General features: G+C 44.6%; 2 protein-coding genes across 2 annotated transcripts; both read left to right on the top strand.

Moving 5' to 3' along the window:
* Positions 1 to 9,306: 9,306 nt before the first annotated feature.
* Positions 9,307 to 57,606, top strand: BRWD3 (bromodomain and WD repeat domain containing 3). Its single transcript, XM_017817438.1, has 40 exons — positions 9,307 to 9,382; positions 9,492 to 9,550; positions 9,676 to 9,705; positions 9,969 to 10,028; positions 17,928 to 18,078; positions 20,108 to 20,206; positions 26,141 to 26,301; positions 27,376 to 27,597; positions 28,978 to 29,078; positions 29,706 to 29,776; positions 30,668 to 30,768; positions 31,925 to 31,965; positions 33,374 to 33,478; positions 34,418 to 34,571; positions 35,023 to 35,157; positions 35,553 to 35,681; positions 36,088 to 36,313; positions 36,988 to 37,158; positions 39,079 to 39,262; positions 39,723 to 39,816; positions 40,447 to 40,596; positions 41,487 to 41,563; positions 42,191 to 42,368; positions 43,094 to 43,210; positions 43,656 to 43,763; positions 44,820 to 44,944; positions 45,124 to 45,206; positions 45,741 to 45,852; positions 46,171 to 46,232; positions 46,320 to 46,475; positions 47,189 to 47,309; positions 47,842 to 47,967; positions 48,053 to 48,134; positions 49,705 to 49,761; positions 50,060 to 50,200; positions 50,422 to 50,574; positions 52,037 to 52,200; positions 52,728 to 52,825; positions 53,262 to 53,420; positions 54,600 to 57,606. Exons 1-40 carry the CDS (start codon positions 9,346 to 9,348, stop codon positions 55,382 to 55,384), a joined length of 5,385 nt encoding a protein of 1,794 aa, XP_017672927.1. The 5' UTR covers positions 9,307 to 9,345; the 3' UTR covers positions 55,385 to 57,606.
* Positions 57,607 to 63,478: 5,872 nt separating this feature from the next.
* On the top strand, positions 63,479 to 64,351 carry LOC108496990 (syntaxin-1A homolog). Its single transcript, XM_017814231.1, has one exon. It carries the CDS (start codon positions 63,479 to 63,481, stop codon positions 64,349 to 64,351), a length of 873 nt encoding a protein of 290 aa, XP_017669720.1.
* The last annotated feature ends 6,531 nt before the right edge of the window (positions 64,352 to 70,882 follow it).

Genomic DNA, 70,882 nt, shown 5'->3' on the forward strand with positions numbered 1-70,882 from the left:
CTATTTGTTGCTGCACAGGTGTCCCAGGAATTTATTTTATTCCCAAGAGAACTGCACCAAAGTAAAGATTTTAATCACGAAGGTTTGATGTGGTGTTAATAAAGATGCAAAGAAAAGGGATTCCCTTGTAAGGAAATATTCCTGGGGTCACTTGGGAGAAATGGGCTCTGTAAGTGTAGTGGAAATTAATATTTAATTTTACATATTTATATATCAAATATTTCAATAATTGTATGATCATGATGCTAATTTTTTTTTAATGGGAAATGCCTTTCTGGGGCTATAATTCCTTTAATTAAAGCAAGCAGAGTGTGCCTCATTAGCCTAAAACCTATTTCATGGGTTCCAGCCCCTATATGTGACCGAGAGCCCTGCGAGGCCAAAAAGAGCTCAGAAAAAAAAAAGCAGTTTTAAAGGTTTTTATTGTTTTTAATTTTAAATCGACCATTCCCAGATTATCAAATCACGGCTCTGTGCCTGTAGCAGTCCTGAGCTCCATGTAAGCCTTCCCAGGATTGCTGCATCTGGCTAAATCCAGCCCAGATTAGAGCAAAGCTTTCATTGCACAAACTCTCCCTGAAAGCAGCAGGATGCTCCTGCTGCTGGGAAAGGGACGGAGATGGGAATAAGGAATGCCAGAGACAGGCACCACGATCCAGAGGCACGGAGAAACGCCCTGTGCCGTGTGCATTTCTCCTTCCAGAGGGAATTCGGGAAGAAGAGCCATTCTCAGAGCATTCCAGGGTGTCTCTGGGATTATCCCCTCCAGCTCCCTGCTGGAATCCCTCCGGAACACAGCCCGATCCAACAGCAGTCCAGAGCACAGCAACAGCCTCCACCACGAGGTTCTTGGCCCTCAGAGGTTTGAGCCAAGCCCACTGTGCTGTTTTCACACCCTTTTTTGTATTTATTTCCGAACGTCTCTGTCTGGGGGAAGGGTGGAAGGGGCTCCCAATTTAATTCCATAATCCCCCTAAGCCTTGCTTAATGCACTGGCTCTGCATGGCCTCTGGGAATTTCCCAGTGGCATTTTGGGTGGCTGCAGCTCTGCACTGGAAAACGGCCCATCCTTTATTTTGCAGTTATTTGAGGGAAACGGTTCCCAGGGCGGGCACTCGAATCCGTATTGCCAAAGGAAACAAAACTCTGTCACCCAGATGGGGCTGGAGCTCGGCGCTGCCACGCGGATTCCTGGATGAGGGAGCTCAGTGTCTGGCTGTAAACGGCCAAAATAATGCTAAACAGGAGCAGGAGAGTTTTGCTGTTGGGGAAAAATGTCATTTTTTGGCTGAGGGGGTGGGTGGGGCTGAGGGAACAAAGTGGAGTCCCCAGCTCGGGGACACCCGGATCCCCCCGGGGTGGATCCCCCCAAACGTGGGCACGGCTCACCCCGACCGCCCCCGGGGTGGGAGGGATGGAAGTGCTGCAGGAGGGAAGTTCCAGCAAGAGTTTTTGTCCCTGCTTCCTTCTCCTGACAGCAAGGGAGTGCTGCAGCCTGGCTTGCTTTCCACATGCTCCAGAAAGACAAAACGAGTGTTTAATGAGTATCAAAGCACCTCACGAGCCTCCGCTCTCCTTAAATTCCTCGCCTGGTGCTCAGCTCCCAGGATTTCTCCAGTGTCGGCTGGAACCTGATGCATTCAGCCAGCACTGAATAAAAACCTGTGCCAAGAGGTCAGCATTGCTCCCGATGGGATTTTTCCAGGCCCCATTTCAGGGTGCACTGTCTCCCATGGAAATGTTCCTCAGTCATTCCAGAAGCATCTCAGGAATCAGCAAGGACAAAAAATCCAAATACAAGGGAATGGGGGGCTGGAATAGTCCACAGGCTGCAGCAAAGTCAGGATGGGAAGGAGGGTTTAGAGGAAAGTTCAAGGTCTGAAAGGTGTTACCTGTAACAAATTCAGTCACCAAAGAGGAGGAAGGAGCAAAGAAAGGGAAATATTTGGAGAGACTCAGATCTACTGATGGCCACAGGAACAGGGGAGGGAAAAGTGTCCAGAGAGACAGCAGGAAACACATGGAGAGAAGAGAATCCTCAACAGGAAAAGGTAGGACCTTTAAGACTCCAAGGATAATGTGGAGAATACCAAGAGATGCCTTTTTCCACCCCTACAGTCTGTGCAATTGCATTCCACACTTATTATAAGCCAGGGATAACAACTAAACACCTCAGGGAAATAAGGACCAAGGACACAATTCTGATTTTATGGCACCCATGAGCTTCATCTCCCACCTATGGCCTCAGAGGTCCTATCAGAAACTAAACCCACAGAACTTGGGGACTCCCCAAACTCTAAATGAAAGCTCTTTTATTGGTGTAAAAGAAATGAAAGGGAAAAAGCCAACAAGGCAAGAACTTGCAGGTGTTGGAAACCACTTCACCAGAGGTTCAATTAAATTAGTCCTTCTATCAAAAAAAGCTTTAAAGGGGCCTTCCAAGAGTTCAAATCCTCTCCAAATGGAGAGGACAGAAAACATATTCTAGCAGGTTATGCCTCAAACCCCAGCAATTTATGGCCAAAAATAAAAAAGAGATTCTGAAATCTGAACTCAGGATATTGGGGGAAAGACTTTTCCCAGCGATACAAAGCTGGAAGGCCACAGGGGAATGTATATGTCCAGTAAATGATGGAAGTGCAAGAACTAAATGAAAAACCGGAGTCTCTTTTCCACAGAGGAATTTATGGAGGCTTCCATGTTAAAGCCTTTCTTAATGAAGGCTAAGAGGGAGAAATCACCTTAAACTCGAATCACCAGAAGTGGCTTTCAACGGAATAAATGAAAATAATGGGAAGAAAATTCCTGTATGGGACAGCACTTTGAGAAATGTTCCAAAATCCCATCCTGGGATTCCATGATTCGTGCCTTAGAAGGATCATCATAAACTCACATTCCTTTTGGGAAAACTTAGCACAGCTTTCTAATCTATCACCTCATGCAGTAATTGATATTTAGTTTTATGAGACTGCATTTAAAGAGTATTAATGAGCTTATTTACAATGTCTGCATGTTAGGGATATTAATAAATACAATAAATACATCAAACTGGTTTAAAACTTTTTATTTCAATAAAAGCAGCATTTTTAACTAACCCTGGTGTGCCCCTTCCCAATATTTCTCATGTTTTTGTAAAATGAAAAATATAATTAAAACATAAAAATCCTCAAAACTTAAGGAAGAAAGGGTATGGGATACACAGGGATGTAATTTTACTAAAATTATATACTTGGCTGGGGGAGTTCCAGTAAAATTTGCACGTTCAGAGAGAGTGCTCACACTTCCAGAAGAAGTCAAAGATGCAGGGTTTGGCTCTAAAACTGACAAAAATCACAAACCAAACATGAAAGGCTTATTTTAAAATATTTACCATGAGTTGAAGTTGCTGAGTCAGCCCAGCAGGAGATACCAGCTGGTATTTTTGGGACCAGACCCCTGTGGAGGAGCCCCCCGACCTGGCAGCTGCCACGGGCACCTCAGGAGAAGCTGGAAAAGGCTGGGAGCAGGGAGCTTGATCCCAGCCAGGGGATCCTGGGGATATGGGTTAGAATCCCTTAGACAGGGATGTGCTGACTGCAATAGTAATACCAACAAGAACAAAACATACTTTATCACTTACAACCAGCAAAGTAATTTTCCTGCTGTAAAACCTGGGGGGTTCCAGGCACTTTGGAGGGACAAAATTGGAATTCTGAGATGCCGAGGATGGACCCGACACTGACTTTATTCCCCTGGTCTCCCCTGGCAGAGCCCTGAGCACACAGGGACACAGAGCCACCCCTTTCCCTGGGCGTTCTATCCGTAACTGAAATTGTGCATTTCTGTGTAAAGCAGAGACAAGGAGAACGTGTAAATAACAGTCAGAAGTTGAATTTCTTTGCAAAGCAGGCAGGTTAACCCCCCCGGCTGCAGCAGGGCTGTGCAGAGCATCCAGCTGCTCCCAGCTCGCACTAATGGCTGCCATAAGGAACAGGAGATACGGATCCGTCCCCGGAGCACGGGAGGACACCGCTGCAGGCGCGTGGAATTTAACCTCTGGTGAGTGGATTTTAGGATTCTCAAAAGGAAGAAACATCATATTTACAGCGTGCAGAACAAGTAATTTATCAAGGAGATGAACTATTACGTGACAGAATTCCGAAACAAAGGCGAGCGGCGTCCTGGCTGTTCCTCCATCGCCTTTCCTACAGGATAATGTTACACCCAACTCTTGGATATCGGGCACCATCTAGAGGAATGATTGGAATGATGCGGCAGGGAAATGAAATACTAAATTATTAAAACCAGCAGAAAACCTAGAGCACATCTCGTATAATATCTAACAGCTATTTAGTTATTATTTACAGCTCTCACTGAGGGAGAAAACCCCCAGGAAGAAGCAGGAGTTGGGATCTTTGTCCTGCAAAACAGGATGTGGGTTTGCACACAGGAGCCCTGCACTCCAGCAACTGTAATTAGTGCTAATTATTTTGCACCTCATATATTTATTAGAATAAATAACTATGATACCAAAATCTGAGTTTGCTGTATTTAGAGATCTTAAAGCAATGACTTCTCAATGTCCCTATTTGCTCACAATTGTGCAGCACAAGGCACCAACTCCTAAATTCCTTCTAAACACCTCTTGGGTTTTTTTTATCAGCTAAACAAAACTTTGGATTTAATTTAATTAAATTAAATTTAGCTCCATATGAAAAGCCCAAGATGAGCAGGATAGAAATCCTTGTGGGTCCCTTCCAACTCAGGATATTCTATAAAATGTCCATGGAAAATATTAAAAAAAAGAAAAAAGCTGAAAATGCTTAATTCGTTCCAGTGTTTAAATGCAGCTGGATTCAGATATGTGCATCCCCAGCTACATTTATTGGAAAGGTACAATCCAGGTACAACCCACCACACCTGCACAATTCCACTCTAAACTTTGGGGTTTTTTTATTTGTAAATGTACATTTCTGGCTGTGACAAACCACAATCATGTTTCCACTGTTAAAGCAGAGGTCAGGATTTGACTCATCAGGACACTAAACCATAAATAAAATATGAGAGAGACACCTTTACCTGGTGTTCCAAGCTGACCTTGGGGAAGTTCATTTAATTTCATAATCAAATTTAACAGAGGATTGTGTTTCCTCTCAGCTACAACTCGGAGTAAACCTTTCTACAACACCAGACGGGGTGAAGTGATGGGTATTTGAGTGTTACTTCCTACTCCTAAAATCCCTTAAAAACTTCAATTTCTATTTATTTAAAGAACAGTATGGAAGGAAACTGTTCCAATCCTTAAAGCATTTCTGCTCCTGAATCCTTCTCTGGCTCATTAGTCCCTTCTCCCTCCTCTCTGCCACGGCTGCTGTTGGCATTTACATAACAGAGCTCTGCTCCCAGGAAAGATGAATCAGCACATCCATAAAATCCTGCCTTCACTCCGAGATTTACTATCACCCCCAGCATGCTGCTGCTTGGATGCAGAGGATCCGGAAAGAGATGAGTCACGGAGATGCAAGATCCGCGTGTGCCGGGGAAATGGAGCTCCTGGGGAATGACAGGACGGGCATTACTCAGCAGACAGGACTCCTGCAGGGGAAAACCCGGGACAGGTGGGAAGAGGTATCGACCACAGAGCTTGTAGCACGCTTAGGGAGTAATAAAGCAACTGGGAGAATGGCAAGGGGAGGAAGCTGAGCTGCCAGAGAGCCGGGAACGTTGGGAAGAGGCTCGGGAGTGACTGCAGAGCAGCACAGCACAGGCACGGCCGTGCCAGCAGGGCCGAGGGAAGTTCCACAAGGGCTGTTTGGGAACGAGGGCTGCTGGTTGTGCCTGCCCCCCGTGCAGGTACTTGCACCCCTGTGCTCTGCAGCACATACAGGACACACCTGGGACATTCCTAATGCTCTCCTTTCCTCCCGATCCATGAATCCATCTGAGCCGCGATGAGGAGCAACGCGGAGCACGGCTGTGGATTTACAGGCATTAAGCAAAGAGCACGTGGCCAGGCTTCCAGCTGGAATGCTGCGGGAAGGACATAAGCAAAGCACGGATGAGCTTATGCTGGGAGCATTTTCTATCCCGGGCTTTTGAGAGCCCATTTTAGTTACTGCTTAAAATCCCCATCAGCCCCTGCTGGGCCCCAATGGAACAATCCTGCCTGGCGGTGCTGCAGCTTCACCTGTGCCACCCCCACGCTCACATAAAAGCAAATCATGAGTGGAGAGACTCAGTAAGGCACCAAAAGGTGCCAAGGAAACATGCCACATTCCTAAAGAAATGCCACATTCCTAAGTAAATACAGAATCATAAAATCATAGAATGGTTTGGGTTGGAAGGACCTTAAAGCTCATCCAGTCCCACCCCTGCCATGGGCAGGGACACCTTCCACTAGCCCAGGTTGCTCCAAGCCCTGTCCAACCTGGCCTTGGACACTTCCAGGGATTCAGGGGCAGCCACAGCTTCTCTGGGCAACCTGTGCCAGGGCCTCCCCACCCTCACAGGGGAGAATTCCTTCCCAATATCCCATCTAACCCTGCCCTCTGGCGGTGGGAATCCATTCCCCCTTCTCTGTCACTCCAGGATGTTGTAAATATTCCCTCTCCACCTTTCCTGTAGGCTCCCTTCAGGTACTGGAAGGCCACAATTATGTCTCTCCGGAGCCTTCCCTTCCCCAGGCTGAACAATCCCAAATCTCCCAGCCTTTCCTCAGAGCAGAGGTGCTCCAGCCCTCCGATCATCTTGGTGTCTCCTCTGGACACCTTGTCCTTCCTGCACTGGAAAACAAGGACCCCAGAGCTGGAGGCAGCACTGCAGGTGGGGTCTCACCTGAGCAGGGATATATTAGGGAATGTCAGCACCAGAATGCACCAGGACACGGTGCTGTGCAGTATTTGTGGGGCTTTTTTTTCCCCTGACGTGGAATTTTATTCAGCTCAGGAAAATGGATTCATACCTCTAGGACACATTATAAAACATCATCCCTGTTTTTTCCTGTGCCTTCCTATCATGCATAAAAAGATGAGCTTGCAGTTCTGGGCTCTGAAGGCAGGTGGGAGAAGCATTACCTCCCCAGAGTGGCATCAGTGTGTGCTTTTCTTGGCTGGCATTTATTCTGGGAGCTGCAGTTTCACACTGTCTCTCTCCCAGGAAGCTCCGTGCTGCAGCCCCAGAGGCTCCAGGGTCCTGCTCGGAAGGTGGGAAAGCTGTTACTACTGGGAAGCCACTGGAACTTGCAGTTGGTGAGGGGGCACCTCGTGTCTGCTACTGATGAGCTGAGCGATGAACGTGCCCTGAGAAACTCCAAGAGTAATTTTTTGGAGCCTGTAAGAAAGGTGGAAAGAGAGTTTTTACAAGGCTCTGGAGCAGCAGGATGAGGGGGAATGGCTTTAAGCTGAAGGAGGGTAAATTTAGATGGGATATTGTGAAGGAATTCTTCCCTGTGAGGGTGGGGAGGCCCCGGCACAGGTTGCCCAGAGAAGCTGTGGCTGCCCCTGAATCCCTGGAAGTGTCCAAGGCCAGGTTGGACAGGCCTTGGAGTAACCTGGGCTAGTGGAAAGTGTCCCTGCCCATGGCAGGGGGGGGCTGTTTAATCTTTAAGGTCCCTTCCAACCCAAACCATTCTATGATTTTATGAACTGTCACTGGCAGCTCAAGAACTCTGGAGGATGAAGAAGAAATGGGATCTACACACCACCCAGTTATTCCAAGCTCCTGGCACAAAACAATTTCCCCAGTGGATGAAGAGCAGGTGAGTGCAGGTGAATGATGTGGAGCAGCTCAATGTCAAATTCCCAAATCCTTCTCCAGAGACTGGATGGGTGCCTGGAAGCATCCGAGGAGCTGCCAACAGGAAGGACTGCACAGCAGGGAACTCTGAGCCAGCGCTTCACAGCAGGCCCAGTCCTGAGCAGCTGCTCTAAATATAAGCTCAAACTGGATTTATTCCTAATGTTTCCACAGCATCGATCTGCAGTGATTCAGCTCCTGGTATTCCAGGCATGAGGATGGTTGTCATTTGTTATCCCCTATGATGACAGTGGTTTTTAGACTGCCAAGGCTCTGGAGTCCCAACACCAAATGTCAGGTACTTGTGGTGACAAAACACAACTTTACACTGAGGAATGCTGTCAATGCACTTCATCTTTTAGCAACTTATTGCTGAAGTGACACAGAATTCTTGAGCTCTGACAGGACACTTCCCATAGAAAAATATTTATTTCCATTAAAACTCTCTACAGTGACACCAAACCCTTTGTTCCTTGGGGAGCAGGGGTGCCATATCCATCTTATTTTCATTTCCTGGTCACTGGGAGCAAACACTTTTAATCTGGCTACTAAGGCCACCCAAACCTGAGACCTTTCCTCACATCCAGGCCTTGTTTACCAGGAGCCAGTGAGGGCTGTCACCTCCCTCCCGTGCAGTGTCCCCCCTCCAGAACACATCGACGGGCTCTGTGCCCCTACCCATGACAGGATGTATCAGATTCCTGGATCCCTGCGTTCTCGTTTAAATAAAACTGCTCGTTTTCGGGACCACGGTGGGGCTCCATTTCTCAGGCGATGGTGGGCAGGAGGAGGTCACACTGAGGCCCTGGAAATCTGAGGTGGGAAGCAGCAGGGCCGGGAAGGCCGGGAGGGCTGGAAGCACAGGGGCTGTGAGATCTGAGGCCGGGAGGGCTGGAGCCAGGAGGGCCGAGACAGGGAGGGCTAGAAGGGCCCTGAGGGCCGGTGCCGAGAGCCCTGAGGCGGTAAGGCCCTGAAGGCCGGAGCCGTGAGGGCTTGAGCCATGAGGGCTGGAAGGGCTGGAGCCGTGACGGCCGGGACCGGGAGCCCCGAGGCCGGGAGGACCAGGGCCGGGAGCGCTGAGGCCCTGAAGGCCGCGAGGGCCGAGTCCGCGAGCGTTCCCCTCATAACGGCGGCTGTGCCCCCCTCGGGCACACCCCAGCTCAGCGCTCCCGCCGTGCCGGCGCTCAGAGCCCCCGCGCCCACCCTGGGCGCAGGACCGGGCACTTCCACTCCGTCTTCTTCTTCTTCTTCGTCTTTTTCTTCCTCCTCCTCCTCCTCCGGGGCCGGAAGCGACGCCCGCCCCGTGCCGGCGCCGCCCTTCCTGCCCGCCCGTCCCGCCCGGCGGAGCCGCGCGCGCCCCCCGTCGGCGGGCGGGGGCGGTGCGGGCGGTGCCGGCGGCGCTCGGTGCGCGGAGGGAGCCGCGATGAGCCCGGGCGGGACCCGCGCCCGCACCCGCACCGGGACCCGCGCCCCGCGCCCGCCCCGCCGCGCCGGCATGCGGCCGCGCCCGCTCTAGGAGCGCCGTGCCCCGGGCCGCCATCCGCCACCTCCCCTCCCCCCCTCCCGAGGAGGATGGCGGCGGCGGCCGCCCCGACCCAGCTGGAAGCCGGTGGGTATCGCTGGCGGCGGGGGCTGCGCTCCGCGTCCGTCCCCCCCCGCAACCTCCGCCACCCCCCGCTCTAACCGTGTCTAACGCCCTCTCCCCCGCCCCTCCGCAGAGCTCTACTACCTGATCGCGCGGTTCCTGCAGTCCGGACCCTGCAAGAAATCCGCCCAGGTGAGCGGAGCCGGCCGGGCCGGGCGGGTGGCCACGGGACGGGACGGGGCGGCGGAGCCGCTGCGCTGCGGGCGCCCGGCTCACGTCCTTTGTGTGTGTGTGTCTGTGTGTCCGTCTGTCCCCAGGTGCTGGTGGAGGAGCTGGAGGAGCACCAGGTGAGGCGCCGGCCCCGGCGGGACGGGGGAAGCCCTCGGGACGGGGGGGTCGGGGTTGCCCTGCCCCGTCTAACCCAGCCCATCTCCGCCCGGGACACCCGGCGGGGAGCGCGGGGGCCCCGCGGCGGGGCCGGGGCAGGGCCAGGGGGCTCCTGCCCGGGGGGGGTCCTCCCGGGGGGGAGCGGACGGGCCCCGGCGGGGGCTCCCCCGGGAGGGGTCGCTGGGGTCTGACGGCCGCCCCCGGCCCCGTGTCCCTCCCGCAGCTGATCCCGCGGCGCCTGGACTGGCAGGGCAAGGAGCACCGCCGGAGCTTCGAGGACCTGGTGAGACAACTTTCACTCCCGACTTTCCCGGCAACTTCCCCCCCCCCCCCCCCCCCCCCCCCCCCCCCCCCCCCCCCCCCCCCCCCCCCCCCCCCCCCCCCCCCCCCTCCCCCCCTCCCCGCGTATGTGTGTGCGTGTGTGTGTGTGTGCGTGTCCCCCACGGCGCTGCGGACTGCGCCCCGCCGAGGCCGCGGCGGGCCGGGAGTGCGGAGCGGAGCGCAGGGGAGGCCGTGTGGGCTCCGCGGGGCCGGGGGTACCCGGTGAGACCTCCCCGTTCCGCCCGCAGCGCCCCCGGCCCGGCTCCATTGTGGGGCCGGGGGTTATCCGAGGGCACGCTCCGGGGCCCGCCGCAGCCAATGGCGCCGCGCCTTACAGCGCGCGGAGCGCTGCCCCGCGATGTGAGGCGGCGGCTGATTGGCTGCGGCGGCGCCGCGGCGGGGCGGGGGGCGCGGGGCGCGGGTCCCCCCGGAGCCCCCGCACCCGCGGCCGGGGCCGCGCCGGGCCCGCGGGGCTGCCCCGCACCGCGCTGGGCTCCGCCCGGGCCCCGCAGCCCCGCGGGGGGACGTGCCGGACGTGCCGCCGGGCTGGGTCAGGGATTCCCGGCCTGCGGCGGCCTGCGCGAAAGCCGCCGCTCAGCGCGGCGGTCGGGCCTGCTGTGAGGCGGGGAAGGGGGGGGGTCGGGGACGGGGGTGTTGTGCCTGGTTAATGCCGGTGAAATAAACGGAGCGGCGGGTTTTGCTGAGATATAAACGTATGGATGTGTGTCATTGAGGAAGGTCAGGCCCCTCGGCAGGGCCGGGGGCGGCCCGTGTCCCTGCGCCCCTCCCGGGGTGTGTCACTGTGGAAGTGACAAACCCGAATCCTTCCAGTGCGTTTCCAAAGGGTCCGAACGGCCTTGGTGTCGTTTCTGGGAGCTTTGGGTGATGCCGTGCGGCGCTTTGCAGTTGGAATGCTGTGAACTTCCCGGTAGCTCTTACAGCACTGGTACCTGTGATCAGCACCGTCACCTCACCGGGAAGGAATGGGAAACACGGCCCGGCCTCTCCCACGGAGCAGTGGGGGTGTGGGATTTGCTCGTGGCTGTTGCTCAAACCCCTCTGTACCTTGCTCAAGACGTGGTTTCCCACTTTAGCAACGTTGTAGGAGCTCAGGTGCAGACAGGAGAGCTCCTCGTGTCCACATTTGGACCCACTGCCTTTCCCTTTCCAAGGCATGTTCAGAATTCCAGGGAAGTTGTGCTTCATCGCACCTCTGGTGGATAATTCTGGGACTGTAAATTGAGTGAGCAGACGTAAGTGCTGCATTCAATAAATTCTGATTCTCTCTTCCCAGAGAATCTGAAATCTAGCTATGGGCTGTCTCAGGTTTAGCTTGTGACTGCACCCAGGATCCAAGAGGAATATTGGCAGTGCCAGTGTAAAGTCTGGTGTCAGACATACTGGTCTTTTAACATATACATTTTTTTCCTTTCATTCATAGATAGAAAAGCTTTAAAACCTTAACACTTTTTTTTTTGTGTGTATATTACATCTTGAAACCATGTACTTTTCTTTAAAACTTCAGAAATGGGAGACAAACCATTTTGGAGTGAGTTTTGGAGTTCATGGAAAATTGCTTTTTTCTGTTTAAAATTATCAATATTAAGTCCTAAGATTTTTTTCCTCTGTCTTAAACTAATCAACACTAACCAATCCTTTTGGTTTGCCTTTTTCTCTGATATTATTTAACTGTTTCTCATGATTTACAGGAAGGAATGGGATTATAAATGAATCATTACAGTGAGACAGGCTGATGCCAGGTGGGATGAGCTGAGCTTCTCTCTGTTAATCCTCAGAGAGCTGAGGATATTGAAGGAAGGCTTTTCCCCCTCTCTGTGCTTAGGGTCTGATGTGTTTGGAATTTGGACCTTTGGCTGCATATGATTGTTTTATTAACCCAAACTCCTCGACTTCAGGGCTGACTGGATGTCTGAATGTTCAGGACAGAGCCAGGGTTGTGAAGGACACAGATCTCTCCGACCTTCATTTTAATTATCTCAGGCGCGTAATGAACCAAAATTAAATTTTAGTTACCCGCAATTGGTGCCAAAGGTTTTTTTTTCTACCTATTTCTCCTTTTTGAACCTTAAAGACAGAAAACCAAAATTATTTACAATCTCAGCTGGGTGTTGCAACTCCTCTGGTCAGGCAGGCCTGAGGTAATTGAAGTGATGAGAGTTGACAACCCGGACAAGTCTGATTTGTTTGTTTGTTTGCTCAGTATTATTACAGAGTATTTCTGGTTCTGCTGTTTCAGCTTTGTTTTGCATTCTCAGTGTGGCTGTTCAGGTCAGCAGTGGTGTTTTTCAGAAAATATGCCAATCGTGGCCACTGAGTGTGTTGTTATTGCTTCTGGGTTTTTGGAAATGATAAGGATGTAACAACCCAGTGCCTACTGGGTGGTTTTTATCTAAGGAACGTTTACTCCCACTTCACTCGAGTTTTTAGTCAGGATCTGAAAACTCTTTCTGAGATTTCTTTGTTTCTTTTTTCTTTAAAGTTAATATTTTACTGCAAATGACAGGTGCCACAAGACAGAAGAGTAATTTAAGACACACTAATAAGAATTGTACTTAGTGAGCGAAACCACACAGAGGATACAAGTTCACATGCATTTGTGTTCACTTTGTCTTTCCTGCTTATTTGCACATTGGAGCACTTTCTGTGTGCCACATGTGGCTACCTGTCTAGGTAATCACAGAATATCCTGAGCTGGAAGGGACTCCCAAGGATCATCCAGCCCAACTCCTGGCCCTGCACAGACACCTCAACAATCTCCCCCTGTCCTTGAGAGCGTTGTCCAAACCCTCCTGGAGCTCTGGCAGCCTTGGGGCGGAGACCACTGCCCTGGGGAGCCTGTTCAGTGCCCAACCACCCTCTGGGGGAAGGACCTTTTCCTGAGATCCACCCTAAACCTCCCCTGACTCAGCTCCAGCCACTCCCTCGAGTCCTGTCACTGTCACACAGAGCAGAGATCGGAGCTGTCCTTCGGGAGGAGCTGCAGAGCCCCATGAGTCTCCCCTCAGTCTCCTCCAGCTGAATCGTCCAGGGGTGCTCCAGAGTGGTTTTACTCTGTTTTTGGCTGCTGGTGGTCTTGAGACATGAGATGTGTTTGTAAAGGGCAGGGTCACAGAATCGTAGAACCCCAGACTGGTTTGGGTTGGAAGGCACCTTAAGGCCCATCTCGGTTCACCCTTGGCATGGGCAGAGGCACCTTCCACCAGACCAGGTTGCTCCAGCCCCATCCAGCCTGGCCTGAAGCGTGTCCAACTTGCAGGTAATTAGTGCTGTGATTTTAAATGAGCAGCAGCCCTCGATGAGGACTCAGCTGCTGTACAGATGAGTCAGGCTGAACGACTCCGATTATCAGTGCAGTCTCCAGTGACCTGCTGTTCCACATTATCTTTGTTTATTCCTGATAAAGGTGACTGGCTCTGCTCTGCTTTTAAGAACTTTCTGATGGGCTGTGTCTTCTGGCTCAGCCTGTTTTGGTCTTTGTGCTGAAATATGTGTAATTTCAGGCAAAACAGAAAATCAGCTGTTGTTGGACAGTGGGGAATTTGCATCCATGAACGGCTGTGCTGGTATGGAACAGCTTATGGGATTTGGCTCTGAGTTGCTGCCTTGCCCATCTGCATTGATTTAAAACTAGCCCTGAGTCTGAGGTGCTTGTATTTATAGATCCTGCCAATCCCAGCATTAGCAGAGAAGAGATGTTACAGTTTTGTCACCTCAGGAATATGTCGTGTGGTAACGTGGTCGTTCCAACCTGTTCTCTCTGGGGAACCAAGTGGGTAAAGGCTTTTTAAATCCACGTCAATTTGCATATTGTTGGCATCATGTGCAGGTCCAGTGTCTGAGATTCCTTCTGCTGAGATTCCCTCTTTGAGGTCGTAATTTCCTGCTTGCTCAGCTGCCCTGGGTCTCTCGGCCTCCTCCTCTGCTTTTTGATACAGTTGTCAATTGATTCTTAATTGATGGTTATTTTCCAAATGAGAAAAGTGTTGTAGGACTACCTGGAGGATAGAAATGTGTTGCTGAGGCCCAGCTGGGCCTGCCCACGAGGGATGGGGCGGAGGAGCCTCTGAAGGGCCACGTTGCTGCCCCCCTTCAGTCTGCACCTCCTGCCTCAGATCTGTCCTGGGAAGAGATGTTTCACTGGGCTTCCCAAAAGAGATGATTCCGAGCTCCCTGGTTCCCACTTCTGGGAAGACAGACATCCTAAGTAGTCATCACAAAGAGTCTTTTTTGTTTCCTGTTTGTTGAAACCTTCCTTGGAGGAGATATTGTCAGCAGTCATAGAATTGTAGTCATGGAATATCCTGAGTTGGAATGGACCCACGAGGATGATCAAGTCCAACTCCTGACCCTGCACAGGACACCCCAAAATCCCACCCTGTGCCTGAGAGGGGTGTCCAGACAGGAATCACAGGACACCTTGCTCATGGTCTCTGAGGTGACACTTTGATGCTTCCAACCACAGAAGCACGAACAGGTTTGGGGGTTGAATTTCTCCCAGCCCTGACATGACTTCACTTACAGTTCTTTTCCTCTGCTTGTCACTGTAGCAACTTCTCTGCAGCCTGACTCAAGCAGTCAGGACTGGGAGACTTTTTTTAAAAAGAGGAGTTCTTTTATAAAGAATGGATTTGCTTTACTCAATTCTTCATTCTTAGATCCATTATAACTGTGTGGTTACTGTGTCAGTGAACTCTTCCATGGTACTGTGGCATTCTTGTGCTCTCACGTTTTAACTTTATTTATAGAGTTTTTCACATCTTCAGGCAACAAAACATTTTGTCTTTATAATTTATCCCAAGGTGCAGTATTTGTTCTCACTTAGCACATTTTCAGCTCTTCTGCATTATTTAAACATGCATGGTTTGGGCCTGTATTACTAATTTTTAATTTTTTCCACTTTTCTAATTATCTTCCAAAATATTTTCATACATTCTAAAAATATTTTCTAATATATTTGAGGAGCCGATAATATCCTTGCTGTTGTCTAATTTTGCCATGTTGGGTTTGGACAAGCACACACTAAGAGATGTGGTTATACCTTTGCTTTTTTCTATCCTTCTTTTAAGGGAAATCTGACCTGGGAGACTGGTTTTCTCAACTGGATGTTTGCAGCTTCGTGTTTTAGAAAAGTACTTAAAATCCATTTACAGCTTCTCACGCAGAGGTGAAAGGAAGGATTTTTGTTTCAAGTCCTTTTGGAAACCTGAAAACCACAGCTTGTTTAGCTCTGGGCTGTGATTTAAGCATTTTATCTGGAAGTTCTTATGGAAAAAAGTCTCCAGGAGAATTTGCTGGTTTTGCTGCCTGCCTTTGGAGCTGTTTGGTAGTAACAACAGTAATAATGCTCAGCTTAAGCACCACTTATTTGGGCTGTTCTGGCTTGTAGAAACATGGAATTGTGCAGGGAAAGGAGTGTGACAGAGCCTTCTCTGTGGTGTGGCATGGTTTGGATTGCAAATGCAGAGAAGAGGGAATGGTCACTGTGGCACGTGCCTGGTGTGGGCAATGTGCTCCACATTAAATATTCCTTAGGAAAGTTTACAGTCCAATAAAACTACACTAAAATGTAGAAGCTTCAGCAGCTCACGTGTGCCCCTTTAACTGTGGTTCCATGGTGGATTTGCCAGCCTTTCTGGTCTGGGCAATGATCAAACAGAGGTCTGGTATCCTGAGCTGCTCAACCTCTGGATATCCCAGGGAAATTCCCACAGGGCATGTGCAGACAACTGCCCTGTGCTCCATGAGGCTGCTCCAGCCACCCCTCCTCTGGGAACATTGTCCCAGCCCCAGTGCCCACGTTCCCTCTTTGCTGTTCCCTGTAAAACTGTGGCTTCATCCTTAAACACAAAGTCCTTTTCCATGTTGGAGTTAGTCAGGACTGCTCTTGGAGTAACTTGTGCTCTGTCTCTGCAGTGGGATATTTGCTTGTCTTAACATGGAATGTTGATGATACTCCCAGACCAGCTTTGGGGTGAAAAGAGGTGTTTGCCATGTTGCACTGGGAGAATGGGTTGGAATGTTATGTGAAACGTTGTATTTCCAGAGAGAGTGGTATGATCTGGTTTATTTTTATCCTGGAAGTAAAATTTCACACTTCTGGGCTGGTTACTCCTTTTAATCTTTTAATCTTAAGCTTGATATATTGCTGTATGTTGGCAGCTGGTGACTGGGAAGGTTGTTACTGGTTATCAGAGATGTAAATGAGGATTTCATACTCAGATGTTACTAAACTGCAGATTTTCTCTTTGAGACTTCCCTTGTTCCAGACCCTTTCAGATCCCCTACACTTTGAAGGGAGGCTGGTGGAGGGTAATAAAATATTTTGTAGCATTAACACATTTAGAAAATTTCAGGAATGAGTAAGAAAAAGAGGCAAATACGAAAGTTTGGGATAATCCTTTCATCTCATTTTGACTTCTGTTATATCCTGTCATTTACAATGAAAGGCAATTCATGCTCATACACTGAACTTCATTGGCTGCATTATATTGAGAAGGTGAATTTTGGAACTCCTCTTTGAGGAAAAAGAAGTTACAATGGCTGGAGGAACCTGTCAGAGCAGGAGAGCATTCATGGGGTCATTCCTTGACACTCACAGGATGAAAAGTTATGGAATGGGAACATGTGAATGCAGCCATCAGGTTTCTCTTCCCTGCACAGGGACAATCCTCCTGTTTCCACTGAGAGGCCAGGGATGATCCTTTAACCTGCAGTGACTGAAGGGTGTGTGGAGAGAGAAGCCTGATTTTCTCCAGGAGTTTCAGTCACATTGGAAGAGTTTTTAGTTGGCCTTAGTTAAATGATAATTTGTACATATTGTTAGAAAAACCTTCCCTTTTTTCTTTTTTGTTAAAATCTGATTTATGGGATGGTGGTGACCCTGCTCATAGTGCAGGTGGTGACATTATCCACCCCCTGCCTGGCCGTGTTGTGTCCTGTAGCTCCACTGCTGTTGCCCAATTGGAATGAAAAAATTCCCACTGCCATGTGCTAATAATCTGTTTGATGACACAGTTGAGTGAACAATGTTTTGGCAGCAGGGCTGAGTGAACTACACACCTTTTCCTCCTTCCCGATTCCTGCCGCTCCCTCTGGTGTGTGGGGTGGGAACTGGGCATGTCCTTGGGATCTGGGAAGGCAGGATGCTGTTGATCCATAAAAGAAGGTGGATTTACTTGTGTGTCCTGCAGTGAAGGAGCTAAATGAGCCCTGATGGGGAGTTTTTCCTGCCAGTTAGTAAATATGAAAGTCAGGCAAGTGCAGGACATTCTGGATAACAGACTCTTGGAAAAAACATTGTCTCTCAGTAGAAAAGAAAGGAGAAAACAAGAACGTTTTCTCAATGTGACAAATTTGGAGCCTACACATGTGGGTCTTAAACATACCTATTCCCAGGAGCTGGAGACTGGGTATTGCTTTTAGGGTGATGTTTAGGGTCTTTAGGGTAAGATTTAAAGTTTTTAGGTTTTAGCACATGTGCTTCATACAGTAATGTCAGCATAAGTGTGTTTCAGCTAAGCAAGAAATGGGAAAAAATGAACTGGAGGGTAAAAGGGGTTTAAAAAAAAGTTGTTTGAGCAGAGCACTGCACTGGGAACTCAGAGTTTCAAGGACTCTGTTTGTTATTAAGGGATATCCTAAATTACAATTAAATCACTCGAACCTGGAATTTCTGGTCTGACTTTCAACGCTCCACATCACTTTAACATTTGTATAATTAATTTTGGAGGGGTTTTTAGACTTGATTTCAGTAACTTTACGCTTGAATATGAGACAAAGAAATACCAGGAGAAGGAAGAATGAACCAGTTTTCCAACGTCTGCGTTGTTCCTGTGTTTAGGTGGCTGTCAATGCACACATCCCTCCGGATTATCTTCTTAGGATCTGTGAGAGGCTTGGACCCCTCTTAGACAAGGAAATCCCCCAGAGTGTTTTAGGGGTGCAGACTTTGCTGGGTGTCGGGCGCCAGTCTCTCCTGAGAGCAGCAAAAGGTAAGAATCTCCACTGATTTGTGCTTGAATCCCGTTTTGATGATCAAAAAACCCTTTTGTTTCGATTCATGTTGTGCTGTCTGTGTGTTTGATGAGCTCTGCTTTGTCCCCTATGCTTGCCAGCTTTCTTGTTGCTAAAATGCAGTTGTTGCTGGCCCTGTTGGATATATTTTCTGGGGTTGAAAGCGCCATTTTAAGGAGTTCTTGTCTGATCTTGTTACTTGCTTTCCCTGCCCCCTTTCCCCAGTGTGTTGGACTGGTGGTTGTGTAAATGATGTGAACTGGATGAGGGGTTTGATCCATCTGAAAAATGCCATTTTTTCATATACATTTGCACACACCAGTGTCTAAAATCACCCAGCAGTCGATGTGTTTTGCTGGGCAATTTTTGAGCCTTATTTCTTCCATGATTTGATTCCCTGGCTGTGCAGACACAGGGCAAGGTGGGATTTGGGGGCAGCATTTAGGGCGTGGGAGAAGGTGAGGCTGATTCTTCAGTGACAATTCCTGCTTGCCCTTGCTTAGAGTTAATTTGAAAGCTCCCAATCCTTTCATGAACAGTCCTATTCCCTTTGAAAAATTGCTCTGCTCGAGAGAATGATCCTCAGAGCGGTTTTGTGTTAAAACTAAACAGATCTGAGAGCCATCTGCTATTGGAGAGTGATTCCTCCCTTCCCTCCTCACTCCATGCCCCTGACACTTCCTCCCTGGAGGAGCCAGAACTTCCTGGATCCTGTGATGTGCTGATTCAGAGAGCTGAAATGTTGCAAAATTTGTTGCAGTGAATTAAATGAGTTGGTGGAAAAGGATCAGAGGGCTGGAGGTGACACAGGAGCATCATCCTGGCAGAGGAGGAGGGATGGGACAGCAGGACCTTCCTGTTTTGGTGGCATTGAGCACTTAATTCCCTGCATCCTGTGAAGTCACACTGATGCTAACAAGGGCTGTGGAATTCTGCTGATCCATTGGATGTCTCCTGGAGGGCTGTGCTGTTTGCAAACACCCAGAGTTTTGGGACTGAGTCTTGTTTTGCCTGTGCTTTGATGTAATTGGGTGGAGAATTTCAGGTTTGCAGAGAAACATTCCTTCATTTCACACTCAGTTTGCAGAAAACAGCAGCAAAACATGGAGAGAAAATAAACATTTTTATTTATGCAGGGAGACAGAACTTCTGAGGTGGATTGATCTATTTTGGGAAGTCTTGAGTTCTCTGTTTTTAATGAGTATCATTTAATACTCTGGGCTGCAGTTTGGGGTTTAATCAGCAGGTGCTCTCAGGGGTCTCTGAGTCCCCTGAGCTCGTGCACTTGATGTCCAGAGATGTACATGGTGCTACACAGACCCACCAACCTGTGGCACTGTCCTTCTGTTTCACTACTTGCTCCCCGTGGAAGCTCATTTCTCTCCTTCCAGATGGCCAGAAATGGAAGAAATCCAGGTCTGATTTTTGAGGCACTCAGAAAAATCACTATTGTTCTAGAGAGGAGGCTCTCCAAGGCCAGTTGGCAGCAGAGAGCTGGAGAGTCTTTAAAGAAAGCAGTCTTCACTTTAAAACAATGATTTTTTGGGGGGGTTGGGGTGCAGAGGACAATCTGAAAGGAGGGCATGTTGCCACCAATTGCAGGAAAACAGATTTATTGGAAAAAACCTCACTTTTCCACTTTCAGGGAGCAAATGTGTGTGTGTGTATTCTCAAATGTACAGTTCCTAAGCAGAGGTGCTTTCAGTGTTGGGATTGCAGGACTCAAAACATGGCAAAGCTCAGGCCTGCCTCAATACAAAATGCACTCACTTTTTAAATTCTTTTCCTTTCCATCAATTTAGACTCACTGCCCACCCAAATTAACCAAAAAGAAGTTGAAATCATTTGCAGCGATATTGCTTAGGAGCTAGAAATCAGAGTAGCTTTAAGTGTTAGGTCTCTGGCAAAATGTTTAACAGGGCAGATCTTATTCTGGGGTGCTGGGAGCGGTGCTTGATCTCCTGATTATTTCATTTACTGATGATTTCTGTCCTCTTTGTGGTGCAGACTTCAGACACACGCTATGGAAAGGCTCTGCCTTTGCAGCTCTGCACAGGGGCCGACCCCCAGAACTCCCCGTGAACTACGGGAAGCCACCAAACGTGGGTGAGTTTGGAACTGCATAAGGTGGTGGGTTTTTCTCCCCTCTGTATATTTATTCCTGTCCTGCTGAAAGTTGCACTCACTGGCTGAAACACTACTATGGGTTTGCATTAATGTGGTTTTTAACATTTCGCTGTGAATTAATCTAAAATAGATTTCTCCCTGAAAGTAGAATGATTTTTGTGTTATTCAGGCTTGGATCTTCCACAGTGTGTGTAGGCATGTTTTGCAAAGCTTTGCACATCAACTTGTTTGGAGGGCAACAGGTTTGAGTATCTTTTTATGATACCCCTACATAATATATACATATGTTTATAAGATTGGCTAGGCATGGCCACAGGAGCATGGAATCATGGAATCATCAGAGGAATCTTAGCCAGAACAAAGTGTCTGGCTCCCAGGGAGCTTTTTTTGACTCAAGAATTCCATTTAGTTTGATTATGACAGAAAACAGACTGCTTGCAACATCCCTCTCCTAAAAGGAAATAATCACCAAAGCAACATTTGTGTTACTTCAGACTCAGTTGTCCACACAGATAAAGAACTTGTGTAAAAATATGTGGGCTCTCAGCTGACATCTCATCACAGAGCTGCTCTGTTTTATTTAAACTGAAGTGTTTTCCTTGTATGGTCTGAACTTTGGTTAACTATTTTTATAGCAAACAAGTTTGGTTCTTGCGGGCATAAATGTAAATCTTGGTTTGGTTCTTCTTGGAGTATTTTATCTCTGTTTGTGCAAATGTTTTGCTGGTTTGTCAGGGAATCCCTTCTTTTGGAGGCATAGGGATGGTGATGGCAATTTTCTGGTTTTTTTACCATATCTTTGTATTTGTTATTTTAGGCTGGTTCTGCAGTTACTTTACTGCTGATGGATTACTAATAACCTAGATTGGAGATTTATAGCACACAACTTCTACAGCTGTATTTCTGTATGGATTCTTGGATCAGTTCTTTCATCAGATTGTGTGTTTTTGGAATATGTGGTATTATTAATGAACCAACCTGGCAGATTGGGCTTCAGCATTTGTCATGTTTTCACGGCAAACGTTTGTGCTGCTTGCTTGGTGATTATTTAGTGACTTAAAGAACAGAATAATTTCTTGTGTTTGGTGTTTTCCTAATTGCTTTTTTAATAAATGCAAAGCTATTATATGGAAAAGGGTCTTTTTTAGCCAGGAATTAATTTTTATAAGCATTGATTCCTGGAAGAATACAGGAATACAGCCCTGCTTGGTGTAGCTACATAAACTACAATGTGAAAAAAGGTATATGAAGATTAAAATAAGGAGTTGGCTATATTTAAGGCAGGAGTTTGGTTTTGGGATTCCTCATTGTTAATCCTGAAGTTGAAGTCACAAAATTCTGTATATATTTGTGCAAAATGGGTGGTTTTTTTCCTGCTGAGTGGTGCCAACCAGTGTGTCTTGTTTTAAATACAAGATGAAGAAGAGTGTCTGACCTCCTTGGGATTTTGGCATAACCATGAATTCCCACACTGTGCTCACTCAGTCAGAGGGAGTTTTCTGGAATTACTTGCTGAAGGAAAAGACACCCATGGTCATGTGTGTTCAGGAGTGAGATGAGATGATTGTGCATTTACCTGTGTGAACTGGTAAATAAGATATAGAACAAGCAGCTAAAAGTATATCATTTCCCTTCCAGTGATAAGGATTTAAGTTTTCCACCATGGGTGTGTTGTTCTGCTGGGAGAACAGGATCACTGATGGTCCAGCTGGGATCAACTGGGAGGGTCCAGTTGGAAGAGCTGGTAGCTGCAGTGGTTTGCCTTTCCATGTGGTTGGGGTTGGTTGGGATGGGACTTTGGGGTCAGTACTGCAAAATAAAAGGTCTGGTGGAACTGGAGCAGGAAATTGGTGTTGCCTTTTCCCAGCGTGTTTGTGCAGAGCTGGGAATCTTCTGGCTGGGGGAGTCTCCAAGAAACTGCTGATCTGTGGAAGTTGTTCCCAGGGATGTGGTGTCTGTGTGTTGAGTCTGTGGGGATCTGCTGGGGGAGGAGAGGGAGGGAAAACACTGGCAGAGCTTCCTGCTGCCAGGACAACCCAGGGAACACTGGAGATGGTCTGGTCGAGCCTTTCCGGACAGGTTTTGCAGTCGTGGGATTTTTAGAGCTCCGTTTGTGCTCTCCCAGTCAGAAAGTGGAAAGACTGGTCATGCAGTACCTCAGCACTTATTCCCCTTTGATAAACCTGCTTTTAATGCTCCTTCAGTTTGTCAGAGCTTTGTTTTTTGGAGGCAACTCAAAGCAGATCAGAAAGAAGGTTGTTTTGACTCTACGAGCTGATCTAACCTGAGGATGAAAATCTTTCTGTAGGTAACTTGTTAGTGAAAATAACACAGAATTTGGAAGCAGAAAGCACAGTCTCAGTGAACAAGCATTTGAGCTGGATGGAAAGTCACAGTCAAGGTGATCCAGCTACCTTGACCGTGCCAAAGAGCAGTGCTGGGATGAGGTCAGGAATCGATGGTGTCTCTCAGGCTGTAAATGAGTTCCATGAGGTCAGCGGCTCCCAGAGCTGGAACACGTAGTGCTTTCAGTGCTTTTCCTGGGTCCAGCTCTCTTTGTGGCCACTCTGAGAAGATATTTTCCATATGTGAGCCAACTGTATTTAATTCCTAGCATTCTTATGAAGTCCTGACTTGTGTTTCTCCCACTCTCTGTGAGTGGTACCCGATCCTCGCTCATTCCAGCCCTGCTATGAGGGCAAAATTTAAGTCCTCATTCCAAAGTTACAGTGCTTATTGCAGAGGGTAAAACAGTCTGATGTGAACTCATCACCCTCGAGAAACTGGTTTTAAACCAAACATTTGCACCCGTTTCCTGTTTTCTGGTTTTCCTTGCAAAAAGTGGAGCAACACAAGGGTGTGTAGGGAGAGGAGGAATTCAGGCAGGTGCTGCTCGGTGACTTTGCCATCTGAAACGCTTGAATTCCTTCTGAAGTTGTGACTTAACTTTGAAATTTGTGCTGTCTGGAGATTGGTTTTTAAACTTTCTTTACACTGGTGGGTTGTTGTTGCAGGCTTTGGGGTTTATCCTTCCTAGGTGAGCTTTCTTACAGGGGTTTTTACATTTGTGCTGTTACCTCTGGTAGAATGTGAGGTAAATTGTGATTAGTGAATTGCTGATGTACAGCATATCTGACTTGCATTAAGAACTCTTAATTTTCCTGAAAGTGTGGTTTTCCAGGACCATAAAAAGAAAAATGCCTGTATTTTACAGGTTCTAGTTGGAGGAGCTGAAATGGCCCTTCAGTTTGGGGACAAAACTAACTTTTCTTATCAAGAAGACAATATCCGTTCCCTTTTTATGTGAAATAACTGTCTGGAAAGTTTTTCCTGGCAGGGAATATTGAGAGGGGGTGGACTTGACATTTTTTACACCCAGTATGGCATGAAATACATCAGTTAATTAGATAGGTTGCTAAAATCTTTTAGGGTTACTGAGTTGCTGTTTCTCTTGGTGGGAACTGTTGGTTTTTAATGCTTTGGGGCCTTAGGGATACAAGGGCTTCATTGTGCTGAAGAAAGGAAACTTCACAGGGATTTTTGTCATGTGGGGGTAATTCCCTATTTAGATATTGTGTATTAATCTTCCTAAGAACTGGAATTGGGGATGTTTTTTTGTTCCTTTTGAAGCAGTGGTAGTTTTTTTTGCCCAGAGATGCTGTTGCTTTGATAAAGTCGTTGCTCCTCACAGCACAACAATAGTTCTGGATGTCTCTTGGTTGAAGCATTTCATAAACAGGGCTTTTTATTTTGTAATTATCCATGGGAGATTGAGGAGTTTTGTCCTCATTGTGCAAATAGGGAAATAAACACAGGAAAAAAAAAAGTGAAATCACTTTCATATCCGCTGGAGCTGAACTGATTGCAAGGCTGGGAATCCACCGGAAAAGTGAGATGCCAAGGCTGGGATTTAGGTGCCTGAATATTCTTTATACCTTTTAGTGTTTCCTTCATGTGATGTACACCAAAAATCAGTGGTAAATGTTCAGAAGGATTGCAGGGAGACACAGAAAATATTGTGATTATTTGGAATATTTTGAAATACCTCTTTGATTCACACAGTTCTTTGTGTGGTTAAAACATTATTCAGAGCTGTTTGAAATTGCTTAAAGGCAGATACACTGTTATTATGTATTTAAATATATAAATATATATGTATTTAAAGGCTTTAAGCATTGAAAAGCACAGCAGAATCACCAGGTTGCTGAATGACTCCATCCCTCTGTTGGCACACAGGGTCCACAGGGTGGAGGGAAAGGGAGGTTTAATATTTTTAAATATTTAGCTTTTTAGCTGTCACACTTACATAGTAAATAAAAAAATGTATAGTAAAACCTGAGGCACCTTTGTAGAGCATTTAGCACTGTGGGATCTCTGTGTTAGAGGTGTAAAAAAGGTTAAAAATTTCAGTTTTACTTTGTTTGAGGAGACAGTTTTGTTTAACAGGCCTGTGTAATGTCAGGCATCAATTCAATAGTAGGTAGACAGTAAATTAATTTGCTTTAGTGTGTTTTGCTTTTTAGTGCTGCTGAATATGTGTTTTTACATGCAAAGCAAATATTGACTGAAGGTGAGGTTATGCTGGAGCCTGATGGCTTTTGCAGGTGTCTTTTATGCAGCTTTTTTCCCCTCATGTGTTGTGTTTCAAGTACATTGAGTGATGAAAAATAATGTAAATTTCCAAATTTGAGACAAAAATACTTTCTGTAAAGCTGAAGTAAATTTATTTGTTAACAGATGCTTCAGTGGTACAAATTTGGACGAGTGAGTTACGGGTTTGTAACCCTTTGAAATGGCACTTCTTGACTTGGTAGATTTTTCTTTTTTTTTTTAATCATATTCCATAATCTTTTTTGTGGAGACTGGGAATGATGTGATGAGACAATTAAGGAATGGGTTGAGTTTTTCACTGTACTTTTAAACTAAGGGGTTGAAAGGCACTGAGGAGCTTCGTGGTGCTCCTGTGAAGCCCAACCTACTTCAAGGTGCAGGAGGCAAGATAAGGAGTTTCTCCAGGGGATCTGCTATCACAGACTCCACAAACCCACCAGCCCAGCAGTGTTAGAGCCTCAAGTGCCATTGCAAAAACCTCTGCAAACTTTGGGTTTTAAAGTTCAAGTGCTACAAATGAGGATGGGTTGGGGAAAATAGTAATGAGAGAGGGTTGGTGGAATTAAATACCCCAAAACGAGCTCAAATTGTGCATCAGATCAAAGATGGGCTTTTTTACGTGGTGGTTTTGTGGATTTAGATTTCAGGCTGTGCTTGGAAGGATTTCTGTCTGTAGCAGTGGGAAATAATTTGTTATTGCAGTTTTTTCTTGTACCTGCCATTCTTTTGATGGGGAGTTTCCCATCAGTGCCACATATTTCTTATTCTTCAATTCCACAGCCATAGGAATGCAGTGATGTTGATGTTGAACACGTGGAAGACCTTTGACCATCCCACATGATCTAGAAGCCATTCCAAAGGAAGATTTTTATCACCAAAAAAGCGCTGAAAATAAACAATTATTATATTATAAAACTAAATTTCTTGTAATTGTTATTAGGAACATCTAATATCCATAAAGCAGATTTCCCTAATCCATGTAGAGTAACTGTATCTGTACCTGTTCATGAGTTGAAGATTGGAATAACTCCCACTTGTGGTGGGAACTTTTAATTTTGCTGTAATTTTTGGTGAGGAAGCAGGTGCAGCGTGTGGTGCTGCATTGAAAGGCTTTATTAGGAGTGGGATTTCTTTTTAGGACATTACACAGAACATTCTGATGAGGTGGAAGAGGCTCAGATTTATAAATTATAATTATAAAGTTGTTAAGGACCATTATATTTGATTTAATACTCATTTACATTGAGTTCCAGACAAAAATTCATGTCTCAGTTTTCTTTTTGCTTTGTTTTTCTCTCCCAGTTCACATCCTGTCTGCCAGGCAATTAACTGGATGTGGCCGTTTCAGCCACTTGTTCCCAACATCCACCTACCAACACATGAAGATGCATAAGAGGATTTTGGGGCACCTCTCCTCTGTTTATTGTATCGCCTTTGACCGCAGCGGGAGGAGAATTTTTACAGTAAGTTTAAAAATTGGGTTTTTTTGTTTGTTTGTTTGTGGTTTTTTGTTTGTTTGTTTGGTTTTTTTTTTGTTTTTGTTTTTGTTTTTTGAAGATTGCTTTGCTTGGTTTGATTTCCTCGTTTCATGAGCCTCTTGGTCACTGATTGAGATGCAGACACAACTTACTTCAGCTGCCAGTTAGTTTTATACTAAATTTACCTTCCAGAATTTGTGGTCTGTCAGTGAATATGTGACTCTTAATTTAAGATTTTCTCCAGAATACAGTAGCATCCATTTCTGTGGTACTGCCCTTGCTTTTTGTTGGGCATATTTAAAAATGAGTAGATTTTTCAAATTAATGCTGCATTTTTAGCTGTTAATGTTAATCCCTGTGCACGGAGTAACAGGACAAGGTGGAATGGCCTTCGGGTGAAGGGGGCAGGGTTAGATGGGATATTGGGAAGGAATTCTTGGCTGTGAGGGTGGAAAGGCTCCAGGCACAGGTTGCTCAGAGAAGCTGTAGCTGCCTCTGGATCCCTGGAAGTGTCCAAGGCCAGGTTGGATGGGGCTTGGAGCAGCCTGGGCTAGTGGGAGGTGTTCCTGCCCATGGCAGGGGGTGGAATGACATGAGGTTTTAAGGTGCCTTCTGACCCAAACCATCCTGTGATTCCATGATTTTATGAAATGGAAATCCTTGACTCCACAAGGTGATCCCCAGACTCATATGAACATAGTTCGTAGTCATAGAATCCCAGACTGGTTTGGGTTGGAAGGCACCTTAAAGCCCACCCAGTGCCACCCCTGCCATGGGCAGGGACACCTTCCACTAGCCCAGGTTGCTCCAAGCCCTGTCCAACCTGGCCTTGGACACTTCCAGGGATGTGGCACCCACAGCTTCTCTGGGCAACTTGTACCTAGGGCCTTTCCACCCTCACAGCCAAGAATTCCTTCCCAATATCCACCCTCACAGTAAAGAATTTACTCCTAATATAACAGCGGAATCCCACTGAAGCGCTTCCGGCACGTTCGCGGTGGCAGAGATCCCTGCCCGCCCGCAGCTTTAGGTGATCTTTGGGAATGTCTGTGTTCCCAGGGCTCAGATGACTGTCTGGTGAAGATCTGGGCGACGGATGACGGGCGCCTGCTGTCCACCCTGCGGGGGCACTCGGCCGAGATCTCGGACATGGCCGTGAACTACGAGAACACGCTGCTGGCCGCGGGCAGCTGCGACAAGGTGGTGCGGGTGTGGTGCCTCCGCACCTGCGCCCCCCTCGCCGTCCTGCAGGGCCACTCGGCCTCCATCACTTCCATACAGGTGAGCAACCACCAGGTTTGAGTTAAAATGGTACTCAGGGATTGGCAATTGGAGATAAAATTTATCATTTCTTCTCTGGCGGCGGAGGTTCGTCCCAACTCGACGGTGTTTTTCTCGGCAAATTCGCTGCTGCTTCATCCTGCTCCTTCCACGTGCCTTTAGCTGTGGGATCCCACTGCTGCTTCCTTAGGTCTGGAAAATGATAGATCTGGTGCTCTCAGTGAGCCAAGGAGTCGTGTTTGGCATCTTTGGTGCTGGGCCTGGCACAGCACCTGAGCTGACAGTCCTGTGTTCGTAGAGAACATTTATTTTTCGGAAGAATCAGCTAAAATTCCTTATTCCACATTTCTTGTTTCTTTGCTATCTTAACTTGTACCGTAAGGAGCTGTTCTGGGTTTCGTAGCAAGCTCAGATTTTCTTTAAAAAACAACACAACTGCCAGAAACCTCCAAAAATCAAAATTCCAGGATAAAAAAAAAAAACATTCCCTGCAATTTGGCAGGTGATGCATGTTAGAGGGTAGAGTGAGGGGGGGCTGTTTGGCTCAGAATCCCTCTCTTCGGGAGCTGTGCTTCCTTGGATTCAGCACAGGCTTCTCCATCATGCCAGTGGTCCCCAGGAGCTTTGTTTCTCCCCCTCTTCCCTACACTTCCAATTTTGTCTGATTTCAACCATATTGAGGTGATTGTTTTGGAAACGTATTTTACAACCTGGTTTTATAATTGTTATATTACTTATTTGCATATGTGTGTGTATATATATATACACACACATATATATATGTTCCTCACAAGCTTTTTGTAAAACTCTGATCATTTAGACTATAATCAGTGGTGGCTTTTTGAGGAAACAGTGCAAACAATGCAAATAGAGGAAACAATTCCTCTATCAAATTACCAAATAACCAGAGGATTAAAGGCATTGCTGCAGTTATGAAATTAAGAATAAAAAGCTTTCCCACTCCTTAGAGAGGCAGTGGAGACATTCAGGAAGAGGGAGGGAGTGGGGATCCTGCTGTGCTGCTGTTCTTCATTGGGATGCAGGAATCATTTTATTTGCCATGTTTGATCCAGTTCTATCCTAGAAAGAACTATATCCTCATTTTAATACTCCATTAAAAGAGTCTGGGCTTGTTTCATTTCTCCAATTTGCTCTCCTATGTGTGGCAGAAATAAAGAATTCCTGCTCAAAATGTGGGTGTTTTCCATTTCCATCACCTTGATTTTTTTTATGGAAGTTCAGATTCTGTGCCTATCCCTGCTCCCTGTTCTCCTGGGCAGAAAGCTCATATGCGAGTGAAAAAAAATTCCCTACAGGTTTCCAGCATGAAAGAAGAGAAAGAAATCAGCTGGTTTAATTGTTCCAACTTTTTATTTTTAGTTCTCTCCAGCAAGGAAAGGAACAACACGATACCTCACCTCCACTGGTGCCGACGGAACAATCTGTTTCTGGCAGTGGCATGCGAACACCATGAAATTTAAGTAAGACTCTTTAGATAATTATAATTATTTTGACTCGAGAAGGGGTTTATTTTGAGTTTTGGCCTGGAGAGGAATGCTGAGATAATTAAATAAGGGCGTTCTCTTGCTCAATAAACCGGTGGGGAGGGGGGGCAGGGGTTCTGTGGCGTTGGAACCCAGAGGGGAGGCAGAGATTGGGGTTGTTATTTCTGGGTTTTGTGCCTTGCAAGGCAAAGTTGTGGAAGAGCTTCCAGCTTTTGTGTTTAGGAATAAATCTTTGTCCAAAATGGCAGAAGAAATAATTTGCTTTTAATCAGAAGAACATGCATATGCAAATGTCACCAAACCCAAATTTAATAGGGAGTAAATGCCATCAGATGAATGGTTTGGCAGGTTCTGTTTTAAATAGTTTTTATTCGGTGAGTGTCATGATAAATCAGTTAAATAGTCTTTTCAGTTAAGAAAATTATGGTTTTCTTATTCAACTAAGGACAAAAATGCCTCAAATGAAAAATTCTAGGAAACTTAGGAGAGAATTGTGATATAAAGAGATTTAAGGTGAGCATATTGACCCCAACCTGAGCTGCAGGGAGATGTTTTTTTTGAATAAAGCAATGAAAAGTAAAAATGTTGTGTTGTTGCACGTAGGGATCGTCCTGTAAAATTTGCAGAGAGGTCCAGGCCTGGTGTTCAGATCTCCTGTTCATCCTTCAGTTCTGGTACGTGTCCAGTCAGGTATTCCATGGACTTGGGTCCTTTGGTGGCAGTTCTGCTACTTCTCTTTAAATACAAATACTGTTAAACCCTTTTCCAGTTAATTTTAGCTCTGTCACATTGGGATTGCTTGAAATTTTCCATGCCAAGTCTCTGCCTCAAGTTGCTTTTTCTCTTTTTTCCTATAATTTAAACTAAGATATCTTGACCAACTCCAAGGCTTGAAAGTCTCTTGTTTTGCACATCAGAGATATCTTTTATTTTTATACTTTTTTATATTTTTACAAAGAAAATTCCTCATGAAATTTGCCTTTTTGAAATGGAGAACTCTTCTAGAGCCACGTTCCTTTCTTCAATCTAGAACTCCTGAAATAACTAAACCCATTTCAAATGCAGTACATTACACAACAGTGCCCTTTTTGGGCAATATTGTAAAGAAATTGCAATAAAAGTAAGACTAAGAATGTAAGTTTGTCACAAGCATTTTTAAACACTTTTTTATCACAGTGGAAAAATTCAGATTAGGGAAACTGAAAAGAGCAAACAGTCACTTAATAAAATTGAGTTGGTTTGGCTTTGAAGTGTAATTTTGTATATAAATGGAATGTACTTTCAAAGGTGTTGGCTATCCTGTGAAAATGTGTTACTTAAGGAGCTTTTCCCCAGTTTCTCAGCAATCCCTGACTCCTGATTCAGCAATAATTTCTCTGATTTGTGTCAAATAGAATTGAAGACGCACTCAAATATTTTATTTTATATTTACCAGTTTACATTGAAATTTTCTGTTTAAAACTAGTTTCCTGCATTGACAAGAAAGCAGCAAATTCAGATAAACAAAGTTAAAAGAAGGTATTCCTTGGATGACTTTGCTTCTCATGGAAAACTCTCTGTCTTAGGTGGCATGTTCATTGCAACAGGTAGCACTGACCACGTGATAAGAATTTATTATTTGGGCTCAGAATCTCCAGAGAAAATGGCTGAGCTGGAATCTCACACGGTAAGAGGAAAAGCAGGACACAAATCTTTTTTCCCCCCCCCTTTACCTGATTTCAGGAACTTGGGTTTTTACATCCTGTTTGATTTATTAACTCTCTAGAAGTTATTTGGCTCTCAACACTGTGGTGTTTAAATGCCTGGGAATTTGGGGGATGGTTGTTTTTAAGTCCCTCTGAGGCAAGAAGTTCGTGCAAAATATGCTTTATATATTTTATTCCCCCAGAAAACTGAGGGATCAGGTGATTTTCCCATACTTCTGAAAAAAGTCTGGGTTGGAATGAGGAATTAAAGCACTTTTAAAACACCATGTTATTTTTTTCCTATTGAATTTGCTGCTGAGTATTTCACTTTAGTTGTGACCACAATTTCACATAACAAGAAAAACAAAGTAATTCAGGTTTTAGTCAAAGTTTGGATCATGATGGAAATTTCCTTTAGAAAATCAAGCTTAGGAGCATCTTTTTCCAGGTAATGCAGAAGGGTTCCCGTAAAAATTCAAACTTCCCACCCTAACAGCATTTTATGGATTAGGCCTGAGATCTAAACTGATTCCCTGAACTTAAGTGGGAGTCTTGGGTGTCCCATTTAAATCTCCAAACCAACACATCTAACAAGTATTTTGCTCACAAAACAGTGTTTTCTGTATTGAGCAGGTTTGGAAGGAGCTGTAATTCCTTTAAGTTTTTTAAATCCACTCTTAATCCTGCAGACAACAAATCCCAGATGGGTTATCAGGAGCTGGAGGCACCAGTGGGAGTAAGGATACAAGTGCCTGGAGCCAACACAAGTGTTTAGCAAATTAAAAAAAAAGGCAAACTCATGTCTGAAACATAACATTTGTTTCTCAGCAGTTTGTGAGTGGAAATAAAGCCAAGGTTTGCATTTTTTGGATTAAATTTTTTTGATGCACTTTAATATTAGGTCTAAAAATTGCAGGAAACCATCACCTCTCTGAAGTTTTCTGTTTGAGTGTTTAACACAGTAAGCCTGGGGAAGTTTTAGCTTTAAAAACAACTTCTCTATACGTGAATTTTTAAGACTGTTGTAGGAAAGATACAATTTGCTAAATAAAAACTAATCAAGAATCAGCTGATTGAGAACTTTTAGGGTGAAAGTTTCAGCCTACAAAGCACTTACTGCTATGTTTTCCTCTTCAGGACAAGGTGGTTGCAGTCCAGTTCTGTAACAACGGGGACAGGTGAGTGGCTCCTGGGGTTTGCACCTGAGAGTGTTGCTATTTAATTGCCCAAAGAACATTTCATGGAAAATTTGGCACAACAGGAAAACTGCCTGTGGGCTCTGATTAATCCTGGACAAACTATTTAAGTGTGTTGCAAGATGTGTGTCATGTTCACAAGCTCCAGCTTGTTGTCCTCTGCTGTAACAACAAAAACCTTCTGTAATTATGCTTTTAATTTGTTTTTTTCTTTAAAACAGCAAATTGGAACCCAAATTTTGTGTCCTTTTCTGTAAGAGTGTCTTAGTTCCCAGGTAACTCCCACAGAGGGATTTACTTGTGGAGTAAGAGCACTGTAATAAATGTAGTTTAAAGCAAAAGTTAGAACTTAATGTAGGTGGTTTTTTCCCAGCTTTTGTTCCTGTTTCCTCATTTTGCTGGGCAGGAGGTATAAGGGATGTGTGGAAGCAGGAGCCTTTCAAACTGTAGCTTTGCACCTGCACTTGGAGATCTTTGTCACATGAAATTATGTGGGAATGTGGTGCTGTAATTGTCCTACCAGTTCTTTCCAAGCCATATCAGAGGGTTTAGGTCATGTCATCACTGAAAATTATATGCTGCAGTGATGCTTTGAATGATAAAGTAGTTTCCTTTTTATTTTAATACAAAGAAGTAAAAATAAGAGGAAAATAAAATTGTCAAAAGCATTTTAAAACTCTTTTCCATCACAACGAAAAGATTCAGATCAGGGAAACTGAAAAGGGGCAAACAATCACTTAATAAAATTGAATAGACTTGACTTTGAAGTGTAATTTTGTGTATAATATATGCTTTTAAAGGTGTTGGCCATCCTGTGAAAATGTATTACTTGAGGAACTCTTTTCCAATTTCTCAACAGAAATTATTTCTGTACCATTGATGGCCAAACACTGTGATGGGGTTAAATACATTTGCTGGATGCTTAAAATTTTTGACCCAGGAGGAGTTTAAAAATTAAAATATTCACGTTCAGCTTCCCAGTCAGAGCTACCTACTTGTAAATTTGGCTCTTTCCTTTCCCTGTCATCACCCCCTCCCTGAGTTAATGTATTGTAATTTATGCCACACTCCTGGCACGCAGTTGCTCTTTCTTTGCTGCCACTCTGAGCTGCTCCAGGGATTTGCTGATGTCATGAAACGGGGAATGTGCAGCTCGGATGAATTACGACACTGAAGTCATTCCAAGGCCATCTGCCTGCTGGAGCCAAATGTAATTAATGTTGTAAACTGTTCTGTACAATATCTGATATGAAAATGGGAACCTCACAAGGAGGAGAAGCAGTGACACACAAGTACACACTTCCAGTATATCTCTGTATATTTATGTACATGCGGGTTTCAGAACGTCCTTATTCAGAATTTCATGGCTTTTTCTCTCTTTGCCCCACAGCTTAAGGTTTGTCAGTGGAAGCAGAGATGGAACAGCAAGAATCTGGCACTACCATCAGCATGATTGGAAGAGTGTGGTCCTGGATATGGCTACTAAAATGACAGGGTAAAGCAAACCAAGCAGAACACACCTCGTGGCCACATTTACATGCAAACTAAATCCTCCATCATTTTGAAAACTGTTCATTTACTGCCATTTTGAGTTAATTTCCATGCATGTTCTTTGTGTATTGAAAATGCCGTGGCTCTGTCTGTTAATTTACACAGCTAATTAGCCCACCAAAGAAAATATTCATACATTGGTGGTTCCCTACCTAATAGTTGGGGAATATTTAGCATTTTACACATGAAGTAAGAATGTCAAACAGTTTTATGTCACAAAACCAGGTTTTAGTAGAACCCCATTGATCACGTGCTAATATATATATCCAGAATGTTTCTTAACATTGTATTTCTTCCTTAATTTTCCAAGTAAGAGGTGAAATGTGGTGTTCTGGTTCTCAGGTTCAAGTAGGGTTTCGAGTTTATCTTTTTGAGATCCTCAAGTGACTTCTGTAAGTGCCTTGTAATTGGATATGCACAACAACAAAGAGCAGAAATCTGTTAGGCATTTGCTTGGCAGAATTCTCTATGTTTCATATGGTTACATTTGCAGTGTTTGCTGTCAGAGATGTGATTTGGGCTTATTTAACAGGTTCCTGCTCTTTGTGGAGTTTACTGATATTGATGACTGATAAAAATGCCTTGTAGGAAAAAGCTTAATAGATCTGAAGAGCTTGGAAGGAAAACCTGGGGTAGGCGAGGGTGGTGGCGTAAGAACAGAGGAGAAAATGTCCTTTTTAAGGACATAGAGATCTATAAATCTTAGTGGCACTGAATATTTCCTGTATCCTGTTTTTACCACCACAGAACCATCCTTCTTTCTCCTGCCCCAGCCAGAGTCACAGTCACAACCATCTTCCCTGAATTCCATACTGGATTAGCACTGAAATGTTTCCATATGCAGTTACTGATTTATTCCTTTTTAACTCACTGATTTCCTTAGAAACAATGTGGCATCTGGGGAGGACAAGGTGACTAAGCTGAAGGTCACCATGGTGGCCTGGGATCGATACGATGCCACTGTCATCACTGCAGTCAACAACTTCCTTCTCAAAGTGTGGAACTCGTCCACAGGGCAGCTTCTCCATAGCTTATCCGTGAGTAACGTTCCAAGGGGGAATCCCAAATGGATATAGTTCAGCTCTGAGATTGATTTGAGGCTAGACTGCATCATCATTCCCCCTGATGGGGAGTGTTTGGTCTTGGAAGTATCCAACTGTGCCCTGCCTGTTGGGAGGAGGGTGTTATCCTGGGGAAAGGAGCTGATGGCCAGGATCCTGGTGATTTCTGGCTGACAAGGAGCCCTTTGAAGGCTCCATTTGTGCCCTGATTTCTCCTTCCTCCCCATGTCAGCAGTGCTGAGCTGCAGTCAGGGCAGTGACAATGCCAAACCTCTGGCAGGAGTGTTGTCCAAGTACAGCTCCAGTCCCAGATCCAGTGGATTGAGCTGCTCCCTGATCTGAGATGTCCTCACACGAATTACCAACACGTCTGGAGGTATCACATGGAGAAATAAAAGTTCCTTTTTTCCCCCTGCTGTCGTTGTAGGGTCATGATGATGAAGTGTTCGTTCTGGAGGCTCATCCCTTTGACCAAAGGATTGTGCTTTCGGCGGGTCACGATGGGAATATTTTTGTTTGGGATATAGACAAAGGAACAAAAATTCGCAATTACTTCAACATGGTAAGAAGGAATCAGGGAGTTTTATTTTCATATTTGTTTAACACTGGTCTTGAGATAAAAGCAGATTTCATTATACACCTACAGAGCCAGCACAGGTCTGAGATCTTTGGCATGGGCTTGCCCTGTGTCTGCCCTTAAGATAAACTACAGACTTCCAGGGGGTTGTTTCAGAACATACATTAAAAGTTGTGCTGAAATTTCAGAACAAAGACAAAATGTGAAGTTTTACAGTGTTGTTCAGTTTAACTTTAATACGTAAAAGTGCAAATCAGTCTTGAGTAAAGTGAGAAATTACAGAATGAGTGTGAAATACGTGTTGGAGCACAGGTGAAATATTTGTAAAAAAGCTCTTGCAGTGAATATATGGTGAAGAGAATGTTCTGTGCTTGATCCAGATTGAGGGCCAAGGCCACGGAGCTGTTTTTGATTGCAAGTTCTCACCAGATGGGCAGCATTTTGCCTGCACAGACTCTCATGGACATCTGCTACTATTTGGTTTTGGATGCAATAAATATTATGAAAAGGTGGGTTGAATGAATTTTAAACTCTTCCCTGTCTTGACTTGATTTTGTCTTAAAAGTATTTGTGTTACAATTTATTCCCTCACCCTGCCTCACAGTAAATAATAATTAGATCATGAAGCAGTTGCTTTTTACCTAAATCAAAAAGATTTAGACAAGAGAATCTTAGGCAGGGGAGCAAAGCATTAACTCCTCTCTGTTCACCTCTTTTGGCCTATTTTAGTCTTGAATTTCTGCACCAGGCCTTGGTAATAAACCACATTTGTGGTAGGAATCTGTTCTCTGTCACAACATTCCTGCTGCTGCTCCTGAGTGCAGGAGTTGTGGTTTATGGGTATGGAGCCATTCCAGAGCAGCCAGACAGCTGCAAATGGCCATTGATTCATTCCCTAAATTGCTTTTCTTTCAGATTCCAGATCAGATGTTCTTCCATACGGATTACAGGCCTCTGATCCGTGATGCCAATAACTACGTGTTGGATGAACAGACCCAACAGGCTCCACATCTGATGCCTCCTCCATTCCTGGTGGATGTTGATGGAAATCCTCATCCCACGAGATTCCAGCGCCTGGTCCCAGGGAGGGAGAATTGCAAGGATGAGCAGCTCATTCCTCAGCTGGGATATGTAGCTAATGGTATTCTGTCTAAACCTCATGAATAATATATGTGTGGCACAGGATTGAGCAGCAGCTCCATGAGGTGGTGCTGTAAGAATTTATAAATTAGTGGTTTAAATTCAGCAGAGAGGCAGAAGAGTAGATAGGGTGAGTTTATGGCACTAAGGAAGTGTCTGGAACTAACTTGACTGGAAACAAGAATATTCCAAAATCTGTGGACTTCTCCCATATATGGCAGATGCTTAAAGCATTGTCCCATTAACCTCAGTGTAACTGTGGATGTGAGGAAGGAACCAGGAGGGTGAGAAAGACATGATAAAAACAGCTTTTGTTTTTCAAAACAGGGTTTTTTTTCCCTATAGACATAAATTTTTTCAAAATGCTGGTCTCCAGAAAAGATCTTCCATTATTACCCACTGAAGCATAATTTCTTTCTGCTGCTTCTAAGGGTTTGTGTTTATGTTTCACATGTGCTCTGGAGTTTCAGGTTTTTATTGTAGCTTCTCTTCTAAACTTTGCCTCCATTTATTCCATGAGAGCAGAAAACCAGCTGCTGATCAGATGTTCTGCAGGGCAGAGTTTTAAATAGGATTGTTTCTGTGGTGTTTAGTAAAACAGTAATCACTTTATAAGAGAGATTAATTTATAACAGAAATTAATCTTTTCATATTTGGGGCTTTGTTCTTGCCAAGGTGATGGTGAAGTAGTTGAACAAGTCATTGGGCAGCAAACAAATGACCAGGATGAGAGTATCCTCGATGGAATGATCAGGGAGCTCCAGAGGGAACAAGATCTGAGACTAATTAATGAAGGAGAAACTCCTCCAAACCCTCCACTCAACAGATCCCTCTCTGTCAATGGAGGTCAGTGTCCTGCCTTGACTCCAGCAGTTCTTTCCTTAGTCACAGAAGGTACTGATCAAAATGTTTTCATGTGTCTTGGAGGATGCTTTTCTCTCCTGTTTGTACACCTTGTTAACCTGTGGGGAGCATTTGGATGTTCTTTGGATTCCAGCAGAGAAATTAAAAGTTTAAGGTGCAGCTGAGGGCACACAGTGTCTGACTGGGCTGTATCTGATTACTTCAAGCTATTAGACTGGAACTATTCCTGTTATAAACCATTTTCCCGAAAAATAAACATAAAATTCACTGTATTGTCTTGATATCAGTGCAGAGATGATACTTCCTAACTGCATAATGTCAAAATAACAGCATATAATTAGAGGTTGTCAGTGAATAGTGTTGTGACAGACTAATGGTTTCCTGCTGCAGCGGAAGGCTGAGCATCAGTGGTAATAAAATAAACATGTTGCTCTCTCTTAGTATTTCCTTAGAAAGCTTGAGATTATTCTCCTGGTAAATGTTCTGCTACTGTGATTTTATCTTTAATACACAAAGTGATTAAAAATTTAAACCTAACTCAGTCAGATGTGAAGAGCTGAGTGGGCGCAGCTGATGGAAGGGGAGCAGATGCCGAGGACCTGAGCTGCAAGTCATCCTGAGCTTTGGGACATTTACAGCTGCTCATAAATTAGTTCTAGGTTAAGTGACTGATTACACATGTTCGAAGTAGATTTCCTGGAAAAGCTCATTAGGATTTGAAGTTGCTCGTGTTGAAATTCAAGAAGGAATAGGAAAAATATCGGTGAAAAATGCTGAAAATACACTTTTGCTTTGCTCTAAATTGGTATGTCAGGAAGGGTGTCTAGAAGGCACCTTCAGCTCACACAAAGTCTTTTCTGCATCTTAGGATAGGGTGATGTGTTGTGCAGTCCCAATTCCCAATTATCTGTGTGTCCCTGTAGTTGTACAAAGGAATTTCCAGGTATGAATGGTATGGAAATTCAAGCAGTTCCCTTCTAGAACTTGCACTGAGGAGTGACTTTGCTATGTGATCACCCAATTGATGTAAGCTAATTAGAGTATGTATAAACAGCCAAATATTTTTATGCAGGTTTGCATAACCGTAAATTGCAGTATATTCATGTGGTTGACCATATTTAAGCACGTGGGAGTTGTGTTGATGAGCTAAACAAGAACAATGATGGCAGTCATTCCATTATTAGCAGGCTTTTTGTGTCTTTTTGCTGCCTGAAGTGTGTGTTTTCACTGTGTTGTGCCACCTGATGAGAAGCCCAGAGCAGAGCAGTGCCTGTGGCACAGCAAATAAGAATTAAAACCACAAAACAAATGGAGACACAACAGAAAACGTAAACCTTGCAGCAGTCTGTTATTTTAGATGTCAACCTCATCTCTTCTTGTTCCATAGAATTTTAAGATTGATGATTTTAGAGCCTTTAAGCAGTTGAAAAACTTTAATTTGAAGTTCACTTAAGTGCCCTTAAAACTTTCCTCACAGATTACATTCTCTGTGTGCCTCAGATATCTCAGAAATACCTCAAGCCAGCAGCAAACACATCCCTAAGGCCAGCACACAAAAATGTTTACCTGGAGCAAAAGAAAAGCCACTTCATGAAGAATAAGTGTTGATTATTGCCAAAAAAGAATTTGTGTGGTCTTTAGGCTTTAAATTGTAGATTAGATATTGGGAAGGAATTCCTCCCTGTGAGGGTGATGAGGCCCTGGCACAGAGAAGCTGTGGCTGCCCCATCTCTGGAAGTGTCCAAGGCCAGGTTGGAGCAACCTGGGCTAGTGGAAGGTGTCCCTGCCCATGGCAGGGAAGTGGAACAGGATGAGCTTTAAAGTGCCTTCCAACCCAGCCATGATTGCATGATTCCAGTGGTGGTTTATGGAAGTTGAAGAGGTTGTTTTTCCCTCCCTCAGCCCTTCGCAGCCCGGCTCTGGACGTGGCCTCCCCCCCGAACGTGGGGCTCCGCCGGAGCGGGCAGATCGAGGGCGTGCGGCAGATGCACCACAACGCGCCCCGCAGCCAGATGGCCACCGAGAGGGACCTCATGGCCTGGAGCAGGAGGGTGGTGGTCAACGAGCTCCCTCCAGGCGTCAGCAAGTAAGATGCTAAGTGAGCCAGGGGAGGAAAAAATATCTCATTGTGTGATATTTAATAATTAATCCGTACTCCTGAAGTGATTTTGCAGAAACGCGTTGGCTTTGGGGGTTGGTTGGTCGTGTTGTTTGGAACGTTAGGATTGGAGTGGGGAGTTGAGAATAGTAATTCCTTCTTTTCACAATTCAGTCTTTCTTCAGTAGTTCAAACACCACATTTCCCTGAAGTTTTATTTAAAACAAACCCCATGCAAATAATTTTAATTCATTCCAGTCTACTTGGAAGTAATTATGGATGCTCAGCTAAGGAGTTTGCTTCCTTAACTTATGATTCTAGGAGTGATGGTGCTTGTGCACAGATTCCTTATAGCAACAGAACAAGTATTTCTATGTGTGTCTTAATGAGACTGGTGAGTTATTTGATGATTTACTGAATAAAAGGGATGTTTCTTCTGCATAATTAGGGTCCAGGAAGAATGTCGAGCTGCCAAAGGTGAAATAGAAATTAGTTTATACACTGTTGAAAAGAAGAGAAAGCCATCCCACACCTTACAACGGGTGAGTTATAGCACTAAATTAAACAAAAAAACCCAACCCAATTTTATTAAATTATTTAGAAGATCAATACTCCTAATTGTTCCTCTGGCTCTGTCTTCCTTCTATAGCTGTGATTTGTCTGTCTGTAATGTGCAAATAGTGGTAAATCTCTATCCTTGAGGCTTCAGTGGTGGGAAGATTCTGGGAAAGAAAAAGAGCAGAGCCACAGTGGGGTTTCACTTGGACTTGTGGAAAATGGGGATGGTCCTGTGCAGGGCTGAGGGTTGGACCTGATGACTCGTGTGGGTCCCTTCCAACTCAGCATATCCCGTGATTCTGTGCAAAGAGACAAACTTTAGAGGTGCCACAGTTTTATAAGTGGCTGGAATTATCTTATGCAGAGATTTCAGGAATTTTATAGAAAAAAATTATGTTTTCCCTAACTTCCTTTCTACTTTATAAAGTAGAATTGATATTGAACCAAAAACCACGCTTGGAAGTGCCCTTAAACGAGCCACGGCGCGTCCAAGATTCTGCAGCGATTTCCTGTTTGCAATTGGAATATAACATTCAGTCACGTTAACGAGGCATCTTTTAAGTGTGTAACTCATCCTCGACTCCTTGGTTTTGTGCTGTTTGTCCCTGTGGCAGAGCGAATTCCAGGCGGGCAGCGGCAGGTCCCTGCGCAGGAACCAGCGGCGGCGGCAGCACGCCTACCAGACCCGCTCCACCATCGAGCACAGCCCACAGGGAGCCGCCCACCACCCCTGTGCCCGCCAGCAATCCGACAGCTCCTCCGAGGTCTGACCCCCCAGACACCCCCCAACAGCCTCCCTGCTCCCAAATCTCACAGCACAGCAACACTCCCGAGTTTCTCTGTGCGGGGAGAAACACTCGGCTCGTTGATTCCCGGGGATCTGGGGCGTGTTGGTCTGGGAGGGTGCAGGATCTTCTCCCTCAGTGCCAGTACAGTGTTCAAAAGTAGCATGAAACAGCTCATGTATTTTTGGAAACCTGAAATGTTTTCAAGTAAATTTAACTGGGTTGTGTTAAAGCACTTGCTATTTTGGGATCTCACGCAGCACGTGGATTCAGGGCAGGGCTTTGATTTCGTTTTGCAGTGCTTTGATTTCAGCTACATCTGTGGACTGCTGTGGAAAGAGATGGAGTATTGGTATTAATCATTGATATTGGCAAGGGAAGAACTTAAAATATCCCAGATTAAATATAACTTGTTGTCCTTAAGGAAGAGGCCGAACGTTGTTGCTTTGTAGATGCACTGAATGTACAGAATAGCTAAAAAAGTTGGGCACTTGGCACTAAAATTCATTAATCAAACATTTAAATATGAACTCATGTTATGGTTCTAATAGAATTAAAATTCACATCTGTTTCTATAGGAGTTATAGCATATAATATTATTTATACTATACTATATAACTATAAGGGACAAAAAGGACAAAGTATAATATTGATTAATACATAGAAAGAAATTGTCTACTTATTTATATAGGAATTATAAAATCATATAGTGTCGTACTAAGATACAGAAAGAAACTGTGGACCTACTTACTCGAATCTAAACCAGCCCTTAAATACAAAGTTTCCCTCAGATGACACATCTTGCTTGCAAACACAAATTACATATTTTAGCCTTGACCCCAAAGTGAAACCTTCCCTTTTTAACACAGGAAGATGAGACTGTTGGCACAAGTGATGCCTCCATGGATGATCCCGTGGCAGCCTGGCAAAGTGAAAGCAGTTCCAGGTACCTTTACTGGTCTCTGAATTGGTAATACTGGTTTATTATGGAATTTAATTAAGACAGTTGGTGTTGTGATACTCAGACTTCATTTTGAAGACTGATTTTTTTTCCCTCAGTTCTTTGTGAAACGTTTTATGTTGTGGGTTTTTTGGTGTTGGTTTGTTTTTGTTTTTTTTCAGTCAGAAGCAGTTTTGAAAGACCATTTGTAAGAAAATGGTGTCTTTAATTAAGAACTACTTGAAAAAATCAAAGCCAGTTTGCCATGCAAATCCTGTATGTGTGTTATTTGATATTCAAGAAGTCAGAACTGGATTTTTAGGGAAGTGCTCTGGTTTTCTACATTTTTCAAGCATTTTTTACTGCTGGTTCTTCTGAAATCAGTCCGTGAATTAGTGAGATGATGAGTATGAAAATTGGTATCAGCCATAGCTGCAGTTTTACTGGGAGTTTCAAATGGATACAATAATTTGCTGAAATCACAAATTCTGTAAATTCACATGACAACAAAGTTCTGTGCTAATCCTGACATCTGCTCCCCAGGAGAGCAGGTTGAATGTTTGGGCCTTTCAGTCCATCGTGTGAAAACTGAAGTTTTCTGTTCTCTTTCTTACAACTTTTTCTTATCTGCAGTGATTCATCAAGTGAATATTCGGACTGGACAGCAGATGCTGGAATTAATCTCCAGCCTCCAAAGAGACAAACCAGGCAGGCAGCTCGGAAAATCTGTAGTAGTTCTGAAGATGAAAATATGAAGGGAACAAAAGGACTGGAGCCAAAGCGAAGGAAACTTAAACAGCCTAGAAAAAAGGTCAGCATTTGTAAATTTTTAGTGTCTGTTTTACTTTAGGAATATAAATTTGGTTTTTTGGTGTTTTTTTTTTTCAAAGTAAATTTGTTCACAGACAAGCATATAGGAAGAAAGAAACTATAGAGAGCACAGGAATTGAAGTGCCAGTGGTACCAAAGTGATTTTATTGTTTGTTTTCCTGTGTGACATAGATGTTTTCTCCCAGGTTTACGCTCTTCCCTGCAGTTAGATTTACTCCAGGATGGTTTTGTTGTAAAATTACAATGGATCTGTATTGTATCTACATTGCCAGGTTTCTTTTTCCTGGTATTTTTTTTTAAAAAAGAGCTGTTTAGAATATTTATAAAAGTACAGTTTCTTTATTTTATTTTATTTTCTATTTATTATCTAGAACCACAGCCCAGTTTGGGCTGGAAGGGACCTTAAAGTCCACCCTTGTTCCATGGGCATTTTAATGAATTTATGAATGTTTTAATTTTCTATTGTATTTATAATAGACATGTCTTATTCCCTACTATTTAGTGGAGGTTTGGGAAGACTGACATTCCAGTATTTCCTTTGCTTTATATCTCTTATGTGCAGTAACTGCTGTATGGTCAGTTTTTCATGTGTTCTACCATAGTAATTAATTGTATTCTGACTATTTTAGTAATTGCATTCTAAATATTATATTAATGGTGTTCTAAATACTGTATTAATTGTATTCTAAATGTAATGTGTTTCAGAAGCCTAGTGGCCTGCTGTCCCTGGAAGGGGAGCCCAGTGAGGAATGGCTTGCTCCTCAGTGGATCCTGGACACCATTCCCCGGCGCTCCCCGTTCGTCCCACAGATGGGAGATGAGGTACTGCCTGCAGCAATTCCCACATTCCACAGGGGCTGGAGAGCTTGGGTTGGTCAGGGCTATATACCCAGCAGTGAACTGTGCCCAAAAATAGGCTGAATTTTGATAATTCTCAGGCAGTTTGTTGTTTGCAGATAATCCTGAGTCTCTTTTTCTGCAGTGGTGGCTGAGGAGTAGCAGGAAGAGCTGGTTGTTCACCTTCACCTGCCATTTCTTAATTATCCCACTTTTGAAGCACAGAGGAAGTGCTGACTTGGGGGGCTGATAGAAATATTTTTAACTAGAAGAGTGTTTTATAATGCAATAGATAAGTGGGCAGTAAGTTCTCATCCCTGAGGCCTCCTGTTCATAGAAATTTTAGAATGAACAGGAAGAGAACTCTCAGTAAAATAACCTTCTCTTTTTTTCTCTTTTTTCTCTTTTTCTCTTTTTTTTCCCTTGTAAGATCATATACTTTAGGCAAGGCCATGAAGCTTATGTGAGGGCAGTAAGGAAAGCCAAAATTTACAGTATTAACATGCAAAAACAACCATGGAACAAAATGGAACTCAGGGTGAGTTACAGAAATACTTCAAAGAGCTGAGTGTCTCTGTAATGTTAAACTGACACGAAAAACCAGCATGAAAAATAGGAAGAAGGAATTACTTTAAAATGTTAATATTGAAGTTTAAATTGTAAATATTAATTCTTTACATCTGTTCAGTTCCTGATTTTGGACATGGTTCTCAGGAGTCACTTTCCACACAAATTATTTTCATTTAACACTAATTCATTCAGAACCCACCACTCCAAAGCTGTTTATAGTTCTCTCACTGCTCTACAATGACTTGAACATTTGGTTTCTAGTTCTTGTTTTTAATGCTATGGTAAGAAGGAAGAAATTATGGTGTAAACACCTAAGTGTGTGTACAAGCTCTTTTAAACACTGGATCTTACTTTGAACCAGAGTCCCCTAGTACTTAATCCACAGTGTTGCCATGTTTTTCCCTGCTTTACTCCAATTTTATATCAAAAGAAGAGTCCATATATGTGCTGATATTCATATATGTGTATGCCAGTGCTTCTATTATATGAAAATAATTGCTTAACTGGAACAATACCCAGTTACTAGGCTGAAGTATTCAGTGATTCCAGCTGTAATTTTCCAGGGCATCAGCAGCTTGTAAGGAAAAGGAAACAGCGTTTCACTTAGGATAGAGTTTGACAGGATGTGAACATAAAGGCTATTGTGGAATTTCTGTTTTAAGAGGAAGAATTTCCTTTTCCCCCCCTACACAAGAGTGAGGAGCCCTGGATTAGATCAGGGATAAACTTTGGTGCCATCAATGTGGTTAAAACCAGAGTGGGTTTGGTCCTTAGAACCTCAAGTAATTTGTGGGAATCCTGTTCACAAATCTACCAAGAGAATGAGCATCTTACACCTTCCTGGTTTTTGGTTTTAAGGTGTCAGTGATTGATTTTTAGTATTTGGAAAAATAAAATTTATGGGTGAAATTACCTGGGCTGTAGAGTAGGAACACTGCTTTATATTAATATGTTTAATCCTTTAAAGTGGATATTTTTGTGGTCAGCGAATAAATAATGCTGTTCCATATTCATTGATAAATAGGAACAAGAATTTGTGAAGACTGTAGGGATTAAATATGAAGTTGGGCCTCCCACACTCTGCTGCTTGAAGCTTGCATTCCTGGATCCAATCACAGGCAAAATGACGGGAGAATCCTTTTCCATAAAGTAAGTCACTGGAACGCTGATGACATCCTGCAGGAGATTTTTTTGCAGTGTAAAAAAGCTTCTCCCTCCTCCTTCCAAATGCATGGAATTTGGGGACTGTGCTGTGCATGCAGAATTATATTTCTGGGTAGTAATAACTTTCTGGGTAGTAATAACTTTCCCTGTCTTGTTTCCTGAAGGTACCATGATATGCCAGATGTCATTGACTTCCTCGTGCTGCATCAGTTTTATAACGAAGCCAAAGAAAGGAACTGGCAAATAGGTGACTCCTTTTTTTTTTTCTTCCCCACTTCCATATGTTTTCTGCACCATTTCTGCAGCTGTTTAATGGGATGCAGGGTCTTCATTACATCATGTGAAGGACTGTACACACGTGATATTGTCACAGAATAGGCTGAGTTGGAAGGGACCCACGGGGATCACCAAGTCCAACCCTTAGCCCTGCACAGGACCTTCCCCAAGAGTCACACCATGATATTATAGAGGTCATTGGAAACTTTTATTTGATGTTTGCTGCAATTCCTATAGCAGAAAAAAACCAAAAAATATGAGAGAAACTGTCCCAAAACCTGTGAGAGCAGGAGAATCTCCTGATCTGTTGTGATTTGAGGCGTGGAAGCAGCTGTGGGTAATTCCCAGAGGTGTCCAAGGCCTTCCTTTAGGGCTCCATTCTTTTAGTGCAAAATGTAAAAATTGAAGTAGTGCATTTATGAAAGATGGAGTTGACTCTCTAAAAAGAAATATTTAATAATTATTGATGTTGTTCTTGTGCTGAATGCAATATTTTGCCTTCCAGGGGATAGATTTCGCAGTATAATAGATGATGCTTGGTGGTTTGGAACTGTGGAGAGTCAGCAGCCTTTCCAGGCAGAGTATCCTGACAGTTCCTTCCAGTGCTACAGTGTCCAGTGAGTTTTTACATGTTTTACATACAACTCAAATGGGTACCTCAGGCATCAGCATCTCTTTTTTCCATTTAAATAAATAACCAGCCACTTGATTTACTTATTTAATTTTGAATTTATTCCTAAAGCAACACTTCTGGTGTAAACAGCAGTGCAGTGACTATAGAGGGGATACAAGAGGAAAACAAGGAGTTGGAATGTCATCAGTGACAGGTCTTGTTCCTAAAAGGGATGACCTTTGTGGTGTAAATCTGGTAAAGAAAAGGGGCATTGTTATATTCAGCTTTAACTTGTGCATTTTGAATGTATTTGTTTTAATAGCTGGGACAATAATGAAAGAGAGAGGATGAGTCCCTGGGACATGGAACCAATCCCAGAAGGAAGTAAGTGTTGAACTCATGTTCCTGTGCAAAGTAAGCAGCTTTTTGCCATTGCTGGGACTTACTGCCTGTGGAATTCTCCCTTTCCAGCTGCCTATCCAGAGGAGGTTGGTGCTGGAGTTCCCGTGACTCCAGAGGAGCTGACAGCTCTTCTCTACAAACCCCAGGAAGGAGAATGGGGGGCCCATTCCAGAGATGAAGAATGTGAACGAGTGATCCGTGGCATTGAGCAGCTTCTTTCCCTTGGTATGTTTGGAGAGAAGGGGTGGAAGGATTAAGAATATCAGTATATTAATATCAGAATATCATGTGGTGGCACATGACTGAAGAGTAGATGGGATGGAGTGTTGGGAGTCGGTGTGGAGTATTTGAAATGTAAACTAAATTACTGAAAAGAGCCTTTTAAATTTCATATTTCAATTTCCTTTTAAGTTATATTCCTTTTTTTCCCCAGGGGTTCACCTGGGTTTCTCAGCGGGTCATATCTAAATGGGAATGAGCAAAACATTGAATTAAACCCCTCAAAACCAACCAACAAATCCTCACTGAACATCCTCACCAACAAATCCCTTGTAAATAGTTTGTAGCCATTTAATAGCACACCGTGATTTAATTTCTGCCTATATTTACACCCAGGACATGTCTGTATTCCTAACTTATATTACTTGTTGTAGCATTCCTGTTGTAAGTGATGTGCATGTTCCTTTCAGTGTCACATTTGGCTGCTGACACACAAACCTCAGATGTGATACTTAAACAAAAAGTGCTTTTTCGAGAGTATTTAACAGATGGCACAAGAGGAGGAACTGTCCCCTTTGTGTAATGACATTTCCAGCTGTAGATCTGGATTGCTTTTGCTGAATTCTTAGAAAGAAAACCCAGAAAGCATTAAAAGAAATATCGATATCGTGTAACATCCCTTGGAGGCATCTGAATGATTTTGGTCTTTTGTCTTGCAGACATTTCCAATCCCTTTGCAGTCCCAGTGGACCTTAGTGCCTACCCCATGTATTGCACTGTTGTTGCTTATCCAACTGACCTCACCACGATCAGGAGGAGACTTGAAAACAGGTTTTATAGGTCAGTTGGCTTCGGATTTGTTTGTAATCTCCGTTTGTTACAGCCCCATGGAGGGCAGTCCTGAGCTGAATGTTCTGTAATGCCCCTCCAGCAACGTGAGCAGCAGCATCAGATAGGATTCTGTTTGGCCTTGGGCAAAGTGAGTCTTCCTGAATAATAAATTCCTTTGGGTTGTTAAGGCAAAAGCCGGTATGGCTGGATCTGGAGTGTGTTTAACATCCTGGGCCTCACTCTTCGTGGAGGCAGAGCACATTTACTTTGTTTCCATCCCTGCTGCCTTTGAACCAGAGGTTTTGCTGGTGTTGCAGTTGCCAGAAATGGGCTAAATGCTGTAAAGTGGAAATCTCCATTTTTCCAGTCAACTTGGGAATAAATAACATCCTGATCATTTTTCTCCCTCTGAGGACCACCTGTTTCTCCTCGCTCTGAATCCCCAATTCCTTTTTTTTACTGCAGAATCCTACTGATCTCAGAGGGAAAACAATCCACACCTTCTCCTTCATCCCATTTCTTAAATTTTCTGTATTTTTAGGAGAATCTCTGCACTGATGTGGGAGGTCAGATACATTGAACACAATGCCAGGACCTTCAACGAGCCAGACAGTCCCATAGTCAAAGCAGCCAAAATTGTGACGGACGTGTTACTGCACTTCATTGGGTAGGTTTGGACTTCACAGCCCCCACAGCTTTGAGTTCCTGAGGGATTTGATTGAGTATCTTGGTTTTTGTCACTGTCCTTGCAGAGATCAGAGCTGCACTGATATCTTAGAGATCTATAACAAGGTGAAAGCAGAAGACCTGAGCAGCACTGATGAAGAAGAGGAGGTAAGATCATTTTCTTGCCTTCTGAAGTTCAGCACGTGCAAGAAATTTGATTTTTGTTGAGTCTTTATTTTCTGGGTAATTGCACTGAGTTTTTGAGATGAGCCTGTTCAGGCTCACCTGGGACAATAAGCTCCCTTAAGTAGGTAAAAATGATTCTTGGAACTGCCTGTCTTTAATCTGCTCCCAGTACATGGTGTTTTGTTGTGTGGGGAAGGATGAGTAATTAGGGGACTGGGAAGTGGAGCTGTTACTCAATCAGAGGACAACAGCTCCCCATTGCCAGCAAGGCAGCAGAGATGGTTTTCACGTGTAATTCTGTGTCATTTCCCATCCGTTGTTCCCTGGAGTGAAATGTCAGGTAGAGCCCAGATATCACTTCCTTGAGCTTTTTCTCTCTCCTTGCACCTTCTCCCCTTCAATGCAGTTTGAAATGGGCTGTAGTACCTGTTGCAAAGTGACCTGTTACAACCTAAATCACCTGGGTTTTACTTTTCAGTGTTATTTTCTAATACACAAGATAGTATAAGATTTAGTGAGGAGGTTTCTTCCCTAAGACATTCTCTTTTGTGGCAAATTGGAAATATGAAAGTTAAACCTGGTGCTGCCTGAGCACCTGTTTGCTTGGGGCTGGTGCTGCTGTCTTGGGTTTGTGTTCAAATTAAAGTCTGTGCTACAGTGAAATAATTTCATTATTTTATAAAACTGAAGATGGAATAACACCATCTGTTTTCACAGACTGTGAAAAAAGTATTTTGAAGAAAATGAGAGATTTCCATGGTAAAATAGCAGACCCCCCTTTCCCAACTCAACCTTCTACTCTCAGTTTTGGATCTCAGAAGTGACCAAAATTCCCTCTATATCACCTTCCTCTCTCCAGCCTTCCAAAGAGCTGGTTTATAGTGTGTTTTGCTTTATAATATTTTAAAAGTTTAAATATTTTTTAGGTGTTAGGAAGGAATCCTTCCCTGTGAGGGTGGGGAGGCCCTGGCACAGGTTGCCCAGAGAAGCTGTGGCTGCCCCTGGATCCCTGGAAGTGTCCCAGGCCAGGTTGGATGGAGCAACCTGATCTAGTGGAGTCCTCTCAAAAATTATTTATATTTAATTACTGGTAAAAGCTGTGTACAAAGGAATTTTTGTTGTAATTCCTAAATCCAGGTTCTGAAAAGAATATTACACCCACCTGATGTAAGTAAGGCACTGCATGAAACCTGAATAAACTCAGTGCAGCTGCTCAGAGCATGAAAACTGAGGCAGGGTAATGAAGCTCTGCAAGGCTGCAACAGAGCTGAGTCTTGAGGACTGAAAATCAGCCATTCCTATTTCTCATATGTTTTTATGTATCGTTTTTTATGGGAGCAAACTTGGAAAAAGCATGAAACAGCTTAAAGTCAGGAATCAGGTGGATCGAGTTATGTAAATTCTAGTTTGAAATTAGTTTCTGCTTTTCTTGAGCCATTTATTACATTTGAGTAGTTTGAAATATTTGTTGTTGTTGGCTGTTTTTTAACCCTTTTTCCATGGCTGAGGGTCCATCCAAGGCCCTGTGTGTGATCATTCCCTTTGCCTTTAGGTGGCAGAAGTAGATGTGGATTCAGACGCTCCAGGAACTTCCTCTGGGAAAAGAAGAGTGAGTAAAACTTCTGCTTTGGTCTTTTTTTTAGATTAGATTTGAAAAATATCAAGAACAGTCAAGTTTAGATAAAACTGATACAAATAGCGAGGCTGGAGCTGAAATATTGCAACTTTGAGTTTTGGGTGTGAGTGCTACATATGACCAGAAAAGCCAAATTGGGCCATCAGCTTTGCTTGAATCTTCCTGGATTTCTGTTTTTAGTTCTGGAGATCTTTGAATCAGAATGCTGGGAAATTAATAGGAAATTGAAGGGGAAAATTGGAATTTTCTGATAATTTCTGTTTCCCTGCAGGTAAGACGACGAGTGAAGAGGCAGCCCATGAAAGCCAGTCCTGATGCCTGGAAGGAGCAGTGCCAGCAGCTGCTAAACCTGATTTATGAACGGGAGGACTCAGAGCCTTTTAGGCAGCCTGTTGATCTCTTCTCTTACCCTGTAAGTGCACCTTCCACATCCAAAATGGTTCATCCTTTGGCAAAACACCCGTGCTGGGCGTGTCTGTGCTCTCCCTTTTACGAGCAGAGAATTATCTGCAATAACTCGAAAGTAAAATAATTACTTGAGCCACTGGATGAACACTGAGGTGCTTTTATTGCTGTAGGATTTGCCAGCCTTTACTGTTTTCATCAGTACTTTACTATTTCGTGTCCTTCCAGGATTATCGAGACATTGTAGACACTCCCATGGACTTCAGCACTGTGAAAGAAACCTTGGAAGCAGGAAACTACACCAGTCCCTTGGAATTCTACAAAGACATTCGTTTGATATTCTGCAACTCTAAGGCTTACACTCCTAATAAAAAGTCTCGTGTAAGTAATAAATTTTAATGCCCTTTTTTTTCCACAAAGACCTTGGCCCTACATGAATAAAACACATGGAATAATGTCTGAAGAGCAAAGCACTGCTTGGTGTAATAAAAATAACCAGTGTATATCAATTCTGGGGCCTGTGCTTATAAATTTGCTTTGTTCTGCTCACCCAGATCACATAAAACTTTCATTTTCATCTGAACTTTCTGAACTTAAAGCTTCTGAGATGTTTAGTGTTGCAGCTGTTTCCTGAAATATTTGCAGCAGAAAACTGATCACAAGGTGCTTTTATTTTTTGCAATAATTTATTCCTGGAAACAAGGCTATCAGCTTGAAAACTGCATATTTATCTCTGTCCATCTGTCTACAAAAGGATCCTTTTCAAATTAATGGAAATATGATGCAATATTTCTACTACCAGAGGAGATGAGATACTTATTTTTTTCTAGTTGACTTAGAATATTTGGCAGTACTTTTTGCACACTGTTGCCTGTGTTTCTCAGGTGCTAATCCTGCTTTTTGCTGTTTGGACTTAGAGGCAGAAAAAATGCATTGGATTGAAGCCCTAAGGAGGATATGGAACGGGGGAAAAGGGAGATCAAAATGTTGGAATATAGATATTTTTGTATGAACTAAGTAAAATGACAACTGGTATGTGACTGATATGTAAACATGGCTGTGTTTGATCTGTGTTCCTGTGTCAGCTTTTCCTAAGATGTTTAGTGATCAAATTACTCTAAAATTTTCAAGTGCTGTAATGATATTTATCCTCAAAAAAATCACAAGTTGGCACCAGGACAGATGCAGTTTTAGCACTGTTGGTGCAAAACAGAGTTGGAGTGGTCGGTGTCTTCGTGGTATAAAAGCAGACAGAGTTTTGACTGCGTTTTCAGACATAAAATTGTAATAATTGCAATGGAAGAACAGCCAGGAGTGAACTTGTGGCTGAGGCTACACAGAGACAAGGCCTAGAGAGAGGGCAGGAAAAGGGTTTAAAGATTGTGACATCTGGTTTACAGAAATTAGGAATGAGGACATTGCAGTTGACTTCTGTGTGCAGCTGTGTAGGGGTGGAATTAAGACATTACACCAGGGAATTAAAGCAAAAATAAGGTGAGGGGACAGCAAAATTAATTTATTTTTCCCTTGGTATTCAAGTTATCTTATGGGCTGCTTCTTCCATGCTTTATGGGGTTGACAAAGGAGGTTATATTCCAGTAATTTAGATACGAAATTTCCTTTTTACTCTGGAAATATTTTGTACTGGAAGTAAATCTTTTTAGGAAAACACTTTCTGTGGTGAGAATACAGAAGGAAATTATCTGCAAAGGACCTCGTGGTGAAATGTCACCATGAATTCTTCCTTTGTGCTACAAAGTCTGGACATCTTGGTGATTGTTTTTTGGTTGTTCTTCCAAGTTACTGAACTTCTACTAAATCTGACTGTGCTTTCTCACTCCAGATTTACAGCATGACCCTTCGACTCTCTGCCTTGTTTGAGAATCACATGAAGAACATCATCTCTGAGTACAAGGCAGCAATGCAGTGTCAGAAGAGGAGGAGGCCACGGTACCGAAAACGGCTGAGGAGCAGCAGCAGCTCCCCCTCAACCAGCAGAGCATCCAGGTAATGTGGGAGAGTGGGACTGCCTGGCAGTGGCATTCCAGGGAACAGTGGTAGGATAACCAGACAGCAACAGTATTGCTCGTTTCCTGCTGCTATTGCTCTTTTGGGTGATAAAATCGTGTTCAAGTGTAGTTTGTGCATAATTCTGGTAAGTGAAGGACTTTGTGGTTACAGTTATTCCCTCTGGAGGAAATGAAAGACCAACTGTCTCTTCACCTTTGTTTACTTGAAAAAAGTGTTGTTTAACACTGTATATCAGCCTTCTGTCTGATACATTATCTAAGTAAACTGAGTATTGGTTTTAAAAAGGGAGATAAAGTGTTGTTCCTGCAAACTCATCTGCTTTAGCAGACACATGGTGGTGTAACTATTTTTAGTGTTATTACAACTGTGTGAGCACTGGGGAAAAGATATTTGTTTGATAAATTCGCTGCAAAAATCAAGGCACTTTGCAGGGGAAATTGGTTTTGTCTTTGAGTCTTTTGGTGCTGACAGTTTTCTCTCTTTGGGATATTTTGTGTTTTCAGCCCCAAAGGGAAGCAGAAACAAATGAAGATTCAACCTAAACCCAACCAGAATACCTCACTGCCCCTGACCAGGACGAGCTCTTCAGTCTCATCTCATGGTGAGGAGGAATGTTCTAAAGTACAGCCTACTTGTGTGTGCAGATTGGATCTGTTATTCCTGAGGCACATGCTAAACACACCTGAGGAGGGAGCAAGTGGCAAGGTCATGGAAATGTGTTGTCTGTAGGTTGTTTTAGTTGAACTTGGCTGTTAGGAAGTTATGGGTAAGGATCAGGGAATTGGGAGCCTTAGTGAGAATTAACCTAGTCCCCAGAGCCTGGGCTTCCTGTACATGGGCTTCTCTCATACAGCAGTTATGGATAAATTAATCTTACTTTGGATTATACCAAAAGGAATCTGTCTCTTCATGGCTGTAGAGGCAGCTTGGTGAGATGAACCTGACTGGGGCTGTTAACTCAGGTGATCCAAAACCTCCCCAGCCCTGTAAATAGAGGATAAAAATCACTCTGTCACGTTGTGCTGTCCTGTGTAAAGTTTCAGATACGGCAGAAGAACCTCTGGGTTCAGCCACTGGTGAAGAGCTGGAGGGTCAACCATCTTCCTCAGGCTCCAATGCACAGAACCGAAGTGGAAATGCCATAGATCCAGGGAAAAGCAGGCCAGTCAGGAGTAAATCCACACCAGTGAAACAAGGTGAGAAATAATAAGATTCTGTTGTTTGAATAACTGGTTTCACTAGAGATGAAAGATGTTCCTTCTCTCTGATGTTGATGGTATTATTGCCTGAGTGTAACATTATATATATTCCCAAACCATACAGAAGAAGTTGAGTTTACTTTACTCCTCACAGTTCTGTGGTCTCTTGTCTGAGGTGTGGAGTGCACATGATTCCACGTGGACTTCAGTGAGATCCTTTAAAATCTCTCCAGGTGGAAAAGCTTGATTGCCCTTAAACTCCTACAGTTCCTTCAGGAGTTACAAATAGCAAACAAACCAAAGGCATCCCCACCCCACAACCTCCTTTTATTAATCAAGTTGAAACTAAAGATGAAAAAAAGTTTCCCCCCAAAATGTAAATATTTTTATTCTACTCAAGACAAAGTGGTTGTGATTGGAAGGGAAACACTGTTTGAAGCTGTGGTAAGTTGTCTCTGGGACATGTCACTCAGAGTTTGCACTGAGGTGGGCACTGAGTGGGCAATGCCTGAGCCCTGGAGCCTTTCCCAAGTCCACACCCCTGTGCTGTAGCCATGCTGGATGCTGCAGGTGAGCTCTTCCTATGTTAAAGAAGATATTGAATCGTCATTATCAGATTCTTAACTCTCAAAACATGTAGGATTTTGGGTCCCACACCAGCAAGATATTTTATGTATTTTTTAAGTTAAGATGCCCAACAATCCTAGTGAGCTTTCTTGGGTTATTGACTCTGCTGAATTATGCTTCCCTGGACTCAGCCTTTTGAGAACATGCATTTGAGGGGCAATAAATCCTGCTCGCAGTGTGTTATTTTCATTTATATAGCTTTGAAATGGATTTGAGAGTTTTTCCTGCCTTGGTGGGATTCACCAGATTGAGTTTTAGATGTTCACTCTGGGCTCCTTTTATTGTCTGGATTTTCCCTGAACTCTTAGTCAGGAGAGTTTGAAGTTGTTGCTTCCGGATAAGAACTACATTTACTTTGATAAATTTTCCTCTTAGAGCACCTGTTTGTGTCCCCAGCACATAAAGGGTGAGTAGCTCCAAGCTGGATCATCCCCAGAGCACACCTGAGGCAGCTGAGGAGAATCCCAGAGGCAGCTGAGGCCAGTCCCACTCTTTGTGTCCTGTTTGGCTCAGGTGTGATGCTGATGGGGTTTTTTTGTGTTTGCTTAGATCACTCTCCTGATGGACCCCTCACCAATGGAGATGGCAGAGAGCCTCGGGCAGGAGTCAAGAGGAAGTTACTGAGCGCGTCGGAGGAGGACGAGCACCTGGAGGAGGCAGAGGAGGAGGAAAAGAAGAGAGAATTAAAGGAAAAGTCTGGTTTGTCTTCATCAGAAAGTGGGGAATCGGGATCCAGCTCCAGCTCTGAAAGCAGAAGTGGCTCTGATTCCGACTCGGAATCAACGTCCAGGACAGATCAGGATTACATTGATGGAGACCATGACTACAGCAAAGTGGTGCAATCCAAAAAGCCCAAACGGAAAATCAAACGGAAACTCAGCGCCGGGAAGAGGAATTGGCAGGGCAGGGGCACAGGGAGGAGGGGGAGATGGGGCAGGTGGGGGAGATGGAGCAGAGGGGGCAGAGGGGGGAGAGGTGGAAGAGGCTGCGGCAGAGGCAGAGGCGGCGGCAGGGGAGGAAGGAGAGGCCGCGGAGGCCGAGGGGCCTCGCGAGGAGCCACCAGAGCGAAACGCGCCCGAATCGCCGACGACGAGTTTGAGAACCTGTTTGGGGGCCAGTTTGGAGAGAACGTGTTTGGGGGCAGGTTCAGCCGCCCCCCTCGGATCAAAACCAGGAACGAGGGCAGGAGGACTGTCCTGTACAACGATGACTCCGACAACGACACCTTCGTGCACACCGAGGATCCGTTGAACCTTGGTACTTCCAGGTCAGGCAGGGTGCGCAAAATGACAGAAAAAGCCAGGGTCAGCCATCTCATGGGATGGAATTATTGACAGGTGGAAAACTTTGGAACAATTTTAAAAGAACTTCAATGGCCTTCTACTGCAGGGATTTTACCAGAAATTCTACCAAGCAAGTTGTGCGGGGACTCCACTCACGTTTTCACAGTGGTGCTTTTCCATCCTGTCAGTTTGTGTTTGTTTTAAAGCTTCAGCTCTCCACACTTCATTGGTCAAAACAAGCCTTAGTCATTAGGCCTTAAATTACAGAAATTCTTCCCCACACACTACGAGTTCATCACATTAAAGAGGCTTCCAGCTTCTCAGTAAGAACATGACATTTTTGAGTCACGCTTATGAATTCTCTCCCTCGTTTTGTTTTTGTATTATAGAAATAGCACCTTCTTACAGAGTTTTTATGTGGTTTCTGCCATAAATCCTTAGACACAGTAATAATTATAACTTTTGCACAATACACCAATCCTAAAGGCAGCTATAAAATGTTTACAGTTTCTATATTGTAAGAAGGATCTGGATTATTTTAATCTTCCCAGGCCAAACGTTGATGGAATTGTGCTGAACTGAAGTATGTCTATACTACAGTTTTGGGGGTCCTGATGTGCTTTCTATCGGTTCTTTATTCGTGTAAAAAAGTGACAAAAGGGTTGGTGCCTTGTAAATATGTAGCAAACCTTTGATGTGGTGTGTCCTATGTGTGCATTAACTTTATTAAAAAGAGAATACTTGAGAAGTATGAATATCTAGACAAAAGGTGCCAAATGCAAAAGTTACTTGCATCTATTTTCTTTTTGTCCTCTCATATTTTTATAGTATTAATTGAGATTGTGCAGCTAAAGGGGTGACTTCAACATTTGAAAGGTTCCTCCTCTTCAAAGCATAAAGTGATTTTTAATAGTAGCTCAGCTACCTCTTATTTACAACTACTGGAAACTGAAAAGAAAATAGATGCTGTTATTCAGTGCATGTTGAAGAGGCGAGAAGGAGCTTGAGGGGTGGAAGTTGTAGAGTAACTGTATCTTCATTCTGTTGTCACCATGAAAACCAATTCAGTGGTTACCAGAGTTCTCAGAAGCAGCACGTTCTGTGCCGGTGGGGATTTGTTTGTGCGGAGGGGCTGAGCTGCTCCCACTCCTTCCTGCTGCCCCTTGATCCGTGAAAATGTGGGTTTGGATGAGGGGCTGGGGGAGCCCTGCTCCCTCTGGCCGTGCTGGTACAGAACCCTCCAGACTGACTCTTGTATCTCAAGCTTCCAGAAGAGTATTCCTGTTGCACTGTACTCTTGTTATCCTGGGAAATGCTGACTTGAAACCCTTTGGGCAGTGGTAGTGCAGTTTGTGAGGAGATTGGTGCTCTGGCTCCTCCGGGAGCAGAACCGGGCGCTTGGCGTGGGCTGAGCTGGAGCTGAGCAGCCTCTTCCTTCCTTCCTGGGCTCTGGCTGGAATATATATGGGACTTCAATTTTCTCCCGTTGTCCAAATGGATCTGACAGCTCCGAGAGTGAGTCAGGTCACAGAGAGAACAAACAAAAAGAGGCTACAAAGTTCCGCTGGAGTTTTTCAAGGTTTTTAGTTTTTTTTTAAAACTTTCATCCAATATCCTTCAGTTCTTCTGTGCACAGCTTGGTCAATAATTCTGGAAAACCTCAGGCAGCAAAGAGCGACCCATGTATATTCTCAGATGCAGAAGGAATTTAATTTTTGACTTTCTATATTCAGCACTAGCTATTTTATCTCACTTTCCAAAAAAACCCAACTCTAGTTAGATGCAAAAATGACTTGAAAAAAAAAAAAAAAAGCAGAGGTTTAGTTTTGTGATGAAGGAGAGTATATCCTAAACTGCTCATTAATATGAATTTATGGTACAGTACAAAAATCACACTTTTAATTTTTTAAGGAATGGTTGGAATCAGCCGTAATCCACTGCTGGACTCAGTTCTGGTTTTGATGGGGGGGGGGTGGGAAACAAGTGCAAAGGCTCTCCTAGATCTGTGTTGGGCTTTAAAGTATAAACACCTGTCCTATCATCTTTCTCATATATCTGTATATATATACACGCATTTATATTTATAAGAAATGTATTATTTGTTTGACTGATTGGTCTTTTTACATATGGTAACCAGGAATAGCATGTATGCATCAGTCCATAGTCAAAATCATATCCTTAGATGAGTCCTGTGAGCTAATGTAAACACTAGGGGTTCTGTCCTAAAGCCTGAAAAGCTTGAAATGCAAAACAAATGCTTTTTTTCCCCTCTCTTTCTGACTGGCCGAAAATCCACTTACTCCTTATTTATTTTGTGTAGGGGCTGGGGAGAGATAAACCACAGGGATTCCAGAGAAACCATTTTATAAGCTGATGTATTTTAGCAGCAATTAGAATAAGATTAAATATGTTCTTAACTGTATCTTTTCTATGTCCTGTGAAGATACCAGTGAAGCATCACTTTGCTGTGGCGTAAGTATTACTCCATGTGTCCCATGGTTCCCAGCTAGAGCAGGATGTGCTGGAACAACAGAATTTAGTGTAAAAATTGAAAAAAAAGCTTCTTTTTTTTTTTTTTTGTGCATGAGAACCTTTTATAAGCATGACAGAAATAACTTGGGTTTAGAGCTGTTCTTTTTGCTTGGTTTGTGTCTGGATTCTTCCTCTGAGTTGGGCAGTTGATTTCTCACAGCCTCGTTCCGGGGAATAATTAGACTTTTGTAGGACCTTGGACGCTTTCTCTCAAATCCCAGATCCTGTCAGGAGGTCGTAGAAAACTCAGGGTGAGCCCACCAGGTGTAGCAGAAGCAGGAAAGTGATTCAAACCATCTAAAGGTCTCCCTGACCCAGCCCCTGGGTGCTCAGCCAGCAGCTCCAGAAGGTGCTGAGCTCCAGGCAGGCTGCAGAGTCAGGAACGTGGTGTCTTTCCTTGCACTCTTTACAAAGAACTCCAAACTCTGCCTAAGGAATGGGATTTAAGGTGTGATTTTTCTGGGATTGTTGGGGGTGTGCAGGCAGGCCAGGGGCTCCTCTGCTGCTGTAGATGTTTGGGCTTTGGTGGTTCTGTTCCCTCTGAGGTCAGGCTGGCATGATCCCAATCCTGAGCTGCCAGCACACTTCAGGGCACCTTGGAAAATGGACCCTCAGCCCCACACAATCCATTCTCCTTGGAGATAGGGCTGGAATCTTGTGTCTTTGCTCTTGGCCTCTCCCAACTCCAATCTGCTGTCCCTGCAGTGCTCCCGTGTTTTCCCAGACCAGGGCATGGATGACAAAGCTTATTTTGCAGTAGTGATGTGCTGTTGTCTCAGATATTAGGGAAGAATGGGCTGCCCGGGGCAGTGGTGGAGCCACTATCCCTGGAGGTGTTCAGGAAATAAGCAGATGTGGCACTTGGTGATGTGGTTCAGTGGCCATGGTGGGATTCAGTTGAAGGTTGGACTTGGAAGGTGACCTTGGAAGCCTTTTCCAACCTTAATGATTCCATGATTCAGCCCAAATTTTGCCTGCTTTCTATTTTCTCTATCACTTTTGATTTTCCTTTTTGCCATGTCCCACCTCTCCCCTTTGGCTTCCCTTTGTAGGCTATTTATGATGAATTTTGGCTCTCCCCTTTGGCTGGACTTCTTGGCTGGAAAGTTTAATTCTTTTATCCCTCTTTTTCCCCAAGACTTTCCATATTTTTTATATCTGCCTTATTGTGTTTACTAGCAACATTCCTAAATGTCTGGAGGCAGATTTAATGAAGATGGAAAGTTTGAGGATTGGCTTCTTGGCTGCACCTCCGAGGCCATCCATACCCAGAGTGGGGCCACTGCCAGGTCAGCTGAGGCAGCACATCCTTCCCTCAGCCTTGGAAAACACAGTTCACTTGGGATCCTGGAATACCTGTGGTCCTGGCCCGGGCTTATGTCTCCCATGTAGAATTCCTGTGCTTCCAGCCTCTCCAGGTATTCCTGTTCTAAACAACCTTTGTGTTGGTGCTTGAATTTCAATGGATCCTGGGCAGTTTTATCCCTCCTTCCTCTTTCCATCACTCCTTTCTCCGTCAGCCAAGCAGAGGCTGCCCCCTTATCCCAACCACCCCCACCCTGCAGACACAAAAGCTAAACAGAATCATGGCTGCTTAAAATTTTGTGTCCTGTTGTGATTTTCCTGGAATTTTTTCCTTGGTGTCCACCTCAGCTGCTTCTCCTGCATGGAAGTGGAAGGACTGAGTAGTACTGGAAAAGAGCTGACACTGGGTGTGTAGTAGAGAGTTTTTAATGAATTTAAAAAATTAAAATATTTGGAGGCTCTCTTGACTCCCAAAAGCAAGATGAACCTTGCCAAGCATTTGGAAAAGCCCTCCTGGTTGTCTCGGGAATGTTTTTGCCAACCACTCCAAATTGCAGCGTATTAATGTGAGAAAATCAGATTAACAATCATTAATTTTGATAAGAACTTGATTATATTTCATCTTTGAGTGGTGAACAACAAGGAAAAGTGAACAGCTGTAGGTTTAAGGATGTCATGTCCTGACCTGGAGTGTCCTGTCATGGATTTAATGGGTTAAAAATGTCTTTGTGTGTTTACATTTCTTAATTTTATCTTTTTATTTCAAAACCATCCTGCAAAGTTTTATAAAATGCTGATTATTTCCTAAAGGAGCAGTTAACCACCCAAAGCTAATCTATATTTAGTAGGTAGGGAGCTGTCATTGTGTTCTTACAATGTGTATTATAGAAGATTCCTGTGCATGAGCGAGACATAATTCCCAACTCTTTAGTGTATCCGAGGTTTACACAGGGAAAAAGAACTCCTTTCTGTACAGTAAGTAACAGCCTGCAAAATTTAGTCCAAAACCTGTCCTTTTTTTAGTCTTAGAAATGCGAAGACCTGTTGAAAGCTTGTAGCTTTTTACTCTGTCCTGTTCGGCCCACAGCGAATTTACACAACTGTGCTACGAATCCCTGAAAAATGAGATTCCCAGTGGAATTGCTGTCACAGCCTTAACTTTAGTGTTAGAAAAATGGTGCTGAAATACATTGAAGTGAGTGGGTGCAGGTCCCCTGAGAGGAGTTTGTGAGACTTCCAAGTGAAAGCGAGCGCTTGGAGTTACTACTCCTGATAGTAACCGGAGCCACGCTGGGGAACTGGGAAGCGCGTAAATATTTGGGGGATGTTTCAACCAGTGGACAGTTCGGAGCAGTTCCTCAGTTTTGGGGATTTAATTGGCAAGTGCTGCGGATCTTCCTGATTTTTAGGTCTGTGAGGTGTTGCTTGGGTGGGGGGTGGGGGTGAAATCCTGCCGGAATATTCCCAGTAAAATCCAAATCCACTGTTTCTTTTCCTAAAATGCCTCCTGGCAGAGTGGTGGCTGCTCGGGTGTGCTCAGAACTCAACGTCTGAGGATTCTTTTTCTGTAGAAATACTAATTCAGGCTCTTCATTCCTCCATGAGTCATTAGAGCAGATTTCATGTAGAAATACTATGGAATTCACGTGATTTAGGCTCTCCAGGTCGTGTTCTGGATTTAAAATACTCCAAAAATGCACAAAACTATTAGAATTATGTCTACTTTCTATATTAATTTTTTTTTTCAGGTGATATTTATGCCCATATCTTCACATCTGCTATCTCAGGTCCCTTTAATGAATACTTCAGGGATTTTGATGCCACGTGTTGGCAGACCAAATGTAATATTTATATGCAATGAGCTGTTAGTTTTTTGTATTGTACAAATGTAAATTTGTAAAGATTTTTTTCTAGAGTTTTTTTGAAGTCACTGATGTAATCTAGGATGTTTCATTTTCCAGCTGTGGGATTGTCTTAATAAAAAAAAAAAATAAAAAGAGAAACTCTTATTTTTGGGTTTGCATTGTTTCCTGAATAGTTGAGATGTTAAAAAGATACAAAAAAATTGGTGAAATTGAGTTTTTAATGTAAAAAGAAAATGGCTTTTTTATTCAACTGGATGATTTTATGCTTTTAAAAGTTTTATAAACTGAATATAGAAACTTTTAGAAAGTGGATATAGAAGCTTTTAAAAAGTGGGAAGATGTTGAGCAGGATGGGATGGAGACCCTCACCTTAGCCAGAGGTGAGTGTGGCAGCTCACTGGGGATCTGTTACCCCAATCACCATCTGACCTGGCTCCAAAATACCACTTTTCTGGGAAAAAGGAGAGGAGCAAGTAATGATTTCTTGGAAGAAGAAGTGAAAAATGCCTTAAAATGCTGTGAAATGGCTAAAAATGCCATGAAATGAGCAGGTGAGGAGGAGGCTCCAGAACCAGCTCCCTTGGCCACTGTGGGACCAGGGTGGGTTCAGGGGGTGAGACTCAGCTCCAGGAGGTTTTACCTGGTTTTTAAGGGCTATTTCATGCAAAACAAGGAATCGCTCTTTTTTTTCACCTCTGTTCTTGCCCTCTTGTTAAATAGCAGTGATAATATTGTTTAACCAAGGATTCTTGGGGGTGGATGGGGCTGAGTTTATGTAGAACTGCCCAGGGGGCTCCGGGCTCGACCAGGGCAGGCGCTGACACTAAATACACTGAATAAACTTGGGAAGAATTTCTTCCTGGAAAGGGTGGTCAGGCATTGGAAGGGGCTGCACAGGGAGGTGGTAGAGTCCCCATCCCTGGTGGTGCCCAAGGACGTGGCACTCAGTGCTCTGGCCTGGGTGACAAGGTGGGGATCAGGCATGGACTAGACTTGATGATCTCAGAGGTCTTTTCCACCCTCAATATTTCTGTGTTTCTGTGAGTCTGTTTTGGCTTTTCTCCTTAATCCTGTGACTTATTTGACATTTCACTTTATTGCACTGATTCCAGTGGCATTTCCTCTCTGATGGGAATGAATATCTGCTTTTTAACACAACACTCATCCTCCAAGCCCCAGGAACAAAAGGGCTTTTTTTTTTTTTATTTCTCGGCCATGTTGGTTACAGAGAACAAAATTAAACTTGTTTTGCAGAGATACTGGAGCCCCTTCACTGTATACATCCATCAGATGGCATTGGAGGGAAGGAATTCTGCTCCCTTCAGAGCTGCTTCACCTTTGCCAAATGCCCCTTTCCTGTCCCTCTGTAAATATTATGTTGATATTATATCATAGCTGTTACATACTTTATATCATCCTTTTTAGGTCATATGTGGTAATACATGTTATAAAATACATGATATAAAATACCAGAGTGGTAGAGAACAATTCAATTATTCTTCCTGTGCACTTTAGAAATGCTTTTTATAGCAGTATTTTTATTGATAATTTTTATAGATTTAGTTGTGATTTTTTTTTTAGCAGCACATGGACTAAAACCTGCTCTTCCCTGAATATGCAGCACAGCTGGTCAACCCACTGCTCATTTCCAGCCTGGAAAACCCTAAAGCACCTTTTTCCATCCACCAGTACAATGCTTCACACACTGCCTGTGCCATCGGTGGTCCCATGGAACCTTCCTGACCCGTGCAGGAGGGGGAGGCCAAGCTTTGCCTCCATCCCACCTTTCCAGTTCTCAACAGGCACTGGAGTGGGATGATTCGAGTGCAAGAAGCATTTGGACAATTTTCTCAGGCACATGGTGTGACCCTTGGGGTGTCCTGTGCAGGGCTAAGGAAGGGATTTGATGATCCTCATGCATCCCTTCCAACCCAGCATATTCTGTGTGGCCTTGTGTGAGTTGCCCTTCAGCTGTAACATCCTCACTGGGAGCAGGTTTTGGGGGTACTTTGAGAGGTCTGAGGTGTGTTTGTGCACCTTTATCCTTTGGAGCCGTGTGAAGGCATTTCAGGAGCCGGGTGGGTGTCCTCCTCACCTACCCCCAGATAGTACTTCTGTGTGTCTTTGTTTCTGAGTAAACAAAAGTGTCTTTGTGTGAGGCCTCGCTGGGTGAGCTGCTGAGGCAGCAGAGCCTGTCCCGTGACGCAGGTGCCAGCGGTGCTGGCAGCACTCCCTCTCCAGGCCTTCCCACCGCTCGGCTTCTTGGACAAACCTGTCCTGCCTCGAGCTGACGCAGGATACCTTCCCTCCTCCATCAATATTTGCTTGGGTGCCGGGAGGGAAAGGCTCGAACGGCTCCTGTTGCCGCGGGAGCTCTGGCTCCTCACGCCTCCCCTGCCAGGCCGCTGTGCCGCACGGACGGTGCCGGAGGCCCCTGCGGACCATGAGGGACCGTCTGGCGGAGCTGCGGCAGCGCGTGGCGGCCGAGGGGGACCCGCACGAGGACACCTTGGGCTTCGACAACCCGGCACTGGCCGGGGATGATGCCAGCCCCGTGGGGCGGGCGCTGCAGGAGGCGGCCGAGCTGTGGCGGGCGCTGGACCAGCTGGAGCAGCTCTCGGAGACCATCGACAGGACGCAGCAGACGGTGCTGTGCTGCACCTCAGAGCAAAGCATGGCCCGGGAGAAGCAGGGCCTGGGCGACGCCCGAGCCACCTTCGCCCGCCAGGCCGCAGCCCTGCAGCCCCGGCTGGGCGCCCTGCCCACGGGCCCGGCGGGGGGCTCGGGGCGAGCGGGGCCCCGCGTGCGCCAGACGCAGCTCTGGCTGCTGGTGAGGAGGTTCGGCGCCGTCCTCGCCCGCCACTATGCCCGGGAGAGCCGCTACCGCCAGCGCCTCAAGGAGCAGATCCAGAGGCAGGCGGAGCTGGCGGGCATCGCCCTGGGCGCTCAGGACGTGGAGCAGCTGGCCGAGAGCCCTGGGGGGCCGCGCATCGTAGGCCAGGACCTGGAGGAGCTCGAGGCCAAGCACCACCTCAGCGTGGCCCAGGCGCGCCAGCGGCAGCTCCTGGAGCTGGAGGCGCAGATGGCGGAGCTGCGGGGGCTGTTCCTGCAGCTGGAGGGGCTGCTGGCCCAGCAGCACGGGGCGGCCGACAGCGTGGAGCAGCACGTGCTGCGCTCCCTCGACTGCGCCGCACAGGCCGAGGTGAAGAGGGCCCGGCAGTACCAGCGCCCATCCCGGCTCTCGGCCCTGCTCAGCGCGGCCCTCGGGCTCTGCACCTGCTGCCCCTGCTTGCCTGGCCCTCGGGGCTTCCGCTGAGCCGGGGCTGCACCAGGGGTGCGGCGGCTCTCGGGGACGTGCCCCGCTCTGGGCAAGGAAGGCTGGCACGGGAGGCTGCTGCTGTCTTGTGCTTCTTGCACAGTGCTGCAGGGGCCGTGCACACCCTGTATGATGGTGCAAGGACCGCGGGCACCTTGTTTAACGGTGTAAGGACAGTGCACGCCTTACAAGGTGGCACAGGGACCATGCACACCTTGCTTGATGATGCAAGAACCACGCATGGCTTGTTTGATGATGCAAGGACTATACACACCCTACTTGATGATGTAAGGACCGTGCACACCTGGCATGGCACCACAGGGACCAGGAACATCTTGCGTGGTGGTGCAGGGACCACCCACACCTTTCTGATGGCACAGGGACCATGCACACCTTACCTGGCAACACAGGGACCAGGAACACCTTGGACAGTGATGGAAGGACCATGTATGATCATGCAAGGACCAGGCACAGCTTGTAAAATTGTGTAAGGACAATGCCCACCTTGCTTGATGGCACAGCTTGCGTGGTGGTGCAGGGACCCAAAGCCAAGGAAAAGCAGAAAGGGAATGACCTCTTCGTATGTTCATTGAATTAAATTCTTAGGAATCAAGAAAACTTAATTTTCAGGCTGATGAATGCATTTCTTTTCAATATATGGATATTTTCAGGAAGCCCCTCAGCACCAGGAATGTGCATCCCTGCAAGGGCAGTGGTTCCTGGGGATCCGGGCTGAGCAGTCTCTGCTCCTGCCCTCTTCCTCCTTCTTTGTTTTTCATTTGTGACATCTAAATGAATATTACTTTTTCATTCAAACCTTGATGAATAGAAGTTACCTCTTTATTTAATTTTCATTTAAAAACCCCCACAACTTTCCAGGCCATTGGAAACGCCCTCTGCATCCTGCATCAAAACCCACATTTAATGTGCGGCTGCAAAAGCCTCCTGGGAAGCACTGGAGCTTTTTACAGACTCCCAGGACATGGAGAGAAGGGAAATAAACCTCAGCAAGGTCGGGAGGTGGCAAATCCAAGTGCAGTAAAACATATTTAACCACCTTTCATGCACCACCCTCACAACAACTCCCTGCACAAACAACTCCCTGGAGCCTCGGGTGGCTGGGCAGCGTCTGACCCAGCTGGTTGAGCTGCTCCAGAGGGGATTATCCATAAAGTACAGGGAAAAAAACCTGTGTTCCCCTCAGTGCTTCCTGCCAGGAAGTATTTGCAGGGGATTTCATGGAGCACAACTCCTCCAGAGCCGGGCACGGGGCGGCTGCAGCAGCCAGTGGTGTTTTCCTGCACATGGAATTAACAGGAAAATAACCCCAATTTGTGTTACAAGGACCCCTGAGGAGTTAAAGAAGGAGGAGAAGATTAGAAACTTTACACCTCAGAGCAGATCTTCCCACCAATGGCTTCAGCAGTTTATATAACTTTATTCATCTATTTTTTTTCTGCTTCTTGGTGTCCTTCCACTAAATATTGGCCTCGGACAGAACCTAACTACTGCATAGCAAAATAATTAATAATATTGTAATGTGGGCATGAACACTCAAAAGGATGGAGAAGATTCCTTTCTCTTCCCAATGAAGGCTGGGACTTCATCTAAAACACATTTGCTTTATGAGTATTCCTGGAGATGATGAAGGTGGAGGACCTTCTAAGACTGTTCTAAGGGCTGTTTTAATTATGTCCCAAATGAGCATCAGAAATGTAAGAGGTTCACATTTAAGGGGAAAAATAAGAGAAAGGCAAAGTTAAAAATCCACACACCCCCCAGCTCTGCTCTGTGCTGACACAAGAGGCACTAAAACAGGAATTTGTAGTAAAATGCATTAAAAGGAGCTGGATTAAAAGCCCAAAGCCTTTGTGACTGTGCTGGCAGCACACGCTGCTTTGCACTTGCAAAGTCTTTCACTTGAAGAAATGTCACTGAAAATAATTTTTTTTTTAAGAATACAAAATCTTTTCCTAATGTTTAGACGAGTAAATAATTCCAGACTAAATTAATCACCCTATAAAACTTGGGCTTTAAGATGAGGAAGGTTATCACAGCTCAACAGTTCCTGCTCAGGCACCCCAGGAGGGCTTGTGATTTCCAGCTCAAACACGGAACTTTCATCTCTTCAATGCTGATGGTTTTTCATGTCACAACAAACACCCACAAACAGAATAATTTCTTGTGAATGCAGCTTTTTAAAAGCCCCCTGAATGTTGGAAAGGGATTAAATCCCCCCATTTCTGTCCAATTTGCAGCATCTCTTTGGCTGGACCTCTGGACATCTACATTTACTGGCAAAACTATGGGAAAAGTTGCATCAATGTTTAGAACTTTAATTCCATTTTTTTGTTCCCCAGTTACAAAAGAGCAAGGATAAATTTTTAATTAAAAGTATTTAGGTATTTTAAAATAATAGGAGATATTTAATAAGTTATGTTTTCATTTTCCTCAGATTATTCCCATTGAAAACCATCACTCAATCTTTCCATTTCCAAAAATTTTTCAAAAAGGTGTTTTTTTTTTTCTTTAGTTCTCAGATCACACTTGGTAATTTTATTCCGAATATACTTAATATCAAATCAGAAATTAATTCTTCTGTGTGGGTTACCAAGTCATTGCTTCGCTTACAAACCCTTTTTACATTTCACTCCCCAATCCAGGGATGTGTCAGCAGCTTAAATTGACTTGATTTGGTTTTACCCAGTTTCTGCTGTATTTTCCAGTGAATCAACAACTCTATTCACAGAACTCATCAAATATCTGCTGCTGCCTCTGAAAAACACAGAGATCTGGCTCACAAGCCTTTCTGCACGAGTTGGGATCACTACCAGGAAATCTGGGGGAGACACTGCTGGTCTAGGAAACTCCATCCTTGGGTTTTATCAACAGATTGGGCTCATTTTGGGTGTTTGCTTCAACTGGATGCCTTTGGTGTCCCAGCAGCCTGATCTGTCTGGGCAGTGTGGGGCAGGTTCCATCTCAATTTTGGGTCGTTTTTAAGGGTGTTTTACTCCAGACATGAAATAAATTGTGTTTTCCGGTGCTAAAATACTGCTGTTGGATTTCCCTGGGGGGGATGAAGCTTGATCTGCGTGTCTCCTCCTGCGGTCAAGTCATGAAAAATCTACCAGAAATAATTTATCATCACAGAATCCTGGAGTGGTTTGGGTGGGAAGGGACCTTAGGGCTCATCTTGTTTCACCCCTTGCTGTGGGCAGGGACACCTCCCACTAGCCCAGGCTGCTCCAACCTGGCCTTGGGCACTTCCAGGGATGGGGCAGCCACAGCTTCTCTGGGCAACCTGTGCCAGGGCCTCCCCACACTCACAGCCAAGAATTCCTTCCCAGTATCCCATCTAACCCTGCCCTCTGGCAGTGGGAAGCCATTCCCCCTTGTCTGTCAATCCATGCCAAATTATTGTGCCAACAGCTTGACAGGCAGCTCTGACTGGAAATTCCTGTTTTCTGGAGCCTGAAGCCTTGTTTGCACAAATCTTTGTTTTTCCAAGCAGAGACCTCAGAAGTTCTTCAGTGGGGACAATTTATAGGCTGTGCCTGCCCAGGAGGGCAAATCTGTCACGATGGGGAGAGAGGAGAGGCTTTAAGTGGCCCCAAAATGAGAGTCCTGGTGCAATCCTCACCTTACAGGGAGTTTTTGATTCTGCTTCACACAACACTTCCTCTGCTCTGGGCTCCTGGATCAATGCCTGGGTCACTGAAAATGGGATTTGTTCTAATAATTTTGTCCATCCCTATGCACCCTGGGTAGCCAACCCCTCCAACCTTTCCACGGAGTCTTAAATAAAGCCTTTCACTCTGAATAGGGGATTTTTCAGGTTGAATTAACAGTGAGAGGGAAAAATTTGACTGTTCAAAACCAGCTAATGGGTCAAGCTCAATTTTGTTGCATCAAATACACTCTAAAGTAAGTTTTACCTCCTGTTTGCAATGGCACAAAGCCACTGAGGATGAGAAACAGTTTTACAGCTCAAATTGCTGTCTGCCTTGGAGGAGCCTGTCTCCAAGATGTACCCTGTGCTTGGTTTTATGGGAAAAGGAGGTGGCCTCTCTGTCTTCCAGGAAGCTCCCAGTATTTTTTATTCTTCACAAAATTAGGGCAAGTGACATAATTTCCCTTATATTCCTCAACAGTGAATCCAATTTCCCAAATATTAGGACAGCAATAAACCTGCAGAAAGCTTTGGAGACATCAGCTGATGGCGGGTGAGCTTCTGGTGGTGAATTTGAGATGAAATTGTGGCAGAAAGCACCAAACAGGAGCAGTTAATAGCACAAATCATAGTTGTTAAATTACATCATTCCATGGGCCACAAAGAGCAGTTTTTACTCATCTTTAACTTTTGACAGAGATGCAAATCAAACAAGTTGGAAAACTGGAAGAGTGGTTTCCAAGAGCGACCCTCTCCCTCCTCTCCTGGGTGACACTCTGTGGGCCTCAGCAAAGCCACATCCTCAGACCTTCACTGTCTTTTATTTCTCGAGCTGTGTCCTTCAGGAGGTGGGTATTTCTGCATTTAATTCTGATGTTGTATAAGTGGGGAGAGAAATAATCATGTCAGTGCCTCTCTGAGGGACGAAGATGACCTGCTGAGCAGGGTACAAAGTCTTTCCACGGCTTTCCAAGGTTTTTCATGGCTTTCCACATTAGGATGGTAACAAAAAGAATATTTTACTCGCTGTTTTACATTCAGCTCAACCCTAAGATGGCTACTGTTTAAATCATTTACCCTTTTTCTTTTTATATGGAGCCTGTCAGGCTTCAGAAGAACTGAAGTGGAGAATATTAAGAATAGAGGAGCAGAGAAGATAAACAATCTTGAGAGCACGGTGCACATGCTGCTCCTTCTGGGCTGGAACAGGAACATTCAGGCCCTTTTTTTCCAAAAGGAGCAATTAGCACTTTTTAAAGAGATGAATTTTGCAGTTGCAAAAAATTGCCGTGTTTATTGTGATGAGGAATGGATGGGGTTTATTCACCATAACAAAAGGGTTGTGGTTTTTTTTTTTTAAAGACAGGGAACAGATAAAAGACTTGGAAACTAAACTGTTGTTGAATTAGTGACAGTATAATCCAAGTGAAGAAGGAAGCTGGACTGGTTAAGGTGGACAGCAGGGAGCAGTGAGTTCGCTACAGAAGTTTCACGAGTTTCTTAAAGTTTCCACAGCTCTTGCCCCAGCTTCCCCAGATGTTTCCAGATGTACTATTTCAATATAGAATCACAGGGTGGTTTGGGTTGGAAGGGACCTTAAAGACAACCCCATTCCCACCCCCTGCCATGGGCAGGGACACCTTCCACTGTCCCAGGTTGCTCCAACCTGGCCTTGAAACATTTCCAGGGATCCAGGGGCAGCCACAGCTTCTCTGGGTAATCTGTGCCAGGGCCTCCCCACCCTCACAGGGAAGATTTGGTGGCTCAAAACCATCAGCAGCACACAAGGACCACAGTATTTATAACCTACGCTCATAGCAATGGTTTGGATTCAACTCTCTTGAAAACAGCAGCCCCAGGAAATCCAAATCATGGCTGCGTTGACAGGAAGGGACCTTGGGGCTCATCCAGTCCAGCATCATCTGGGGCTTCACTCAGCCAGATCTTAACAACCTTCAGGGATGTTGGGAAATCACCCCTCAGGGGGTCTATTAAACAAGTTTCTACTAAAATTTTGGTGGATACTCGGCAAACTGAAGTGCAGGTTGGCTGCAGCCTGGGGTCTGCGACATCTCCTCTATTTTTGCTCCACTTTCTTGTATTTTAACAGGGCCTTGTTAACGTTAAAAAATGTAAACAGGGACTGGAGCAGATGTGCATCAGTCTCAGAGAGAAAAAACAGTATTTTCTCCTTTTGTCTCAGGGTTGTTGAGAAAGCACCGGGAGAAGATTGTGAGCAGGGCCCGGCGGATCGGCAGCGCCAGCGGAACGTGTGCCTGCTGCCTTGTGCTGCCACATAATAGAGTTTAAAAGAAATAAGTTTTATTTCCATGCTGAGTCTAAAAGAAACAAGTCTTATTTCCATACTGAGTCATTACTGGCACTCTGTTCAGTGCCTGAATCTTGTTTCAGCTGCTTGTGAAGCGGGGACAGGTGCAGAGTATCAGCTTTTTGTCTCCGTGGCAGATGCAAGAAGGGGAGAGACAAACGTGGTTCTCGTCCATAAAGCAGCCACAGAATAATGTTAAATTAGGACCAAAACACTTCTGATGAATAAAGGCAGAGGGACAAAGTTCCAGAAGGAAATGTGCTCCACAAGGAACACGAGTTCTCAAACTTGCAAAGTATGAATTTGTTACAAAACCAGACACTTGGAATTTATTTTAGTGTTTTTAAAGCTTAGCATAGAATCATTTAGGTTGGAAATGACTCAAGCTGGAGGAGCAGGAGGTGGATGAAGTCACTCAGCCCAGCATGTCCTTGTGCTGGGATGTGCAGCCCGGACACCAAAATCTTATAATTAATGGGTGTGCAACAGCCCTGAGCACAATCCATGTCCTCTCCTTCCCTGCCCGGTC

The sequence above is a fragment of the Lepidothrix coronata genome, unplaced genomic scaffold (genome assembly GCF_001604755.1).
Source record: "Lepidothrix coronata isolate B3197 unplaced genomic scaffold, Lepidothrix_coronata-1.0 Scaffold2, whole genome shotgun sequence".
Taxonomy (NCBI): domain Eukaryota; kingdom Metazoa; phylum Chordata; class Aves; order Passeriformes; family Pipridae; genus Lepidothrix; species Lepidothrix coronata.

Coding starts and splice junctions, on each gene's coding strand:
- BRWD3 (XM_017817438.1), top strand. CDS start 9,346: ATGGCGGCGGCGGCCGCCCCGACCCAGCTGGAAGCCG. Junction 9,706..9,968: donor AGGAGCTGGAGGAGCACCAG/GTGAGGCGCCGG, acceptor TCCCTCCCGCAG/CTGATCCCGCGGCGCCTGGA. Junction 47,310..47,841: donor CTTGAAAACAGGTTTTATAG/GTCAGTTGGCTT, acceptor CTGTATTTTTAG/GAGAATCTCTGCACTGATGT.
- LOC108496990 (XM_017814231.1), top strand. CDS start 63,479: ATGAGGGACCGTCTGGCGGAGCTGCGGCAGCGCGTGGCGGCCGAGGGG.